Raw genomic sequence first — 72,089 nt, forward strand, 5'->3', positions numbered from 1 at the left:
ATTCCACATCAATCCTATCCAACAAGGATCCCGGGCCAAATGCCTGAACCAGCTACACAGCCGGATCAAGGATTAATACTGCACACGACACCATTCGTGAGGAATAGCGTCATTGACTAAGGATCAATGCGGGTAATACCGATGCTAAATGAGCCTAAATTTTACCTGGTTTCTTTTTGGGCATCACGCACACAAGAGAGAGAACCAGACCAGCCAAAGGAGGAGTCGAGATAGGACCTGCCATCCTAACCAGTTCCACCTCTTTCATGTCTTTTACAAGCACTATGTGCGGCAAAACCGTCCGTTAGAAACCCGGGCCAGAAATCGTCAAACGAAACCCAGCCCAAAGCAAAAACGTAGCCACAGTCCTATGGGAATATAATCAAACCAGCGCCACGTGACTGAGAAGTAAAGTGGCTGCTGCCTTACTTAGACCCTCCTCATGTAGGGGAATGGCCGGTGGTTGGCCCAGATTGTGCACGGGAGCAATCCTTTGCAGGGTGAGGCGCACACATTGAAGGCATGCTGGAACCATTGAAGGCATAGCACCGTCCCGTGTTGAGTGACGTGCCCCCCCCTAAAATGGGGAGTATGCGTCCACTTAGGGGCAAATACTGAAGGGGTGAGGGCCGACTGAAAACCTCCAGCCAAACCTCCACATCCTTGCAGCCAAAACCGATGTTCATCATCTGTCCTCATAGAATGGAACATAGAATTTATCAAATGGAGATACTTGATGACATTCAAGTGTTCCTGAGGGTGGGATTCTAGATAGCATACCACGAATATAAAGAAACCTGCCTGCTAATTATGGTATGAGCAATATGCCTCCTCCCCCATACTGTCGCGTCGCTCAGATGCCCTAAAATCCTTTTGGCTTTGTACGTAAGGCAAAAACATGAACATATTTGGCATTGTGAATACAGTCACAAACCCTCCGACGCACCCCTAGAATTATCGCTGTATTAATTCACAGTGCACCGCTACAACCTCAGATGCCTCCGGGTAAAACAAACTGTTCTCACTAGAAAGGTGTGATCGTCGGGACAGATGATGGGAATGGCGGCAGCGGCGTCGTGAACTCTTCCTGCCCCTATCCCCGAGCTATCATAATCTGAGCTAGGCAAAGAGGGCAAAGAACACACACCCATCTACTACTCCAATGAGCAGGCGCAATGGACTTCAACGGGAGGACCAGAACAATCGACAGCAGCCGACACATTGTTCGACCACAGCAGACTCATCCATCATGGACACCGAAGGGGTACCCGCGGGAACAGCAGCAATACCAGCAGACATAGGGGCTGCAAAAAAACACAACAGGCATAGGTGTAGCGGAAAAGAGGGCGAATGGGGACCTGTATATACAGCGCATTGAGGAGCTGGGCCGCCAAAGGACCCAGCTGTGCAGGAACCTGAGGGGGAAGTGGAAACAACGCCAGCAGTGTAGGCGCAACAGGAGAGACCGCCATTGCGGATAACCAAGTAGTCAATGAGCCAGACAGAGAGGCCAACACACGTGATGCAGTCAATGCCTCAGCAGTGTCAGGGGAACTTAACAGAACCATGGGGGGTGACGAGCCCGGCGCAGGTGGAACTGCAGCAGCCATGTTGGACAGCTGCCTAGGGATAAATCAGGACTGCCAGAGAAACGACGAACGTTATGCCGGGGATAAACCGACACTGTCGAAGCGAGCTCTGAGGGGCCTATAACCTGTGCGGGTGCAGATGCAGCAGCCTGACTGGGCAGAGGGGTTCTAACCCTATGGCCTGCCTGCCTACTCACTTTCTGCCCTAGCCAAGAATGAATTTGGCTGTCGGAACTCGCACAGAGCAATAGTCCCAGACCCCCGCTGCCCACCAGCAACCACTACTTGCTGCACCGGTCTCATAGCCCCTCATAGTCTGGGGCAAAGATGAGATAGTATGGGGCACCAAGGAGGGCTGCACACCGCACCCAGAGCAGGCAGCAGCAGTTCCCCATTCTGATATATGGCGTCCACGAATCGGGGCAAAGCCACGCTCCCTCAGCAGACCCGAATCATAGTGGAGGGGGGTGGAGACAGGCGTGTTAGCGCTGGAGCCTGAAGCAGCAGTGCTGCCAGGCAGGGCATAAGCAGACAGCCGGGCAGGGGGGATCAAGGAGCGATGAGGACGGGACATTGTGCAGCAATAGAGGAAGACAGGGAAAGGAAGGAATGACCGGGATGGAGAGAGGATAGAGGGAAAGTAAAAGGAATATAGGGAATAGAATAAAGAAAAATAGCAGAGAAGAGATCAGGAGAAAGAAGAAACCGCAATAAAGAAATACAAATTAACTGACAAAATGCACTTCCCTGTCCTGGCAGAAAAACTGGAACACAGAGGCAGATGGCACTAAACCTTCTATCATCAGAGGGGTGCCCTGTGTAACACCATGTAATAAAACACCTTCTTAATAAATTATATGAAATAAAGACTGAGATATGAGGTTTGGCAGAATAATTAAATAGCAATTTATTAAAATTATCTAATGAATATTAAATTAATCTAACTGATCGAAAGTATGGTGGCAAAAAAAGGACGGCAACATTCAGCTTACTCCAAACATGCAGCACACAGACATGCAGCACACAGACATGCATACCAGAGGACACCGCCCAAGGTGCACAGCAACCAAGAACTAAACAACTGTCAACAACGGGTGGGTAGCCCTCTAACATGACTACCCACCCAGAAAGGTATGACTCTATCCCCGCAGGGTGATCCAGAGAACTAATAAGTCAATGTAACGCCCTCTAAGGGATGGTATTTGTAAATACACCCCTCTCAGTGTTAGAGCTTGCTTCCTGTTGTAGATATTGCATTCCTGAGACCCTGAGGATCAGTTTTCAGGTAAAGGAGGGGCTGGAGAGATAGACACGCAGGGGTGGGAAGACTGGGTGTGTAGCAGTCAGATAAGAGAAAGGAGGGGGGAGGTAGAACAAAGGAATTGAGAAGAAGACTTTGGGAGAGAGCAGACATTTTTCGGGAGAGTCAGAGCTGGAAGCAGAAATGCAGCCCTCGTGCTCCCCTGGCAGGTGGAGATTGGCGGGGCCGTGGTGGCTACCACAATGCCCATCTAACGCCAAAGGAGAGAGGGGTCTGGAGTGAGACCACTGAGATAAAGTCTGTGAGAGACCACAGAGAAAGAGCTGGAAGGTTGCAATGTGAGCAGCCCAGTGAAGTGTTCAGCACCCATGAGAGGGGTAAGAGATGTCAGTATATGTGTTTGAGAGATGGGGAAGAGGAATTTCCCAGGAGCTTTTACTGTAAAGGTACCAGAGGAGTCCCTTATACATAAAAGCCCCCCAGCAGCCATTAATGGGGGGGTCACTGTGGTAGCAGTGTGGCTATAGGAGCCATCCCTGTAAGAGAGGGATGGGCTGCAGCTGAGAGTGTGATAGCTGCAATAGAAAAGTCTGTATATTGCTGTCCCATGTGAAAGAGAAGGGGAGCAGAGAGAGGCAGACTGTGTATGAGACACTCTGTATGTTGTCTTAGAAGAGACAAAGGAGAGGCAGAGTGCAAATGAAGTTATGTGAGATGTGTGTGAAGCTGTGGGACTACAGGCACCAGCCAGCATAGGGCTAGGTGGACCTGCACGTATGAAGTGGAGAACTACAGGCACCAGCCAGCGAAGGGCCAGGTGGACCTGCATGTATGAAGTGGAGAACTACAGGCACCAGCCAGCATAGGGCCAGGTAGACCTGCATGTATGAAGTGGAGAACTACAGGCACCAGCCAGCGAAGGGCCAGGTGGACCTGCATGTATGAAGTGGGGAACTACAGGCACCAGCCAGTGAAGGGCTAGGTGGACCTGCATGTATGAAGTGGGGAACTACAGGCACCAGCCAGCATAGGGCTAGGTGGACCTGCATGTATGAAGTGGAGAACTGCAGGCACCAGCCAGCATAGGGCTAGGTGGACCTGCATGTATGAAGTGGAGAACTACAGGCACCAGCCAGCATAGGGCAAGGTGGACCTGCATGTATGAAGTGGAGAACTACAGGCACCAGCCAGCGAAGGGCTAGGTGGACCTGCATGTATGAAGTAGAGAATTACAGGCACCAGCCAGCATAGGGCTAGGTGAACCTGCATGTATGAAGTGGAGAACTACAGGCACCAGCCAGCATAGGGCTAGGTGGACCTGCATGTATGAAGTGGAGAACTACAGGCACCAGCCAGCGAAGGGCTAGGTGGACCTGCATGTATGAAGTGGAGAACTGCAGGCACCAGCCAGCATAGGGCCAGGTGGACCTGCATGTATGAAGTGGAGAACTACAGGCACCAGCCAGCGAAGGGCTAGGTGGACCTGCATGTATGAAGTGGAGAACTGCAGGCACCAGCCAGCATAGGGCCAGGTGGACCTGCATGTATGAAGTGGAGAACTACAGGCACCAGCCAGCGAAGGGCCAGGTGGACCTGCATGTATGAAGTGGAGAACTACAGGCACCAGCCAGTGAAGGGCTAGGTGGACCTTCATGTATGAAGTGGAGAACTGCAGGCACCAGCCAACATAGGGCCAGGTGGACCTGCATGTATGAAGTGGAGAACTACAGGCACCAGCCAGCGAAGGGCTAGGTGGACCTGCATGTATGAAGTGGAGAACTACAGGCACCAGCCAGCAAAGGGCCAGGTGGACCTGCATGTATGAAGTGGAGAACTACAGGCACCAGCCAGCAAACGGCCAGGTGGACCTGCATGTATGAAGTGGAAAACTACAGGCACCAGCCAGCAAAGGGCCAGGTGGACCTGCACATATGAAGTGGGGAACTACAGGCACCAGCCAGCAAAGGGCCAGGTGGACCTGTGGGTGTAAAATGCAAAGTATTCATTGTAACTGTGCTTAAAGACTGTGCTGGTGAAGAAGAGTGTGATGTAATGTAACCATATCCATAAGATTGTCCTACACCATCTGACATGCCAAGTATATGAGCTGGAGGGAGAGGAGAAGCTGCTGTAACCATATTCTTGTCCTTTAAAGTCATGTGCAGGCAGAGAGAAATAAAGTGGTTTATTTTTATAAGAGAAGGTCTGGTGCCCAAGTTATTCAAAAGAACTGTTACTGTATGTGTATAGCTATACCTGTATCTATATATGTGTGACTGTTATACAGCATGCATGGGCAGGGACCCCCTTCTCAGGTATTGCCCACTCCCTGGAGAGCTAACCTGAGGCAATAGGAGGTGTATCACTCCAAATTCACCTATGTGCCACACCACACACCGAAGGGAGGTTACATCAACGAAGGTGAGTGCACCCAAAGACTATAAAACTAAAAACTGAATGAGATTTGCGCCCTAAGTGGCGACCTGCCGTTCTTTCCTGCCACTTAAGACAGCTAACTACAAAATCCCACTAAAAAACATAGGGAGGGAGCGTGGGAAGACAGGAACAAAGAGGCTTTGTCTCAGCCCACACAGCCTCATGTATCAAAGTAAATCACATACACCTATCGTAATAGGGCAAATTCAGTCACTGTTTATCTACTTCTCCACACTAGTTACACCTTCACCACTCCCCCCCAAACCAGTCATTGGCTGCCTATCAAAACTAAACTTAAAGGGGAAAATACCAACACCTTATTAAAATGGCAACACTCCAAACACTCGTGGTTTAATGTCCCTCATGCTTAATTGTCAGCCTTCGGGCTAACATTGGTAAAGCCAGATTGAACCGTCCAGTCGCACAGTAATGTTGGCCTGGGGGTCAGTGAGTCGCTTGAGTTTAGAAAGAGAAAAGATGTAAATTGTGTTTCCCCCTCTTAGAGGGGAGGTAATTCGTAGCATAGCTTAGGGAAGATATGTGGTGGTTCTGGCTTTTAAGGATGCCAAAAGAGGTAATGTTTTAAAGAATGCTTCGAAGCTACAGAAAAGTCTTGTTGTCCAAGGCCTTCCATGGAGCAGAAGGAGGTAGGGAAAAGTTACATAAACATGAAAGGCAAGCAGGTAAGGATTGTAGGCAAGAGATGCAGACCTTGCACCCAGCCAGTGGCGGAATTAGCGAGCAGTAGGCCCAGGTGACCCCCCCCTTCCCCATATTAAAGAAAAATGATAGGTGGCTAGTACCTTGTTGCAATGAGTGCCTGTACCCGATCCACAGCAGTATTCTCTGCACATGTGTTTCCCACAAGACCCCTGTGTACCCCAAATGCCCCCAGCGTCTTTTACATGCCCTCCTGTATCTACCTGCAGTGTGTTTCCAGTATGCCTGTCACTTTTTACCTTCCATTGTGGTATATAATGCAACCAGCCCGAGCCTGCGAAAACTATGCTGCAGGGGTCCAGAACTGAGCGGCGGCTTCTGCACTTCGCTGACGTTCCCTAGAGGCTGGTGCCCTTGTGCGTCACATGTGCTCGGACAGCCGTCTAGTCTAGCCGACCCTGCGTGAGAGAAGGGGTAGGGCCTCCCTCCTCTTCTCCGGCTGGACCTTCTCCTGCTTCCTTACAGGCTGGCCCGATGCCGACGTACTATAATGAATCACAGACTTATTTTAGTACTACTGCAGGCCTTTTCATTGCCGCGGCTGCACTGCCGTAAGTTCCACCACTACACACAGAGCAGGGGTTGAACGGAAAGATAAGCAAAGAGCAATAGGGGATAATCCAATTAGTAGCGAGTTTGTTTCTTGAAACTCGCAGACTTCGCATTGAGGCGCGCTCCCGAGAATTCTCCAATTAACAATGCCTAGTCGCACTACTCGCAGCAGAGGGGTGCGATTTGACTGCCAAATGAGATTTGCGTGAGGTGCATGAGAATGTGGTGAGACCATCCTGCCCCCCCCCCCCCCAAAAAAAAAATAAAATGGATAATCTTAGCAGGACTGTATACTTCTCAAACAAATGAAACGATAAATGAAAACAAAAAACTAGTAAAAGGGGTGATTTTTGGGTACGTTGAGGGTATCTTAAAAAATTAAAAAATGTTTTATAAAAACAATTCATTTTTTAATAAAAAAACTTTTATAATTAAATTTGGGGTGCCTAAACTAACAAAAAAAGTTGATTTTGGGGTAATTTGAGGACAATTTTTTTTTTGTTTTAACCCAAAAAAATTACATCTAATTATAATTTGAATAATTAAGCTAATTGGAAACTCCAAGGGGTTCAGCACAGTTTCCTAACATTTTAACCTTAAAATAAAGCTTTTCAGTTCCAGCTCTCACCTTTCAGGGAGGTGCGAATGGAAAGATATGAATTCAGGGCCTGATTCAGAACCACTCGTAAGCGGCAGCTCGTTCGCTCCGAGCGATGTTTGCCCAACTGCGCATGCGTATGGATCGTTATACGCATGCGCGAACCAGTCAGTGCGGCCGAAATTCATGTGCTCGCAAAATAGCGAATGCCTGCTAATTTGAGTGACAGGAGGAGACGTATGTGGGTGATAACAGGGGAAGGTGCTTGAAAACGAGTGAAGATCCGATCGCAGGCGTGCTTAAAGGTCAAAACGGGCGTTTTATGGGTGTGCATATTTAAAACAGCAGCGTCATTGACCACGTCACTGGGGTTTTTTTTAGCCAGAACTGCTCGCAAAATTGTGGTAGCAAAAACCAACCACAAGAATAGCGAGCAGTTCATATCCTGTCCGATGTACTCGATTAATCTAATAAATAGCGGACATGACGTAGGATGCGAGCGGCCAGGGGGCGTAGTTTCCCAAAAAACAACCGCAAGTTTTGTTCGCTCGTTCAGACCTAGAGGCGTGAACAGACCGCAAACAGAGAACGGTTCATTTGAATAGCCACCCCTATTTTCAGGACGAGCGAGCGCTAATTGCGTCCGGCTCTGAATCAGGCCCTCAGTCTGACTGATTCAGTGCGAGTTCCTAATTGGATTGCAAAATGAATTCGCTTTGCGAATTCGAAGAGGAAATAGCAACTCGTAATTTGCACCTAATTGGATTGACCCCATAGGTTGGTTGTAGTGAGGTTGATAGCCTTGTATGTTAGGAGAAGTATTTATATGGAATCCAGGAAAATTCATGGATCCTATCTAGGGACTGGCAGTGCGGAGGAGCAGCAGGGAGATTGGTCAAGCTGCTGGCATTCAAAATAGATTACAATGGTAAAAAGGCTGTTTAGGCAAAGACCACTAAGGTGATTTTATATTACAGTAATGTTTTGTTAACATCTTTCTAATCATGTTTACAATACATCAGTGTGGATATGATAAATGTCAACACAGAGCATGTTGACATTAAGACCATGTTGACAAAATATACCTAATACAGATAGATAAATGCTGAATGAGCGATTTGTGAAAACCAGGATAGGACTGTTTAATGAAGACCTAGGGAATGTACCGTTTGTACAGGTAGAGATTGGTAGGCTGGGTCAAACCAGGGGCGTATCTATAATGGGTGCGGGGAAATACGGGCCCCTGGGTCCAGGGGGGCCCCGCACCGCACACCCTGCACCCATAATATTACTTACCTCTCCTAAGTCACACGTCGGCGTGCGGCGATGTAAAACGTCTGGAAAATGGCCGCGGCGGCCATTTTCCCGTCGTATGTGCAGTACAGGGAAAATGGCCACCACGGCCATTTTCCCGGTGACCTGTGCATACACTATAGATTCTGGGCACACTCTAGTGTCCAGAGTCTATAACTCCGGTGCTGGCCACGCACAGCTCAGTGCGCTGCCAGCCACCGGGCGGAGAGGAGGGGGCCTGTGTCAGAGACTGCACACGGGCCCCCTCCTCTCTAGAAACACCCCTGAATTAAACACATTAGAGAGATCCAGACGGAATTGAAATGGATAATGGAGTTGAATGTAGCAGTGAGCAAATCACCAATCATCTTGGTCAGCACAGTCGCTGTGGAATGTTGAGTATGGATTCCGGACTGTGGTGGGCTGAATAAGCTCTGTGGGGCGGGTATAGGCAAGTCTTTCAAGCTTGTAGGGAGCTGAGGAATGGGTCAGAAATGTGTTTTTGGGGCCTATTTATTAACATTATTTTTACTAAAATAATTTGAAAATGGGTAATTCACACACTCTTCACATTAATTTAGTATCACATGATTTTACTAAATGGCAGTTGGAGTAGAATTCACTAAATTCTACTCCAAACCTTAATTATCTCATATTTTCAGTAAGCGGATCACATTTCCCATACTTGTTATGGGAATTGTGATCTGCCCAGATCTAATAAAAATAAATTGTGAAAAAATACCAGGGTAAGCCCTGTCATAATAATGCCACCTGGAGATGGTGTTATCCTGGGTTTCCCCCAGTTACCCAACTCCTGCTTTGCTCTGACAGGCAGAGCAGAGCCGGGAGCCGGCCCCTGTGATCAGCTGTGTGGTCTAAATACACCACACGCTGATCACTGCAAAAGAAACAACCACCTGCATCCAGAGACCGGTGATCGGTGCTCCGGTAATGTCCTCTGGGGCTCTGGTCAGTTGGTCTCTGGGCTCCTGCACTGTGACCCTGGTCAGCTGCTGCGTAGAGCAGTTGACCGGGGTCACCATGCAGGAGCCGAGAGACCAACTGACCGGAGCCCCAGATGACATCACTGAAGCACCGATCGCCAATGGAAGCAGTGGCGTAACTATAGACGGTGCAGGGGGTGCTCTTGCTATGGGGACCGGGGGCTTAGGGGGCCCGCCAGCCCAGAAAGCATCCCCTTGCACCCTCTATAGCTGGTGCAACTGGGAACGCTGGTCTCTGAAGCAATCGGAGACTACAGACACCTCTGATCACTGTTCCCAGTGATGCAGTGCCCGGGTGATGTCATCGCGTCCCCCGTGAGGAGTCTGCGCGTTAGATCCAGTCAGCAGCAGGCACAGACACCGGAGTGAAGCTGGAGCGCTGACAAGTGTGAAGACAGGTAAGTACTGCACAGCATACGGGGCATTACCTGGGGCACAGCATTATGGGCATTACCTGGGGCACTGCATAATGGACACTGTATAAGGGGCACTACTGGGGGCATTGCATAAGGGGCTCTAATACAGGGAAGCATTGCAAAATGGGCACCACACTGGGGGCGTTGTATAAAGGGCACTACTACAGGGGGTATTGCATACCTCTGGTTATGCCCCAGAATGGAAGCATTGGCCTACAGCTGCCAGCGGAGACACAGAGGAGGAGGGACAGCCGCATTTTTAAATGGTGCAGGCTGTTGGACGCGCATTCTGCATTACCTGTTACTTCCTGTAGCCAGCAGGCACTTGAACCCAGAGCGGCTTACCAGACCTGTGACCTCCGACCTGCGTCTTCTGCTACTGGCTGTGTCTTTCTCCTTTGTCCATCCATACTAATGGACGTGCCCCTGAGTACCTCCAGCAGTGGAAGAGTGTGTACACCCCATTAAACAGACTGCACCATGTAAATGTTGCTGCCCTCTCCTGGACTTCACCTCTAAGCTCCAGATACAGGGTAATGGGGTTGCTGGGAGGTCATGCCCCTGGGCGCCCTGTCAGAAGTTCCACCACTATACATAGGGGTCAGACTGCAGCAGGGTTGGACTGGCCCACAGGGGTACAGGGGAAATCCCCGGTGGGCCCCACTGCCTGTGGGCCTACCCTCCTCTTCTAGGTGTCAGGATCCAGACCTCAAATTTTTGATTGTTATACTATTAGATGGTCAATTACCTGTAGGAACAGGACCACTGATCAACATGGGGGCTTGGTTCCCTTCTGTAGAAACTACTAGATTTGCTTAATGGTGGCTGGCTACACCCTCTCTGGTGGATTGCCAAATCCCTTAAACATGGGCCCCCTACCACTGCATTTTCCCGGTGGGCCATTTATGCCCCAGTCCGACACTGGACTGCAGTCCCCATTGAGCGTGACTGCTTTTTCTGTGAAGTCTCCTGTCTTTAGGCTTTTTGCCAAAAATGCAATGTCCGCACGATTGGAGTAAAAAAGGGCTTGATACATATGCCCCTGAGTGCCGATCAAGGGGTGTTGGAGCGATAGGGCATAACGTGGTCTAGCATCATGCCCTTGTTGGCACGGCAAAGGACCATGAACAAGATAAAAGCATCTGCCAATAAATGTATCGCCTCTTAGGGCAGCAGGCGTCATACAGCATAAGGACATTGGCATGGAATGCCTGAGTGATGGAGTGCTCTTGTCAGACATGACTAATGGTCGCTTCAATGAATGCATTATAGGTTGCTCTGGACGGAGTCTGGCATTAGTAGGTCGCAAGATAGGGCCTGGGTCCTCAGGAGGCTTGAGACCCTCTAGTGGCGGGGGAAGAGCAGTGCACAAGGAAAAGAAACTGGGGGAACCAGCAGAAGTTTGCAGATTCACCCACGGAGAATTGCTACACATCCTGCTCCAGCTCTGACAGGTTGGGTTTACGGTCTGCGTCCCAGGCGTGGGTGATATGCTCCAGAGGGCTGGTTACCTTGGGGCCATATAAAGCTGCGCACACCTGTAACTGCTGGAAAATTGATAGAAGGCTGTGATTAATTTACATAATGATGTTAATAAATAAAACTGTGACCTCATTTTATGCCTATACACATTTCTCTAAATGATTTATGGTATCTATTTATTAAGAACCCTTCAAAATGTAGTAGTTTTACTACTTGCCCAGCCAGTTTAGTGTTAAAGAGAGACTTGCCTACTTTCCCGGAACGCTCCTGAATCTCTGGTGGAGATCAGAGCCGTCCGATAGAGTATTCATGTGCCCCGGAGCTGCATGTGTCTGCTTGGCGCTGCCCACTTCCTGAGCAAAGTAGGCATTCAGGGCAGCTGATGATGCAATTCACAATGAATCACTTAATGGTAGCTCCACCCAAGTTTTACAATGTCAGTAATCTCGGATATGTATATACTGCAATCGTGCTGTCACGCCCCAACACCACCCACCTATGCCGCGCTGCTCCCCCACCCAGAAAGGGCAGCCAGGAAGTCGGGAAGTATGGCTAAAGAGCACATGGGTGACCTGGCTTACAGACTCTCACGGGTGCACTGAAACTGGAAACCCGGCTTGAGATTCGAGTTCCAGATTCAAAATAAATATATATTGCAGCTTTTTTTTTCTTTAAAAAAAGAAATGAAAATAAAAAAATGTAAAACAGAGCAACGATTACAGATAAATAAATCCTGAAAGAATTGCTCTATTTTAAAAATGAAGCATTTTTTCTTATGGACACCTCCGGCTAATGGCGTCCTGAGATGGCGTTAGCAAATTAATGGAAGACAACTTTGGGGGCGAAAATAATTTACTTAGGAAGGGGCAGCACTTATGTCATGATATACCTGCCTAATTTTTACAACCCAAGGGGCAAGCGCGAGGGTTGTGGTGAGGAGATTTGTGTGATCAATGTCCTGTCCCATTGCTGCAAAACTGTGTTGCTTTACTGGGGAAGTTTACGGTACACGGGAGGCTCATCAACACTTTGGGAGTCTCCTGGACATTACCAGCGTAGGCTTCACAATAAGCGCACAGTGATGCAAGTGTATGCTGTCATTGTAGTTCCACTAGTGTGCTGAAAACATCTCTGGTTAATAACTGTTCGCAATACAGGGGAGATGTATCAAACCTTGGAGAGAGAGAGAGAGTGGAGAAATTGCCCAAAGCATCCAATCCGCTTCTAACTGTCATTTCGAAGACTGTAATAGATAAATGACACTTAGAAGCTGATTGGTAGCTTTGGGAAACTTCTCCACTTTATATTTCTCCAAGGCTTGGTACATCTCCCCCTATGTGTTTAAATATTTAATCTATTTTGATCTGAATACTAAAGAATATTAAGTTTAATTTCAAATTGTCTTGTTATAGGGAGAACCATCTGTCTAAAGAGGCAATGCATTGCTGCACTTTCTGTGATGCTCTGTATATTGCTTTTTTCAATATCTTGGTAAGTAAATACATAACTCAAATAGTCAATTCATTTAGTTTCGCAGCACAATGCAACAACTATGAGGAAAATATATCCCTGTTTAATGTTAGATATTTGTTTTTTTCTGCAAATTACTGAAGTTGTACAGATGCGTCCTTGCACATCTTTGCTGCAGTCGCGCTGTAAAGCCCCTCTCGGCCAGGTCCCGGGCGTTATTTTTGCATTTTTTTCCACCTGAACATGCGGCTAAGTATGCGACACTTGTATATATGTGTGCACCGGAGTCTCTGCATCTGTATACAAATACGAAGTGCTACAATGTATCGGCTGCAGCTTTTTTTTCCATGCAAGTTGCCGATCTTCTTACTACCCCTCAGTGGCGTAACTAGGGCAGGGCGAGCGGGGCACGTGCCCTGGGCACCATAGGACAGGCGGGGTGGGGGGGGGCACCGCCGGACAGTGGTCCGGTCCGTCCTAGTTAGGCAGTGTAGTGCCGACCACAGTGTGTATGGTCAGCACTACACATTTACACAGGACCGGTGCTAGGCTTCCCTGCGCCCAGCGCCGGTCCTGTGCTGCACAGCCAAGCCCCTTCCCCTGAGAGCTTACCCAATAGCGCCAGGAGGAGGGTGTGGGGGGCTCAGGCTGTGCAGTTTAACACACACATCGCCACCAGCACAGCAGCGATTTGTGTGTTAACAGCAGCCAATGAGAGTCAGACAGACTCTCATTGACTGCTGCAGCGCCCACTAAAAAAGAGCCGGGCTGGAGCTCACTCATGAGCTCTGCCTTCCGGCTCCTGCAGTGGGTAATGGGAGTGACGTCATGACGTCTCTCCCATAATGCAGAGCGCACCAGCCCGGAGGACTGACTGGCGACAGCGGGAGCAGTGGCTGGAGCCAGAGCGTGGATTCAGGTAAGTGTATTTTTTTTATTTTATTTTTTAACTTGTGTATCTGCACTACAGGGGGGGTTACTACTGGGTGGGACCTCTACTGGGGGTGAGGCATTACTGGGGACTACAACTGGAGGGGCTACTACTGGGGGCACTGCATCAGGAGGGGGAACCTCTACTGGGAACTACTACTGGGGGGGGGGAACTACTGCTGGGAACACTATATAAGGGGCTTACTACTAGGGGACCACTACTGGTGGCACTAAATAGGGAGGACCACTACAGGGGGCACTGGATAGGGGGACCACTACTGGGGGCCTGCATAAGTGGGACCACTACTGGGGGCACTGCATTGGGTGGGGGGACTACTGCTGGGGGCACTATATAAGGGGCTTACTACAAGGGGCACTGCACTGGGGGGGACCACTACTGGGGGCAATAAATAGGGAAGACCACTACAGGTGACACTGTATAAGGGGCACTGGATAGGGGGGATCACTGCTGGGGGCCTGCATAAGGGGGACCACTACATGGGGAACTGCATAAGGGGGAACACTACTGGGGGCACTGAATAAGGGGAACTAATGAGGGGCTGCATAGGGACCACTGCTGGGGGCCAGTGGCGTCCCTCCCTGAGGTGCCACCTGGGACGGGGAGGGATACCTTGTAAGCGGTGAAGCCGTGGTGCCCTGAAAAGGGAGAGTGGCTTCAAAAAGGAGGTGTGGCTTCAGAAAGGGGGCGTGACCTCACGGCCTGAGTCTGGTACCCGGCCCGTGTATCTCTATAGAGTGGTGGGGGGTGCTGGAGGTGTGGGCACTGCAGGCTCTCACTGGGGCCTATTCATCATTACTAAACTTTCCCTGGAGGTAATTAGGTTTAGAGTTCTATCTAATTACCGGAGGAATTCATCATTCCTCCTCTCCATAACTATCTATTCCTAAAAAGCTGTCATTTTTGCAATGACAGCTTTTCAGGAAATAGATAGTTATCCCTGTCTACACTACCTTACCGCAGCTGTAATCAGTGCTGCGCATGCGCTGTTAAATTCGTTAACCCAGCGCATGCGCAGCACTGCTACACATGCGGTAAGTTTGTGTCCCCCCCTCCGCTCACCTGTCCCCCCTCTCCCCCGCTCACTTCCCCCCCCTTCAGTACTTACCTGTCCGCGCAGCAGCCTCCGGCTCCGTCCTGCTGGTCTGTCACATGGTCTCCCAGCACACCACAGTACAGATTAAAAACTTTTTTTTTTTTTTCTAATCTTTATTTGTGTTTTGCTGGGAGAACACAGTGTCCGACCAGCCTCTGGAGCCAGAGGACGCACCAGACCACTGGAGGAAGACGCCGGGGGACCTGTCCAGCTGGAAGCAGGTAAGTTTCACCTGCTATTCGCCACCTCACAGTGGCGGATAGTACCTCCATCAAATTCCGAAAATTCATAACTGTTGGAATTTGATGAATACCATAATTTCCACATCCCCATTCTAATGTATGGGGAGTATGGAAATGAACGCAGGGGAACTTAGCACAGGAGATATCACTGATATCTCCTTGCTAAGTGGCTTCATGAATACTAAAATTACGTTATTTAAGGAAAATGTCCTTAAAAACATTCATTTAGTGTTGATGAATAGGCCCCACTGTGACAGGAGCCGAGTGCTAAACTCAATTATACAGTACAGCACCCGGCTCCTGTCACTGAGGGGAAGCCTGCACCTTGGTGTCACCCCTCGGCGGGTGACACCCGGGTGCGGCCCGCACCCCCCTTGTGACGCCACTGCTGGGGGTATTGCATACTGGGGGTACTGTATAAGGGGAACTAATGGAGTTCTGCATAAGAGGGACCACAACTGGGGGCATTGCATACTGGGGGTACTGTATAAGGAGAACCAATGGGGGGGCTTTATAAGGGGGACCACTACGGGGGGTACTGTATAAGGTTCACTACTATGGGCCTGCATAAGAGGGACCAAACTGGTGGCATTGCATACTGGGGGTACTGTATAAGGAGAACCAATGGAGTTCTGCATAAGGGGGACCACTACTGGGGGTACTGTATAAGGGGCACTTCTCTGGTTTAGGTGCATATGGAAAGGAATGTTCAGTGTACCGATAAAGGGGTGTGTGTATTGTTGACATGCCCCATTTTTAAGTGACCACGGCCATTTTTTGCCGTGCGCGCCTTCGCTGCGCCCGCACATAGGGGGGAAACCATTTTTATATTTGCCCTGGTCTCCAAATACCCTGCTTCCCCTTCTGGGAGGGAGCAAATAGATCGGGATGGCGGGGGGGCGTGGTCGGCACAAGGGGACGGGACCGGACAGCTCACTGTCATTTGTGGGCAGAGTGGGGCACACGATTGCTTCATTTTGGCCCCGCCCCCACTGCACAATGCTGATATAACAGGAATTGTAAAGCAGCTGCGGGGGGTTATCGGGTTACTGCGGGGGGAGGCTTGCCTGCCCTTCCGGGGGGCCAGGAGCGGCATCCGATTTTCGGGAGGCTCCTGGACGAATCAGGTGGGTAGGCAAGTATGATACATCGACAGCACGCCCCCTTTGGTACGAGACCCGGAGCGACTGTTTGCCTGTCGCTATCCGGGTTCGCGCATGCGCACGACGGAGCCGGCTCCGTCGTGCGCATGCGCACTGGGCCAACACCGACCCGCTTGCGAGCGCTCAGCACTCACGAACGGGTTTGAATCAGGCCCTCTCTTTGGTATACGTTCTATTAGGAAGGCAGCCCGGCTTTCTGATTTACTTAGTGTGCCCTTCCACATGATTTATATATATATATATATATATATATATATATATATACACACACTTTTTTTGCCATAGTACATACAAAAAAGAAGAATCACACTGACAAATGTGTCACGTCCTGTTCTTCTATTCAAGACCCGTGAGTGCCGCCTTGTATGTACTATTTCAGTGGAATTGGTTGTTGAATAAAATCCCAGGAGAGCACCAGGCACTGTATATATTTTGCAACAAGTGGAGTTGCCAGTATTATATATATATATATATTTACACAGTGCTCGAAGTGGGGGTATGGAAATTTGAATGACCCCCCCTCCCCTCGGCCCCTGCTTCCATATCAGCCCCCACACACACACACACACACACCTCTCCCTGCTGTTCTGGTGATAGTTGCACAAGTTACTTACTGTAGTGAGCCTTATTCAGAGGTGGAGGCAAAACATACAATGTGACTGGAGAAAAATGATCATTTATCAAGCTATTTTGAGTTAGTCATTATCATTAGGCAAATGCTGCTCCCTCTCTATGTAAGTAACAGCATATTATACCACATTGTAGTGCTGCCAGGGATCTGATAGGAGGCGTGGCTCCACTGTGAGCACAAAACTGCTCCAGAAGACCATGCACAACACCTACACATTATTACTAACGTTTATAAGGTGCCACCGTGCCCGCAGCGCCGTACAAGTAGAGCTGTTGGCAGCATGCACAGGACTAGTACCACCTGCGATACTTCCCAGAGCATGCACTCTGTCCACGCTACACACCTGCGTACAGGGTAAACCTAGAAAATAACATTTGCTGTTACATACTATGGGGCCTATTCATCAACACTAAAATAACGTTTTTAAGGACATTTTCCCTATATAACGTTATTTTGGTATTCATGAACAGACTTAACACAGGAGATATCACAGATATCTCCTTGCTAAGTTCCCCTGCGTTAATTTCCACACTCCCCATACATTAGTATGGGGATGTGGAAATTGTGGTATTCATCAAATTCCGAAAATTATCAATTTTCGGAATTTGATGCAGTTACTATTCGCCACTGTGAGGTGGCGAATAGCAGAATCCACTTACCTGTACCAGCATGTGCAGGTCCCCCGACGAGTCCCTCCGGCGCTCTGCTCCGTCCTCAGGCTCCGGAGGCTGGTCGGACATGTGTGCTCCCCAGCAGAGCACAAGAAAGTTTAGAAAAAGAAAAAAAATATATATTTTTTTTCTAATCTGTCATGTGGTCTGCTGGGAAACCACATGACAGACCAGCAGGACGGAGCCGGAGGCTGCTGCGCGGACAGGTAAGTCGGGGGGGGGATGGTGAGCGATGGGGGGAGGGGAGTGGGGCGGGATCGGGGGGGTGCGAAACGCATCTGTAGGCAGTGCTGCGCATGCGCTGGTTTTACAGATGTAACAGCGCATGCGCAGCACTGTTTCCAGATGCGATAAGGTAGTGTAGGCAGGGAAAAGTATCTATTTCCCGAAAAGCTGTCATCGCAAAAATGACAGCTTTTCGGAATAGATGCTTATGGAGAGGTGGAATGATGAATTCCACCTATAATTAGCTAGAATTCCATGAGAGTTCTAAAGCTAATTATCTCCAGAGAATTTTAATGTTTAATGAATAGGCCCCTATATGTACAATGCACAATAGCAGGCTGTAGCATACAGCAAGTAGTGATGATATTACAGTGCTTTTATTGGATTATTTTGTCATTGTCATTTGTCTGTAATATAAACTGAACCTTTCTAATGTTGTTTAGGAACAGATATAAGGACTCAGACTGGCAATCACTTACTATCTTTTCCAGCAAACAGTGAGTACTGTACATACATTGTTGTTAATATTCTCATAACAGCACATTCTGTACAATTATTTTTAGGGAATCTAATAGTCATTTTCTTTCTTCTTCTGTCCCTCTGGGTCATCTTTATAATGGGCAAAAACCCCAATTACTGGTGCTTTTTGCAGAAACTAGGCTATATTTTGGTATTGTCCTATACATCAAAGTGTTACCTCCAGCGATATAGCTGCTCTGACTAAACTGTAGGTGCTTCTGTAGATAAGGAGAACTGTGGGCCTGATTCAGACCCGGTCGCAACGCTGAGCTCTCGCAACCAGGTTGATGGTGGCCCAGAGCGCATGCGCGAAACCCGGATAGCGACGGGCAATCCGTCGCTCCGGGTCTCGTACCAAAGGGGGCATGCTGTCGATGTTGAGTGACAGCACGGTCCCTTTGGGAGGCGTGCTGGGGGCGTGGCTGCCCAGACGGAGGCGTTCCCATGAGAACGCCTACCGTTTGGGGCCGGCCCCACTGACATCACAAGTGATGTCAGTGGAGAGATTCCGGCTCTGTTAGAGCCGAAATCTCTCTGGGGCTTGCGGCAACGAGACCCTACCACAAGGGTCTCGTCGCAAGCCCGATGGTCGCGATGGTCTTGACCATCTCGACCATCTTCCTGGCCGCTCGCTATAGCTGTGGGTGGTCACCCACAGCTATGCGAGCGGCCAGGAGGCCGTTCTAAAAAAAAAAAAAAAAAGACCAGCCCTAATTCAGAGCGAGCGCTCTGTTAGAGCGACCGGCTCTGAATCAGGGCCTGTGTGCAGTCTCCACCATTGGTGCAATGGTGTGAAGGCTCCACCATTTTCCCGGTGATTTTTATACTGCACGTAGCTCTGGAAAAAATGGCGCCAGCCTATAGTCAACAGATGCAGGGTGAGCACGTTATTGATACGGCTCCGTCTGTCACCGACTGTAACCCCCAACTGCAGTAAAATTCACATTTGCATTGAGCAACCTATTTAACAAAGATCACTGCAGTACCTGCACTGATATTTGACGGTTGTTAAATGAATGCCTCATTCATTGTATAAGGGACCCTTTTTTTTTTTTTAATACAAACTAACTTAATATAACTTTAAAGACAATAAATAATGACTATGACCTTGCTTCAGGTATGAAAAAAATAGTAAATTGATGACATTAATAATGTGTCAATTGATATGGAATGTATTTCGTGCAACTGAACACCACCTTTCCAGGTGCAAAGAAAGTTCAAATCGCTCAAAAAGTAAAAGTGCATTAATGCTTATTCACAGCAAAACATAAAAGTGCACCGTGCTTGTGCAAATTCTCCAATATATGTACCTTTTACAACAATAAATACCCCTAACCATAAAAGGTAATATAGTACATGTGCTCGTACCAATGGACTCTTGGTTTCATCCTGACATCCACACTGTCACTCATATAGATTTATGGTGTAAACAAGGGAACATAGGTACCAATGAGAAGTATAATAAAAAGTCACATTTAATAAAAAGAACATCTAAGAACAGAACATAGTGCTTAGCTGGTTCAGGTCACCAATCGCAGGATACAGATTACTCGCAGCGAGAGGGTGTTCAGTTGCACGAAATACAACTATACAGTTATGACATTGATACACTAGATGGCGCTGTTGTTTCAATATTGTTGAAATACCTTTAATCATTAACATGTCATCATTCGACATGGAATAACAATATGGAATAATAATAAGCCAAATAAAAGTTTATACACCCTCAGGGGCGTTTCTAGAGAGGAGGGGGCATGTGTGCAGTTTCCGACACGGGCCCCCTCCTCTCCACCCGGCGGTCGGCAGCACACTGAGCTGTGCGTGGACAGCGCCGGAGTTATAGACTCTGGGCACTAGAGTGTTCCCAGAGTCTATAGTGTATGCACAGGTCCCTGTACTGCGCATGCGCAAACGACGGAAAAATAGCCGCCGTGGCCATTTTCCAGTTTTACAGCGCCGGACCCCCGCGCTGACGTGGGACTTCGGAGAGGTAAGTAATATTATGGGTGCAGGGCCCCCCTGGACCCAGGGGCCCGTGTTCCCCGCACACCCTGCACCCATTATAGATATGCCCCTGTACACCCTAGTATTTACACACGGGCAGATGTTTAGCAGTACATGTACTTGTAGCCAAGCTTTTCCACATGTAACTAAATGGGTGTAACTGGCTGGTGAAGGGGTGTTTGCACCTAGGCTAGGTGTAGTGAGGAAGTGTAGGCACAAGTGAGTACCTGGTAAAGATGGTGACTATTTGAATATGCAAAAAGAGAGACAACGTGCAGAGCATAGATGCACAGTACTTGGTATACTGGTGAATATCCACATTAAGACCCTGATTCAGAGCCGGACGCTCTGACAGAGCGCTCACTCTGAATCAGGGCCGTCCTTCTTAATTTTTAGAGCGGCCTCCTGGCCACTCGTATAGCTGTGGGTGACCACCCACAGCTATAGCGAGCGGCCAGGAAGATGGTCGTGATGGTCAAGACCATCGCGACCATCGGACTTGCGAAGGGACCCTTGTGGTAGGGTCTCATTGCCGCAAGCCCTGGAGTGCTTTCAGCTCTATCAGAGCCGAGAGCACTCCCACTGACATCACTTGTGATGTCAGTGGGGCTGGTCCCAGATGGTAGGCGTTCCCATGGGAACGCCTCCATCTGGGCAGCCATGCCCTTGGCCGCGCCCGCCAAAGGGGGCATGCTGTCACTCACCATCGACAGCACGCCCCCTTTGGTACGAGACCCGGAGTGACGGCTTGCCCGTCGCTATCCGGGCCTCGCGCATGCGCACGACGGAGCCAGCTCCGTTGTGTGCATGCGCACTGGGCCAACATTGACCCGCTTGCGAGCGCTCTGGGTCTGAATCAGGCCCTAAGTTTTGTGCATGCAGTGAGAGCATGTTTGCAGCCAAGTCACGAGCAGCCATGTTATCTAAGTAGCTGGAACTACTTTGAAGTTTAGCGAGGGACCAAGGGAGATTTTACTTCTTGGCCAGGTACCACTTCAATATCCGTATACAAGGCGTGATTCAGGACACAGAGGAGCTGCAACTGCCTAACTGTGTGGAGTTTGTATATTCTCCCTGTTCTTGCGTGGGTTTCCTCCGGGTACTATGGTTTCCTCCCACACTCCAAAATATACTGGTAGGTTATTTGGCTCCAAACATAAATTAATTAGTGTTTATGTGTATGAGCATGTGGTAGGGAATATAGATTGTAAGCTCCACTGGGGCAGGGACTGATGTGAATGGCCAAATATTCTCTGTAAAGCGCTGCGGAATATGTGTGCGCTATATAAATAACTGATAATAATAATAATAATAATAACAGTCTCGTTAAACATGGAAAAGACTCTCACATATCTGAGTGATAACCAAAATTCATTGCAACTTTTCAATACAAGAGTAATGTATCCTTAAATGCATCATAACCTGACGCGTTTCACTAGGCAGTTCAGTCAGAAGTAGGGTGCATGTATATTAGCCTTATGAAGTTTCTATATCTGCTCTGACCAATCAAAGTACAGACGTACTTAAAAAAAATGTGCCTTTAAAATCAAACCTATAATAATAAAAAATGTAAATTAAAGTGGCTGAAAGGTAGCAAAAAAGATACACGGGATGCGGAATGTTGACGGTCTAAATACCGGCGCCGAAATCCCGACAGGTCGGGATCCCGGCACCAGCATCCCGAATGGTAACTAGGAACTTCCGCCCTATGCTCCACAATGTCTAGAACCAGCCCTGATTCTGGCTGTCCGGATGCCGCTGTCGGTGTTCTGAACAGCGACATCCCGACACCCGGGATTTCATACCAAAGATATACACAAAACATTACTATCGCTTAGTTATTTGTGTAATTTGCTTTAACATACGCTGGTGGTCATCATCAGCTTCCAAATGCTGCCCCTGTTTGAAGTCGGACCTGGTAATAACAGAGAGGCTGAAAACCTTCTACTACCCGCCCAAGAGCCAGAACTAAATAATGGCATTTCTGATCAAATGATAATAACATAACCTAAAATATGTACTTAAAGGGATAAAACAATCATGTATTAAAATAAAATATAAGATCGTTCTTCCTGTGTTATAGCCATAGCATGATCCTATTTTACAAGCATAGTAGTATGATAATCCAGTAAAAAAAAACCCTCTGTTTAGGAATAGTTTTATTTTTAATTAAAAAAAAAAAAAAAGTATTTATGTTTTTAAACTTTCTTTTTTCAACAAGTCTTTAGTCGGTACATCATAGTGCCGCCTAATGTCAGTTTCAACGATATACACAGTATAACTATAGCAGTATTGATAATCCCATAATTGCTTCTACACAGAATCTCAAATGAAGATTTAACAGAAGAAATGAAATTTCAAAGGTAATATCTATTATATTATATATCACTACTTTGTGTGAGCAGGTGTCCTCACACTTAATACTTTTGGTTGCAGCTGCTGCTATCATCTAGGTTCAGTGACTATGACCCATCTGTACCTGTCATTTTAAAAATGATAATTAATTTCTCTGGCCAGATAGATGTACTAACATGAAATTTGTATCTGTGTAATGCTCCTGCCACTGTATGTAGGGATGTAATATTTAATGTATTGCCTCTGTATTTCGTCTGTAGACACAATACTAGCTCTAGAAGACCGGTTGTAAATTTATTCCAGAATGTAAGGCTTCAGAGGTTAGAGAACAACATTTGCGTCATACCTATAAGCTTTTTTTAAACTTTTTATAAACCTTTTCATCTACATGGAATTCCTAAAGATCATTACCCCTCCCACCCCTTTATTAGCTTATTCTTCTAGGAAAAAATGCTAGAAATAGTCTTTGGCAGTTCTACCTCCAGCCACTAGAGGCCACTACTTTTAACTAAACATTCCCTTAAGCAAGATGGCCAGTATGACCTCTGAAGAACCCATCTTAGTTTCTCTTTGGGGCTATCAATATATATTTCTTGAAAACCTTTTGCATCTGTATTTTGTTTACTTTGCTTCTGCTGATCCTGAACGTTTTAAGCAGATAATCCTGTGTAGTGATCTGGATGGACATTTAATAATAAATTTGACATCATGTCAGACCCCCTCCTCCCCCCACACACCCCTCCCCACATCATGGCCCACTGAGTACAAAATGCTCTGCTCCTGGATTTCCCACCTAGGTTATGATTGCAGTCACCTATGTTGGATGAATTATTGGATGAGAAATGTGTTTCAACACAGGTGACTGCAATCATGTTGAAGTGGGAAGTCCAGAGCCAGAGCATTTTGAACCTGGTGGGTGGGGTCATGTTCGAGGGTCCCATGCTTTATGAATAGTTTCTGCATCGGATTATCCATCGGCAAGCTCTACAGTACTGTGAGAAAAACTGTCAACAAGACAGTATCTTTACAATATATGTATAGCCATAGGTTTATTATTATGCTATCCTTTATAGTATTTTTGTTAGTTTTCTTTCCTTTTTTTATAGCCTGCCGGGATCACTGATGCAACTTCTGTCCATGAAGAGTTTTAGGCTATTTATGAATCAATTCTGCCTTTATAAATAGGTGTTAGCTGCTGTTTTCGCATATGTAAGGTCAGAATTAAGTATCCCTTAAATGTACCAATAAAGAAACCGTCCACCAGCCCTCGCAGCAGCTGTCCATATAGTGTTCTATGGAGATGGTATTTAACAAGATGCAAAAAGCGAAGTTTTGCCGATCTTGCCTGCAGGGCCCGACTGGCCATCTGGCACCTGTCAATTTCCAGAAGGGCCGATGGCCAGATGGGCCTCTCTGGCCATTTGAAAGCCTGGCTGGGCAGTGGAGCTGATCTACTGGCATGCAAGGAGCCGGGGCATGCCACTTCTTTCAGTTAATGGTCATAGCTCTAGAACCAGATGTCTCCCAAATGGCGAATCATTCCGTCAACAAAACCTCGGCTCCAAATAAAGGGGATAACAAAGTGTGATACTTCCCTATTAATCTGTTTGTTATTGAACTATATTTTGGACAAATCAATGTGATTAATTAAATAAAATGGGTAAAAAATGCAGAGACGCAACACAGAGGGGCTGATGCCGGATTGCAAACAAGTTGGAGGTAACTGATCGCACTTTGCGTGTGTGGAACTAAAATCGAATATTCGCCCTCATGCAGAGTGGTACCTCTGCGGCCAGGCTGCCCCTTTTCTGTACACTTGGTTTTATACCAACCATCCGTGGGCACTTGCAGCAGCCCTATCCTTGTTGCAAAAGATACGTCTGAGATTTATGCGTATGCCCAGCTCTGTATAGCCAGCAATTCCGGCAACGCGCCCACAGCAGACATTGCCTATGTGTAAAAAGCACTAATACACCCGTATGGTCTCAAGTAAAGATGCAAATGATTTGCGTAGGAACCTGCACTGCAGTAGTTACACTCGGTCATGTAGTATGCGCTGAACGGTAACACGCAACATGAACAGAATTACATTCAATGCTGCTTCAGCCACAAATGTGTGTTTTCCTGCTTTATGATGGCGGCCGCCTCGCAGACGAGCTCAGAGATGGGCAAAATTTATTCCATTACATTCTGTGCAGGATGTGAGGCCGCCATGATAATGCGAATGGCTCTGTATACATGTGAGACATAAGATTGTGGTTGTGGGGGGAAATAGTCTAATAAGGGTGGGAGGCAGCAGATATTGGAGGTGGTCCTAAATTTAGCAGGAATTAATGTAAAAATCTTATGGAGGGTAGAGGGGTGTGAGTGCATTTAAACTAGGGGTGTGCACCGGCCACTTTTCGTGTTTTGTGTTTTGGTTTTGGATCTGGATCTTTCTTCGTGTTTTGGATCTGGATTGGTTTTGCCAAAACCACCCTTCCGTGTTTTGGGTTCTGGGTTTTGTGTTTTGGATCTGTATTTTTTTGAAAAAAAGCATAAAAACAGCTAAAATCACAGAATTTGTAGGTTTTTCTGCTGCTATGCTATTATTAACCTCAATAACCTTAATTTCCACTCATTTCCAGTCTATTCTGAATACCTCAAACCTCACAATAGTGTTTTTATGTCCAAAAGGTTGCACCGAGGTAGCTGGATGACTATGCTAAGCGACACGAGTGGGCGGCACAAACACGTGACCCATCTAGGCGTGAAACTGCAGTGGCAGACAGGATGGCATTGAAAAACTAGGCCCCAAACTGTACATAATGCAAAGAAAAAAAAGAGGTGCAAGATGGAATTGTCCTTGGGCCCTCCCACCCACCCTTATGTTGTATAAACAGGACATGCACACTTTAACAAACCAATCATTTCAGCGCCAGGGTCTGCCACACAACTGTGGCTGAAATGATTGGTTCGTTTGGGCCCCCACAAAACAAGCTGGCAATTTATCTGTCCCTGCACAAACTGGCTCTACGGAGGCAAGATGTCATCCTCATCCTCCTCATCCACCGATTCCTCACCCTCTTCAGTGTGTACATCCTCATCCTCACAGAGTATTAATTCGTCCCTGCTGGAACCACAGGTCCCTCTGTACGTTCTGGAGGCTGGTCTCCCTGGAAGAGTTGATAATTCATTTTATGAACATCATCTTCTCCACATTTTGTTGAAGCAACCTCCTACGCCTTTCGCTGACAAGGTTCCCGGCTGCACTAAACACTCTTTCGGAGTACACACTGGAGGGGGGGCAACTCAGGTAAAATAGAGCCAGTTTGTACAGGGACCTCCAAATTGCTTCTTTTTCCTGCCAGTACAGGTACGGACTGTCTGACATGCCTACTTGGATGCTGTCACCGATGTAATCCTTTAACAGACAGACGCACGCTTGTCGCTGCTGCTTTGAGGATTCAAGTGCGGCTACAGCCCACACAATTCACAAAGACAGAAAAAAAAAAAGAATATTTTTATTGTTTGTGGAGCACACTTTGAGGGTTACACCACCCTTTAACAGACAGACGCACGCTTGTCGCGCTGCTTTGAGGATGCAAGTGCGGCTACAGCCCACACAATTCACAAAGACAGAAAAAAGAAGAAGAATATTTTTATTGTTTGTGTAGCACACTTTGAGGGTGTCACCACCCTTTAACAGACAGACGCACGCTTGTCGCTGCTGCTTTAAGGATGCAGGTGCGGCTACAGCCCACACATTTCACAAAGACCGAAAAAAAAGAACAATATTTTAATTGTTTGTGTAGCACACTTTGAGGGTGTCACCACCCTTTAACAGACAGACGCACGCTTGTCGCTGCTGCTTTAAGGATGCAGGTGCGGCTACAGCCCACACAATTCACAAAGACAAAAAAGAAGAATATTTTTATTGTTTGTGTAGCACACTTTGAGGGTGTCACCACCCTTTAACAGACAAACGCAAGCTTGTCGCTACTGCTTTGAGGATGCAAGTGCGGCTACATCGCACACAAGTCACAAACACATTAAAAAAATAGTTTTTTATTTTTTGGAGCACTTTGAGAGTTACACCACCCTTTAACAGACAGACGCACGCTTGTCGCTGCTGCTTTAAGGATGCAGGTGCGGCTACAGCCCACACATTTCACAAAGACCGAAAAAAAAGAACAATATTTTAATTGTTTGTGTAGAACACTTTGAGGTGTCACCACCCTTTAACAGACAGACAGACGCACGCTTGTCGCTGCTGCTTTAAGGATGCAGGTGCGGCTACAGCCCACACAATTCACATAGACAGAAAAAAGAAGAAGAATATTTTTATTGTTTGTGTAGCACACTTTGAGGGTGTCACCACCCTTTAACAGACAGACGCACGCTTGTCGCTGCTGCTTTAAGGATGCAGGTGCGGCTACAGCCCACACAATTCACATAGACAGAAAAAAGAAGAAGAATATTTTTATTGTTTGTGTAGCACACTTTGAGGGTGTCACCACCCTTTAACAGACAGACGCACGCTTGTCGCTGCTGCTTTAAGGATGCAGGTGCGGCTACGGCCCACACAATTCACATAGACAGAAAAAAGAAGAAGAATATTTTTATTGTTTGTGTAGCACACTTTGAGGGTGTCACCACCCTTTAACAGACAGACGCACGCTTGTCGCTGCTGCTTTAAGGATGCAGGTGCGGCTACAGCCCACACATTTCACAAAGACCAAAAAAAAAAGAACAATATTTTAATTGTTTGTGTAGCACACTTTGAGGGTGTCACCACCCTTTAACAGACAGACGCACGCTTGTCGCTGCTGCTTTAAGGATGCAGGTGCGGCTACAGCCCACACATTTCACAAAGACCGAAAAAAAAGAACAATATTTTAATTGTTTGTGTAGCACACTTTGAGGGTGTCACCACCCTTTAACAGACAGACGCACGCTTGTCGCTGCTGCTTTGAGGATGCAGGTGGAATCTAGACGGGATTTGGAACCGAGGACACACTACCTCCATCAATTGTCTAAATCCCACTGCACTAATGTCGGATACCGGACGCACGTCTAACACCAACATAGCAGTCAAGGCCTCAGTTATACGTTTTGCTTCAGGATGACTGCTGTCGTACTTCATCCTCATCGCTAGGGACTGTTGGAGGGTCAATTGTTTAGTAAAAGTAGTGATGTTCCTACTTCCTCTCTGGGATGATGAACAACTCCCAGCAGCAGCAACAGCACTAGGAGGAAGTGGTTCTTGATCTTTCCCTATTTTATTTTTATCGGAGAAAGTTTGGTCCTCCATTTATGTTATATTGATATATATACGTGCGGCTAAAGCGCACACAAACACAGAAAATATTTTTTTATTTTTGCTGGAGAGTAGTGCACTTTGTGGGTTACACCACCCTTTAAGAAATGAGCCAGCCAGCTCTTTACTTATGGGACACAGGCGCACGCTTGGCGCTGCTCCTTTGTTGATGCACGTGCAGCCACAGTGCACACAAGTCACAAACACAGAAAATTTATATTTTTTTGGATTGGAGTGTACTTTGTGGGTTACAGAACCCTTTAACGGTCAAGCCTGCCGGCCCTTTACTTATGACACAGGCGCACGCTTGGCACTACTTTGTTGATGCACGTGCGGCTACTGCGCACACAATTCACAAACACAGAAAATAATTTTTTTTTTGGTTTGGACTGGAGAGTACTTTCGGGGGTTACAGCACCCTTTAACGGTCTAGCCAGCCGGCCCTTTACTTATGACACAGGCGCACGCTTGGCACTACTTTGTTGATGCACGTGCGGCTACTGCGCACACAATTCACAAACACAGAAAATATTTTTTTTTTTGGTTTGGACTGGAGTGTACTTTGGGGGTTACAGCACCCTTTAACGGTCAAGCCAGCCGGCCCTTTACTTATGACACAGGCGCACGCTTGGCACTACTTTGTTGATGCACATGCGGCTACTGCGCACACAATTCACAAACACAGAAAATAATTTTTTTTTTGGTTTGGACTGGAGTGTACTTTGGGGGTTACAGAACCCTTTAACGGTCAAGCCTGCCGGCCCTTTACTTATGACACAGGCGCACGCTTGGCACTACTTTGTTGATGCACGTGCGGCTACTGCGCACACAATTCACAAACACAGAAAATAATTTTTTTTTTGGTTTGGACTGGAGAGTACTTTCGGGGGTTACAGCACCCTTTAACGGTCTAGCCAGCCGGCCCTTTACTTATGACACAGGCGCACGCTTGGCACTACTTTGTTGATGCACGTGCGGCTACTGCGCACACAATTCACAAACACAGAAAATAATTTTTTTTTTGGTTTGGACTGGAGTGTACTTTGGGGGTTACAGCACCCTTTAACGGTCAAGCCAGCCGGCCCTTTACTTATGACACAGGCGCACGCTTGGCACTACTTTGTTGATGCACGTGCGGCTACTGCGCACACAATTCACAAACACAGAAAATAATTTTTTTTTTGGTTTGGACTGGAGTGTACTTTGGGGGTTACAGCACCCTTTAACGGTCAAGCCAGCCGGCCCTTTACTTATGACACAGGCGCACGCTTGGCACTACTTTGTTGATGCACGTGCGGCTACTGCGCACACAATTCACAAACACAGAAAATAATTTTTTTTTTGGTTTGGACTGGAGTGTACTTTCGGGGGTTACAGCACCCTTAACGGTCAAGCCAGTCGGCCCTTTACTTATGACACAGGCGCACGCTTGGCACTACTTTGTTGATGCACGTGCGGCTACTGCGCACACAATTCACAAACACAGAAAATTATTTTTTTTTTGGTTTGGACTGGAGTGTACTTTGGGGGTTACAGCACCCTTTGACGGTCAAGCCAGCCGGCCCTTTACTTATGACACAGGCGCACGCTTGGCACTACTTTGTTGATGCACATGCGGCTACTGCGCACACAATTCACAAACACAGAAAATAATTTTTTTTTTGGTTTGGACTGGAGTGTACTTTGGGGGTTACAGCACCCTTTAACGGTCAAGCCAGCCGGCCCTTTACTTATGACACAGGCGCACGCTTGGCACTACTTTGTTGATGCACGTGCGGCTACTGCGCACACAATTCACAAACACAGAAAATAATTTTTTTTTTGGTTTGGACTGGAGTGTACTTTCGGGGGTTACAGCACCCTTAACGGTCAAGCCAGCCGGCCCTTTACTTATGACACAGGCGCACGCTTGGCACTACTTTGTTGATGCACGTGCGGCTACTGCGCACACAATTCACAAACACAGAAAATAATTTTTTTTTTGGTTTGGACTGGAGTGTACTTTCGGGGGCTACAGCACCCTTAACGGTCAAGCCAGTCGGCCCTTTACTTATGACACAGGCGCACGCTTGGCACTACTTTGTTGATGCACGTGCGGCTACTGCGCACACAATTCACAAACACAGAAAATTATTATTTTTTTGGTTTGGACTGGAGTGTACTTTGGGGGTTACAGCACCCTTTAACGGTCAAGCCAGCCGGCCCTTTACTTATGACACAGGCGCACGCTTGACACTACTTTGTTGATGCACATGCGGCTACTGCGCACACAATTCACAAACACAGAAAATAATTTTTTTTTTGGTTTGGACTGGAGTGTACTTTCGGGGGTTACAGCACCCTTAACGGTCAAGCCAGCCGGCCCTTTACTTATGACACAGGCGCACGCTTGGCACTACTTTGTTGATGCACGTGCGGCTACTGCGCACACAATTCACAAACACAGAAAATAATTTTTTTTTTGGTTTGGACTGGAGTGTACTTTCGGGGGTTACAGCACCCTTAACGGTCAAGCCAGCCGGCCCTTTACTTATGACACAGGCGCACGCTTGGCACTACTTTGTTGATGCACGTGCGGCTACTGCGCACACAATTCACAAACACAGAAAATAATTTTTTTTTGGTTTGGACTGGAGTGTACTTTCGGGGGTTACAGCACCCTTTAACGGTCAAGCCAGCCGGCCCTTTACTTATGACACAGGCGCACGCTTGGCACTACTTTGTTGATGCACGTGCGGCTACTGCGCACACAATTCACAAACACAGAAAATATATTATTTTTTTAGCACTTGGGGGGAGCACCCCTGATGGACAGAGCACCCCCTGGACAACACTACAGCACTCCTTTAGGACTGGGACACTGCACAGGACTTTGGAGTGGACACAGCCCCTATGGAGAACTGACTGCACAACACAGTCCAGCCAGCCCCTATGGACTTTGAAGTAGTGGACACAGCCCCTATTAACAACAGCAGCACAGCACAACACAGCCAGCCCCTATGGACTTTGAAGTAGTGGACAACAGCAGCACTACACTACACTACACTACACAGCCCTAACTCCCACCCTCCCTCTTCACTGTCCACAGCCGAGTGAGAAAATGGCGCCGACGCGGGTACCTTATATAGGATCCAAAACCCGCGAGACTCGGAAGGCGGGATGATGACGTTTTGCCTCGATTTCAGATCCGAGTCAGGCGGGAAAAGTCGAGCCTGACTCGGATCGGACTCGGATCAGAAATCCGAACCCGCTCACCCCTAATTTAAACCCAATTTAGGGGTAGACTTTAGGGGTAAAGCTTCTAAAACAGACGTGTTGGTGTTGCTCATAGCAACCAATCAGATTTTGTCTATCATTTCTTGATTGCATTCTAGAAAATTATAGACCCAATCTGATTGGTTATTATGGCAGCACTACCACTTGTCTGTTTTAGAAGGGCACCTACCCCTTTGTCTGTCTAGCGAATAGTTATCTAACATTACTAATAACATTTTCCTTCTGATATTTTTCAGAATGCAATATGACAAACCTGACGCCCTCAAGCCACCGTAAGTATGTGTCTCAGGGTCTAAGAAGTGAGACAGTGCCCTAAATGGGGGCTAGACATTTATTTTTTGTTCTTTTGTGTTGCACCATTTCATGCTGGAAGTAAAGCACCATTTTCATTTACTATTTACCTAAAAGCTGTGTTGGATCCTGATTTAGCACCTTAGACACTGTTCTACAGACACTCTACCAAACTAGTTACCCCAAGTCATCACAAAAACAAACTATATATATATATATATATATATATATATTAGGGGTGAGCGGGTTCGGATTTCTGAAATCCGAACCCCCCCGAGCCCCCCCGATCCGAGTCCGATCCGAGTCAGGCTCGACTTTTCCCGCCTGACTCGGATCTGACATCGAGGCAAAACGTCATCATCCCGCCTTCCGAGTCTCGCGGGTTTTGGATCCTATATAAGGTACCCGCGTCGGCGCCATTTTCTCACTCGGCTGTGGACAGTGAAGAGGGAGGGTGGGAGTTAGTGCTGTGTAGTGTAGTGTAGTGTAGTGCTGCTGTTGTCCACTACTTCAAAGTCCATAGGGGCTGGCTGTGTTGTGCTGTGCTGCTGTTGTTAATAGGGGCTGTGTCCACTACTTCAAAGTCCATAGGGGCTGGCTGGACTGTGTTGTGCAGTCAGTTCTCCATAGGGGCTGTGTCCACTCCAAAGTCCTGTGCAGTGTCCCAGTCCTAAAGGGGTGCTGTAGTGTTGTCCAGGGGGTGCTCTGTCCATCAGGGGTGCTCCCCCCAAGTGCTAAAAAAATAATATATTTTCTGTGTTTGTGAATTGTGTGCGCAGTAGCCGCACGTGCATCAACAAAGTAGTGCCAAGCGTGCACCTGTGTCATAAGTAAAGGGCCGGCTGGCTTGACCGTTAAGGGTGCTGTAACCCCCGAAAGTACACTCCAGTCCAAACCAAAAAAAAAATTATTTTCTGTGTTTGTGAATTGTGTGCGCAGTAGCCGCACGTGCATCAACAAAGTAGTGCCAAGCGTGCGCCTGTGTCATAAGTAAAGGGCCGGCTGGCTTGACCGTTAAGGGTGCTGTAACCCCCGAAAGTACACTCCAGTCCAAACCTAAAAAAAAATTATTTTCTGTGTTTGTGAATTGTGTGCGCAGTAGCCGCACGTGCATCAACAAAGTAGTGCCAAGCGTGCGCCTGTGTCATAAGTAAAGGGCCGGCTGGCTTGACCGTTAAGGGTGCTGTAACCCCCGAAAGTACACTCCAGTCCAAACCTAAAAAAAAATTATTTTCTGTGTTTGTGAATTGTGTGCGCAGTAGCCGCACGTGCATCAACAAAGTAGTGCCAAGCGTGCGCCTGTGTCATAAGTAAAGGGCCGGCTGGCTTGACCGTTAAAGGGTGCTGTAACCCCCGAAAGTACACTCCAGTCCAAACCAAAAAAAAATTATTTTCTGTGTTTGTGAATTGTGTGCGCAGTAGCCGCACGTGCATCAACAAAGTAGTGCCAAGCGTGCGCCTGTGTCATAAGTAAAGGGCCGGCTGGCTTGACCGTTAAGGGTGCTGTAACCCCCGAAAGTACACTCCAGTCCAAACCTAAAAAAAAATTATTTTCTGTGTTTGTGAATTGTGTGCGCAGTAGCCGCACGTGCATCAACAAAGTAGTGCCAAGAGTGCCCCTGTGTCATAAGTAAAGGGCCGGCTGGCTTGACCGTTAAAGGGTGCTGTAACCCCCGAAAGTACACTCCAGTCCAAACCAAAAAAAAATTATTTTCTGTGTTTGTGAATTGTGTGCGCAGTAGCCGCACGTGCATCAACAAAGTAGTGCCAAGCGTGCGCCTGTGTCATAAGTAAAGGGCCGGCTGGCTTGACCGTTAAAGGGTGCTGTAACCCCTGAAAGTACACTCCAGTCCAAACCAAAAAAAAATTATTTTCTGTGTTTGTGAATTGTGTGCGCAGTAGCCGCACGTGCATCAACAAAGTAGTGTCAAGCGTTCGCCTGTGTCATAAGTAAAGGGCCGGCTGGCTTGACCGTTAAGGGTGCTGTAACCCCCGAAAGTACACTCCAGTCCAAACCAAAAAAAAAATTATTTTCTGTGTTTGTGAATTGTGTGCGCAGTAGCCGCACGTGCATCAACAAAGTAGTGCCAAGCGTGCGCCTGTGTCATAAGTAAAGGGCCGGCTGGCTTGACCGTTAAAGGGTGCTGTAACCCCCGAAAGTACACTCCAGTCCAAACCAAAAAAAAATTATTTTCTGTGTTTGTGAATTGTGTGCGCAGTAGCCGCACGTGCATCAACAAAGTAGTGCCAAGCGTGCGCCTGTGTCATAAGTAAAGGGCCGGCTGGCTTGACCGTTAAGGGTGCTGTAACCCCCGAAAGTACACTCCAGTCCAAACCAAAAAAAAATTATTTTCTGTGTTTGTGAATTGTGTGCGCAGTAGCCGCACGTGCATCAACAAAGTAGTGCCAAGCGTGCGCCTGTGTCATAAGTAAAGGGCCGGCTGGCTTGACCGTTAAAGGGTGCTGTAACCCCCAAAGTACACTCCAGTCCAAACCAAAAAAAAATTATTTTCTGTGTTTGTGAATTGTGTGCGCAGTAGCCGCACGTGCATCAACAAAGTAGTGCCAAGAGTGCGCCTGTGTCATAAGTAAAGGGCCGGCTGGCTTGACCGTTAAAGGGTGCTGTAATCCACAAAGTACACTCCAGTCCGAACCAAAAAAAAATTTATTTTCTGTGTTTAGCCGCACGTATATATCAAATCGATATAACATAAATGGAGGACCAAACTTTCTCCGATAAAAATAAAATAGAGAAAGATCAAGAACCACTTCCTCCTAGTGCTGAAGCTGCTGCCACTAGTCATGACATAGACGATAACATGCCATCAACGTCGTCTGCCAAGGCCGATGCCCAATGTCATAGTAGAGGGCACATACAATCCCAAATGGCAAAGTTCAGGAAAATGACCTTGAAAAAGACATTTAAATCAGCTGAAGAGAAACGTAAACTTGCCAATATGCCATTTACGACACGGAGTGGCAAGGAACGGCTAAGGTCGATCCCTAGTATGTTCATGACTAGTGGTTCAGCTTCACATGACGATGAAAGCACTCCTCCCACTAAAAAAATCAAAAGAGTTAAGCTGGCAAAAGCACAGCGAAGAACTGTGCTTTCTAAGAAGATATCACAAATCCCCAAAGAGAGTCCAAGTGTGGTGGTGGTTGCGATGCCTGACCTTCCCAGCACTGGACGGGAAGAGGTGGCTCTTTCCACCATTTGCACGCCCCCTGCAAGTGCTGAAAGGAGCACCCACAGTCCACTTGCTGATATGCAAATTGAAGATGTCACTGTTGAAGTACAACAGGATGAGGATACTGGTGTAGCTGGCGCTGAGGAGGAAGTTGGCGAGGAGGATTCTGATGGTGATGTGGTTTGTTTAAATCAGGCTCCGGGGGAGACAGTTGTTGTCCGTGGGATGAAAAAGCCCATCACGGTCATGCCTGGGCAGAAGACCAAACATTCCACCTCTTTGGTCTGGCAATATTTCTATCCAAATCCGGACAACAACTGTCTTGCCATATGTACCATATGTAAAGGTGAAATAAGTAGGGGTAGGGACGTCAACCACCTAGGAACATCCTCCCTTATACGGCACCTGCAGCGCGTTCATAAAAAGTTACTGTCAAGTTCAGAAACTTTGGCTCAGACCGTAAGCAGTCCAGGGACACCTAAATCCCGTTGTCCTGTTGTATCCAAGCGCCTGCAAACCACACCGTCAACTCCCTCCTCGTCAATTTCCTCCTTAGTCAGGATCGGAAGTAGTCCTGCAGGCCATATCACTGGCATGACTGACTCTCCTATCCGGGATTCCTCCGGAGGATCCTGCATTGCTACGCCTACTGCTGCCGCTGCTGCTGTTGCTGCTGCTGCTGGGAGTCGTTCATCATCCCAGAGAGGAAGTAGGAACACCACTACTTTTACTAAACAATTGACCCTCCAACAGTCCTTAGCGAGGAGGATGAAGTACGACAGCAGTCATCCTGAAGCAAAACGTATAACTGAGGCCTTGACTGCTATGTTGGTGTTAGACGTGCGTCCGGTATCCGCCATTAGTGCAGTGGGATTTAGACAATTGATGGAGGTAGTGTGTCCCCGGTTCCAAATCCCGTCTAGATTCCACTTCACTAGGCAGGCGATACCGAGACTGTACAGAAACGTCAGAAAAAGTGTCCTCAGTGTCCTGAAAAATGCCGTTGTACACAATGTCCACTTAACCACGGACATGTGGACAAGTGGAACAGGGCAGACTAAGGACTATATGACTGTGACAGCCCACTGGGTAGATGTATCACCTTACGCAGCAACAGCAGCAGCGTCACCAGTAGCAGCATCTCAGAAATGCCAGCTCGTTACAAGGCAGGCTACGCTGTGTATCACCGGTTTCAGTAAGAGGCACACCGCCGACAACCTCTTAGAGAAACTGAGGGAAATCATCGCCCAGTGGCTTACCCCACTTAGACTCTCCTGGGGATTTGTGATATCTGACAACGCCACCAATATTGTGCGGGCATTACATCTGGGCAAATTCCAGCACGTCCCATGTTTTGCTCACACAATAAACTTGGTGGTGCAGAATTTTCTGAAAAGCGACAGGGGCGTGCAGGAGACGCTTTGGGTGGCCCGAAAAATTTCTGGCCACTTTCGCCATTCAGCGACTGCGTGCCGAAGACTGGAGCGCCAGCAAACACTCTTGAACCTGCCCCGCCATCACCTGAAGCAAGAGGTTGTGACGCGGTGGAACTCAACCCTCTATATGCTTCAGAGGATGGAGGAGCAGCAAAAGGCCATACAAGCCTATACATCCACCTATGACATAGGCAAAGGAGGGGGTATGCACCTGACTCAAGCGCAGTGGAGAATGATTTCCGTGTTGTGCAAGGTTCTTCAGCCCTTCGAACTTGCCACACGTGAAGTCAGTTCAGACACTGCCAGCTTGAGTCAGGTCATTCCCCTCATCAGGCTTTTGCAGAAGCAGCTGGAGAAAGTGAAGGAGGAGCTAAGACGGAGCGATTCCGCTCGGCATGTGGGACTTGTGGATGAAGCCCTTCATTCGCTTTGCCAGGATTCCAGGGTGGTCAATCTGTTGAAATCAGACCACTACATTTTGGCCACCGTGCTCGATCCTAGGTTTAAAGCCTATGTGGTGTCTCTCTTTCCGGCCGACACAAGCCTGCAGAGGTGCAAAGACCTGCTGGTGAACACACTGTCAGCTGAAGCGGAACGTGACACGTCAACGGCTCCTTCTTCATTTTCTCCCGCAACTGGGGCTGCCAGGAAAAAACTTAGGTATCCTAAGCAACCCGCTGGCGGTGATGCAGGGCAGGCAGGACCAAGTTTGGACATCTGGTCCGGACTGAAGGACCTGGCAACAATTTCTGACATGTCTACTGTCACTGCATATGATACTGTCACCATTGACAGAATGGTGGAGGATTACATCGGTGACAGCATCCAAGTAGGCATGTCAGACAGTCCATACCTGTACTGGCAGGAAAAAGAGGCAATTTGGAGGCCCCTGTACAAACTGGCTCTATTTTACCTGAGTTGCCCCCCCTCCAGTGTGTACTCCGAAAGAGTGTTTAGTGCAGCCGGGAACCTTGTCAGCGAAAGGCGTAGGAGGTTGCTTCCACAGAATGTGGAGAAGATGATGTTCATCAAAATGAATTATCAGCTCTTCCAGGGAGACCAGCCTCCAGAAGGTACAGAGGGACCTGTGGTGGTGGATTCAAGTGGGGACGAGTTAATACTTTGTGAGGATGAGGATGTACACACTGAAGAGGGTGAGGAATCGGTGGATGAGGAGGATGAGGATGACATCTTGCCTCCGTAGAGCCAGTTTGTGCAGGGACACATTAATTGCCAGCTTGTTTTGTGGGGGCCCAAACGAACCAATCATTTCAGCCACAGTTGTGTGGCAGACCCTGGCGCTGAAATGATTGATTTGTTAAAGTGTGCATGTCCTGTTTATACAACATAAGGGTGGGTGGGAGGGCCCAAGGACAATTCCATCTTGCACCTCTTTTTTTCTTTGCATTATGTACAGTTTGGGGCCTAGTTTTTCTAACTGCCATCCTGCCTGCCACTGCAGTGTCACTCCTAGATGGGTCACGTGTTTGTGCCGCCCACTCGTGTCGCTTAGCATAGTCATCCAGCTACCTCGGTGCAACCTTTTGGACATAAAAACACTATTGTGAGGTGTGAGGTGTTCAGAATAGACTGGAAATGAGTGGAAATTAAGGTTATTGAGGTTAATAATAGCATAGGAGCAGAAAAACCTACAAATTCTGTGATTTTAGCTGTTTTTATGCTTTTTTTCAAAAAAATACAGATCCAAAACACAAAACCCAGAACCCAAAACACGGAAGGGTGGTTTTGGCAAAACCAATCCAGATCCAAAACACGAAGAAAGATCCAGATCCAAAACCAAAACACAAAACACGAAAAGTGGCCGGTGCACACCCCTAATATATATATATATATATTTTTATATATATATATATATATATAATATATATATATGTATATATATGTATATATATATATATATAAATATATATGTGTGTGTGTGTGTATATATATATGTATGTATGTATGTCCAGACAGTTGACACTCACTAAATCTAGATATATCCGCTCTCCGTTTCCTGGTGTACATCCAATATACTAGCATACTTCCACACAAAGGATGGCACTCAGGAAACCAGTGAACAGATGGCAATATTATCCCCTTTAATGTAAGGTCGACGTTTCAAGGCTCAGGGTGTCCTAAAGAAAAGGCTGTGATCATTGAAACGTCGACCTTACATTAAAGGAGATTATATTGCCATTTGTTTACCTGAGTGCCATCCTTATATAATATTAGTGTTTATTTTCAGCAATTGTGTGTTATTTAGGAGAAATATTAATTATGAGGAGAGATATTGGAATGCTTTCGGTCCCTGTGCCCTCATTTAGAGTTGGACGCATTTTGCGTACTATGCTTAGCAAGTCTTTATGTGTGGATGCTCACTAATGTAGAGATGTACTAAGCCCTGGAGAGAGATTAAGTACCAACCAATCAGCTCCTAACTGTCACTTTACAGGCTGTGTTTGAAAAATTACTTTAGGCCGTGATTGGTTGGTACCACCAGAGCAGTATTTGTGCAAGGGGTAATGACAAAAGACCAATGGTACATGGACCTCTAATGAGGAGAAGTAGAGGGGGGGTCAGGGGAGAATGGAGGGTGGTAATTTATACACTGTGGGTCTCATTCAGACCCGCTCACGAGTGCAGGACGCTCGCAAGCGGGTCGATGGTACCCAAATGCGCATGCGCACGACGGAGGGAGCTCCGTATCGCGCATGCGCGAGACCCGAATAACGACGGCCAAGCCGTCGTTATGGGTCTCGCACTAAAGGGGGCGTGCTGTCGATGGTAACTGACAGCACGCCCCCTTTAGTGGGTGTGCCGGGGGCGTGGTTGCCAGACGGAGGCGTTCCCATGGGAACGCCTACCGTCTGGGTCCGGGTCCACTGACATCACTAGTGATGTCAGTGGGAGTGATTTGGGCTCTTATAGAGCCAAAATCACCCCTGGGCTTGCGGCAGCGAGACCCTACCGCAGGGTCTCGTCGCAAGTCCGATGGTCGCGATGGTCTTGACCATCGCGACCATCATCATGGACGCTCGCAAGAGGCCGCTCCATTTTCAGGTAGGAGGGCCCTGATCATGGGCGGATTGGGAACTTAAAGTGGCCCTGGAAAATTCCCCGAAAGTGGCCCTATATGCGCGCGCCCAAAAAGGGGGCGTGGTTTTGTGGCAAGGGGCGTGGCTATATGCTTCCAAGCAAGCATGCATTGTGAATGAGTATTTTCATACCTATATGATTGCTCTGCAATGGGGAGCCTCTGAAGAAATTGATCCTTTCTGGACAGGCAGCGTCTTGAGTCGGTATTCACTGCTCATGCAGGAGATCATATGGTCTGGAAGACACCTGTTTGTGTAGGAAAAAAGCCATCATGTCATCATCATGTAGTGGCTATAAAGTCAATATTCAATAAAGGAAGAGATGGGTACCATGAGATGCTGGAGGACTGGAAGGTGAGTATGGAGAAAGACGGAGCAGTGCGAGAGAGAGAGAGACAGGGAGCAGTGCGAGAAAGACAGGGAGCAGTGCGAAAGAGAGGGAGACAGGGAGCAGTGCGAGAGAGAGACAGGCAGCAGTGCGAGAGAGAGGGAGACAGGGAGCAGTGCGAGAGAGAGGGAGACTGAGCAGTGCGAGAGAGAGGGAGACAGGGAGCAGTGCGAGAGAGAGACAGGGAGCAGTGCGAAAGAGAGGGAGACAGGGAGCAGTGCGAGAGAGAGACAGGGAGCAGTGCGAAAGAGAGGGAGACAGGGAGCAGTGTGATACAGACAGGGAGCAGTGTGATACAGACAGGGAGCAGTGTGATACAGACAGGGAGCAGTGTGAGAAAGGCAGGGAGCAGTATGAGCACCCCGTTACCTCACTGCGAGACGGGTGAGACATTCTCACGTACTAGCCAACCTCTGATTGGATCAGCTGAGCACGGCACCTAGATCCAGCACTGCAGCTGATCGATCACGGGGACATAGTGCTTCAGGTAGCAGCCCCCTTTATACAGTGCCCCCGGGTAGCAGCCCCCTTTATACAGTGCTCCCAGGTGGCAGCCACCTTTATACAGTGCTCCCAGGTGGCAGACCCTTTATACAGGGCCCCCAGGTAGTAGCCCCCTTTATACAGTGCCCCCAGGTAGGAGACCCCTTTATACAGTGCCCCCAAGTAGGAGACCCCTTTATACAGTACCCCCAGGTAGGAGACCCCTTTATACAGTGCCCCCAGGTAGCAGCCCCCTTTATACAGTGCCCCCAGGTAGTAGACCCCTTTATACAGTGCCCCCAGGTAGCAGCCCCCTTTATACAGTGCCCCCAGGTAGCAGCCCCCTTTATACAGTGCCCCCAGGTAGTAGACCCCTTTATACAGTGTCCCCAGGTAGCTGCTGACAGGCAGCAGCACACAATAAGTGGGCGGGACTTTTGGCAATTGGGCCGGCGGGTGGTCGCCCTTATCGCCCCCCCTCCCTTGGATCCACCGGTGCTGAGGCCGCTGTCACCCGCAGCCCCATTGCCCGCCCCTGGCCACTGCTGCAGCTAGCCAGACTGTCTCCTCTCCACTCTGCCCTCTCCCCAGGCTGTGAAATTAAACTTGACACTTCACAGCCTGGGGAGGAAAGAGTGGAGAGGAGACGATCAGGCTAACAGATTGCCTGCGCAGCCCCCCACTTCCGCCGCAGCTTACCTCCCTTGATGTCCCGCCGCTGGCCGCGGGTCCACGCCACCTTCCTCTATTGAATCCTCCGCGGCGTGTGACGCCGACAGTATGTTGGGTGGGGTTTAGGCTGCCGCGCTGGCCTCTCTTCTTGCGAGAGAGAGAGGCTAGGCCTTAGGCAGGGGCCGCCAGATAAAGCTGACAGGCAGCCGGGTGCTTGTGAAAGCGCAACGCGGGTGACATAAATAAGGGGGCGGGGCCTCACAGAAAAGCGGCCCCACAACCATGCGGCCCACCGGGATTGTTCCCGCAAAAAATACATGCCAATCCGCCCCTGGCCCTGATTCAGAGTGAGCGCTCTGGTCAGAGCGTCCGGCTCTGAATCAGGCCCTGTGTGTGTGCAACAGGGGACTGCATTAAATATTGATGTTGGGGGAGATGTCGTTGTACAGGCTAGGAAGTGAGGATGGTGCAGAGAATGTGCCGGCAGGCAAGCAATGGAGTAGTGGGGTAAGTAATGAAGGGAAGGGTAAAGATGAGAACGTAAGCAGGAGTATGGCGGAGTAATGAGAGTACGGAGGAGTGGTTAGATGGAAGGCATACCTCCCAACTGTCCTGCATTCAGCGGGACAGCCCCGTTTTTCTGGGACTGTTCTGCTGACCAACCCGCGGGCTGCAGTGTCCTGCGGTGGGGGGAAAGTTGGGGTGAGAAAACAATGCTGCTCTGCATAGCAAAGCAGCGGGTAATCAGAGAGAGAATAGATGCAGTGCACATGCGCACAGCATCTATTCTCAGTGCAGGGGGGGTGAAGTCCGTGGCAGCCCAGCATCACAGAGATGCTGGGCACGCCCCTTAATGATGTAAAGTGGGGTGTCATCAGGCCACGCCTCTTTACTAGCAGGTCATGCCCACTTTTTGGACGCGTGCACCTCTGGCTGCAGAAGTCCCGATTCAGATAAGACAAATGTTGGGAGGTATGTGGAAGGCATATAGGTTCTGATTCATTAAGGATCAATATTACGATTTACGCACGCAGATGGGCCATTGTTGCGTACTGTGTATGCATCGCAGAGCCCATGCAGACCCATCACAGAGTGACAGGAAGTGAGTGTTTGGGGGTGGTGACAGGGGATGGTGAGCGAAACGCAGGCGTGCCTGTCCATTTTGAACATCGTTACGGGGGTGTGCATGAATTAGCCACTGCAACGGCATACGCAGCTTATGTACTGACTGTGTGCAATGAGGTTAGCAATTTCTGAGTAAGGTTAGATCTGTTGTAATTGTGCGTGAGGAGCCGAAGTTACGCCATGTTCCCGATGTATACACAGGATTGCAATGTATTACGGATGTGAGATAGCGGTAATGGGCGTCTCTATAGTAGCTTTGCGATTGCAGTCATTACCATATTTTCACAATAGACCTGCGTGCGTAACTGCAATCGCAATATCGATCACTAATGAATCGGGCCCATAGTATGAGAGGGATTGGACAGGGTAGCTGAATTAGGCAGTACATGGCGGTGGAGGAGGTAACGGTAAATGGTGAGATTTCTAAGCGGGAGTGACAAATGGTGTAAGTATTTGTACAGAATACTGTATTTATTTGGAAGTGGAAAGGTCTTTCATAAACCATGGTGGAGAACACAAGAAATGTCAAAAACTGTTTTAAGTAGCATAGGTTGAATAGGGAAGTGTTGTCTAGGCTATGCACAAATCCAGTCCCTTACTGTAGGTGTAAGTCTAGAACTTTACTAGAACGTTTCTTTTCTCCCTTCATATAGCAGTTTTCCACGGGAGAGTGTTTAAGTCAAGCTACTGTAGACAATAATTCCTAACACACACACAAATAGCAAACACACTAAATATCCATTCAATCCCTTCACTCAGAGCAATAGATACATCCTCCGCAGCTGCTGAAGTATTGGCTCCCTACATTATATGTTTATCCATGAAACCAGATACTGTATATGCAGATATAGGGGGCTGATGTATATAAGAGCTCCTATTCATCTGAGCACTGGGTGTGTCTATAACTTCCCGACAACAGGACCTCTAGCGGCCATCTTATCACGGTAAAGTTGTATCACTTGGTTGTCTCCACCAAGGGTTAAAGCATACTTGCCGACATTTGCCTTTTCCTCACCGGGAGAAGCCAGGGGAGGAGAAGCAGGTGGGAGGTGTTTGGGGCGGACGGGTTACCTCATTAAGCCCACCCCCTCAACAATTTGCCCCGAACGGCACATATTTATAAAAGGGGCCCTGGCCAAATGGTACGATTAATATAGAATTGCATCATTAGGTCAAGCCCCCCTTAACTAGGAAGTGGGCAAAATTTGGGAGAAGTGCCTACCCTTCCAGGGGGTGCAGGGGTTTACCCAAAACATCGTGAGCCTCCTGCGACTTACGGGAGGGTAGGCATGTATGAGTTAAAGTAATTCATAATTGGATATTTTGGTGTTATTCCTACTTTCCAAATAATAATAGGTAAAGAAAGTAGGAAGCAGAATTAGATCAGTAAATAGGATGAACAGTACATTAAACCTACTGTATCTGAACTGACATTTTGATTCTTTTTCTCAGGAGAACAGATGTACTTACGGTAACTCCATGGCTTGCGCCTATTGTTTGGCATGGAACATTTAACAGAGAATGCGCAATTCCATCAGATCAATGTCCGTGTTGGTCTAACTGTGTTCGCTATTAAAAAGTAAGTTATAGGGGTATTGACAGGTAAAAAAGTCAAAATCTTACAATATTATTTTATACATCGATTTCCTCCCCTCTTTTTTCTTTAGAGGATATCCACTTTTGGGTACCACAATATAGCAAATAGGGGAATAGGTCAGGCTCCAGCAAATTCACACCCAGTAATAAGGACCCTGACTTGGTCTCCCCTTTCCTCTGAGAATGCTAAATTGATATCTCTCAAGGGGCTCTATTCAACATATTAATTATTGAGGCCCCAATAATAAACGTTCCTACTCGATGCAAGTGCCGGAGCAATTCACCATTGCTCTGGCGCGGAGACAGCTGAACTGAAAATCGTCTGTTTTTCACTCCTTTCAAGCAGTAAAACTAGTGTGCATGCCTGACCTACAGGTTACACATGCGCACAAGAGCCCCGACGTCTGGCGGAAGGAGCCGGACAGGGGCGGAGGGATCTGAAAGGATCCCTTTTCGCGACCCGGGACTCCTTCCCATAGAGAAGGAGTGGGTAGCGGGAGCACTCGCCATTTGAAGATGGCAAATGCTCCCACAGTCGAGGCCTGAAAATATTGTATTTACGGACCTTGATGAATTCTGTCCCCATACTAGTGCATGTATCTGTAATATCTCCTGCTTTCCCCTTTTGACGAATGGCCTGAAAACTTAATTTCTTAAATTGCAGGTGAAAATATTCATTTTCGTCTGCGTTTATAGAAATGAATCGATGGTGAATAGAGCCTTAGGAGACTTCCAGAAGCTCTGGGCATGCTCAGAATGGCTGGTACAGGTGTATCCATATTGACGTACGGCTAATATAAGTTATGTACAATAAATATTTACTAGAGTGCTTTTAGTGGAAACTAAAAAATAAAAAAGTATAATATATATGGTACTGTAAAGAAATGTATGTATGTACACCATCCCAGAGGGATAAAACATTTAGAATAGTAAAAGTATATGTACTGTATGAGCATGTGAAATAAAACTCATGTGGCAAATGTTGTTAAAACGTGTATTGTAATTCATAACCTATATATTTCATGTATTTGCCTTATGCATGAGGTATGAATGATGTGAATGCTTGTGTGTTTCATGTATTTACATATAGGTGTGTGGGGTACTCCTTTCTGTTGTGAGGGTGTGCCCCAGTATATGGGATACACACACACATAGATCTAGTTTAGAAGAAGGGGGTGGAGTGGTACGGCTGGGAGTGATTTGGTCCTGTCAGGGAAAGAAGGGCCAGAGATGGACAGGCAGGGGAGCTGGCAACAGACTAATGCTGGGTACACACTAAGCCAAGGGTTCCCAAACTTTTTTGAATCACATCACCCTAGAGTATCAGCATTTTTTCCAAGGCACCCCTTGGCCAAAATTCAGCAAAAATGAAGTGTAGTAAAATGTGCTTATGTCACCATTAAGGTGCGTACACACTGGGCAATAAAGTGGACGACTGAACGATAACGATATCATTATCGTTCAGTCGTCCACTTTATCGTCCATTTTTAACCCCAAAAAGATGAACGATAACGACGACGCGCGTTCCCGCAGGTCGTTCGTCATTATCGTTCATCGGGCTGACATGCAGGCCAACCTGACGATCTCGTCAGGTTGCTGCATGTTGGGGAATGGGGGAGAGAGCCCGGCGCTGAACGATATCGTTAATGATATCGTTCAGCGGCTGTGCTCAATGTCATGAGCGACATTGAGCACATCCTGCCGGGGACAACACTACACGATATTGCTCAGGGAGCATATCGTGTAGTGTGTACCCACCAATAGGTTCAGTTATGTGGTGGTTGACAGGGCTGTGCTTCATTTTGTCCACATATTTTTTGATAGGCCGATCACACTGACTAAAAATAACTTTATTTGGTACTAGACCACCAAACCGAGGCACCCCTATAAGTGCCCTGAGGCACCCCAGGGTGCCACGGCACACAGTTTGGGAACCACTGCACTAAGCGATATGTCGCCTGCTCCGGCGGATTGGACCGACACATCGGGCACATCAGCCAGTGTGTACCCACTATGGCACTGACGATGCATGCTCCCACGTGTCATCGGCACATCGTTAGTGAGGGCAATGGCTGCCGAATGCAGCATGGCCCCAGCCGTCATTCCGTCGCTGCCAGCATTGGCAAGTGCCGGCACCCAGCAGGGACTCGTCACTAACGAGGTTGGTATGCACTAGACATCGTCTGGTGTGTACCGGCCTTAACAGTAAGACTAGGGATGGGACATCGAAGGAAAACATTGGGAGTACCAATGTTTTTAACATTGGTCACAAAACATTTAGTTCTAAACATTTTTGTTCTGTAATCTTACCTTTTTCCACTTCTCTATATCCAGCATAAAGGGGGAACCCTTGATACATACCAGCCCTAACGACAGCTAGCCCGTAGTACACACAAGGAGCAGCGCAGGTTTTCTAATTTTCTCTAGTCGGTTTAAACATACAATACACTAACATACTTCTGAAATCATCCTTATATTAAGTTTATTTGATGGAGGCTTACCGTATATATACTCCAGTGGTTCAAAACTGCGGCACTCAGAGGATTTACAAAAATGCAAATCTCTGTTTAACTTTTAATATACGTAAAGACGTGGTACATCTTAGGCAGCATACTGCAAGCAGACCCCCCTAAAACATTGGCCTTGGATGGGGTGAAGTATTTGTGCTGCCAAAACGCGGGCATCTAGCACCATAGCTGCTTCAGTGGTTGCCAGGCAACGGCGCGCCAGCTGCGGCCGGTGTTGCTGGAAAACCGTGTGACATAACTTTTTTTTTTTAATAGAACTTTAGAGGGAGGAAATAACTGGTATTGACAATATACTCCTCTGATAACTTCCCAATGTAGTCTTTGATATACAGATGTGTCCACAATCATCCTACCTCCGTGCGCTACAACAAGTCGCGTTAAACATAACACGTGAGAGTCTTGTGACTCGGAAGCGCCGAGTACCTTTTCGAGCATCTTTCTGCCTGCAAAGCGATGCGAATAGAACACAAAGCAGCTTCTGCTGATTAAAATGATATGCGGCACACCTATATTCTGTGTGCGACTGCGGGTGTATCTGCACGCAAAATGCTACGTTACAGCGTCAGCGGCTGTGACATTGTAATATAGCATGCAGATGATGCCTGCTGGGGGGGTTCGTTGAAAAATGGAGACTGTTCACATTTAACATGATTTTTGTTTTATAGTTTACGTGATGTATTAGGTCACCATGATACATCAAGGGACATGTTTACAAGCTCAATTAAATGTATAGTTTATTGTATATTATATTTTATTATGCATTTATTTTTTATGTAGGCTTACTGTAAAAGGCTCCACAGCATAATGATTTCAAAGGGTTTATGAATAATTCTAATGACAGACTATGAAGTTACAGTATGTGAAGGGCATTCATTTGGAGACTTTACCGACTGATTGGTCTCAGCACCCCAAAAGCTTGCTATTCAATTTTTTTTGCTAGCCATTAAATTACCCCTGTCCTATTACTTCTGGCACTGTTTTATGATAATATAAAGATATCCCTTACCACATATTCTCGATCAGTACTGCATTGTTTTTCCCTAAAGCAGAATATCCCAAACTCCGCTACTACAGTCCAGGTTTTTTAAGGATTTTTATGCTTGAGTGCAGATGGTTAAATCAAATTGAGTGATGTACTAATTAAGTCACCTGTGCTCAAGCATAGATATCCTTAAAACGTGGACTGTAATGGTGGAGTTTAGGAACCTGTGCCCTAAAGTCTTACATTATGCATTTTTGTTTTATAATACGTTGTCATTTGATTTTTGTTCTCTTTTTAGATACATAATGTTTTTAAAAACATTAATTGAAACTGCTGAAAAGTTCTTCATGGTGGGCCACACGGTCAATTATTACGTGTTCACCGATCACGCCAACGAGACCTTCAATTTCACCCTTGCCGAGGGGAGACAATTGGTGATTCTGGAGGTACCTGCCTATAAAAGGTGGCAGGATGTTACCATGAGGCGGATGGAGATGATACGAGACTTTTCTAATGAGCGTTTTATCAATGAGGTGGACTTCTTGGTCTGCGTGGACGTAGACATGATTTTCCTCGATGATGTTGGGGTGGAGATCCTAAGTAACGTCTTTGGGGCTTTACATCCCGGCTTCTTTATGGAATCGAATAGGCAGTTTACCTATGAGCGAAGGCCACAATCCATGGCCTACATTCCACTTGAGTTTGGTGACTTTTATTATGCTGGAGGAAATTTTGGGGGTATAATAGATGAGGTCATCAAATTGACAAACTACTGCCACAATGCCATGATGACTGACAAAGAGAATTACATTGAGGCTCTTTGGCATGATGAGAGCTATTTAAACAAATATTTTTTATCCCACAAGCCAACAAAAATCCTCTCTCCCGAATACATCTGGAACAATTATTATGGTTCCCCTGCTGTTGTGAAAACGAAGAGGTTTCTTGGTATAGAGAAAGATTACAATGAAGTCCGGTTCAGACGGGAAATCAATGACCGAGAGATAAACAATGTTTCAAATTCATGACAATGATTTACATTGGGTGCAATGAGGAATTGTACCTTTATGTTCCCATATTAGAACAAAATACTTTTTTTATTTTTATTTATTTCAATGTTTAATTTTAGTTCCCCCTCTCCCTTTATTCCACTCTAATATTACGCCCCATGTCCAAGTTATTTGCACGCTGAGTTCCACCCCTGCTGCTCACCCCTAGTTAAGTTAATGTAAATATTTGGGCGCATTGGGGGTACTTCTAAAATGATTGGACTATCAGGGGCGCCAAGATGGGGCTATTAATTACCTGGGTGTGGACCAGCTACTGGGACACACACACACACACACAATTGTAGCTTGCAATGCAGATTCGAGACACCAAGCATACTTCTTTACATTTTTTTTTTTTATTCTGGAGGTTGTGGCCATGCCCTCTAGATTTGGCAATGACCCATCTGTACCAGGGCTCCGTTGAGGTCTCAACGGTCCAGTGCACTATACTGTATATGTTTCTTACATTTGATAACATGCTGAACACATGGCGTAATATAAAACTCCCCATAGTCCATGAAAATAGAAGAATAAGGAAACCCAGGTGAATATCAGATCTTTATTCAGCGTTTGCATATATTGTTTGACTATTATCATATTGACATGATTTGTTAAATAAAAAGGAGGACGTACCTACCTCTTATGACATTTTTCAGGTTCATTTTATATTGCGAATTACATATTTTTTAATGGGATGTAGTCAGGAAGCCGACGGTCTAAATGCAGACCGCCGGCTTCCCGACTGTCTAATCCCGGCAAGGTACTAATGACAGGCATCGAAAACCCTACGTTTGTTATTAGACCTACACCGAGAGCCTGACACCCGGCATACCGAACGAAGGCAAGCCAGGCGCAGACAGTCGCAGGGGGGCAAGGTTGGGTTTTATGGCTCCCGGGGGGACTTGGGGTTAGGCAACCCACCCGGGAGGGTTAGGTTTGGGCTAGGGGAAGGGGGAATTAGGCACCCCTGGGAGGAGGTTAGAGTTAGGCACCCCCCCGGAGGCTTAGGTTTAGGCTGCGGGGAAGGGGGTGGTTAGGTTTAGGCACTAGGGGGGAGGTTAGGGTTAGGCACCCCTAAGGGAGTGTTAGGCTAGGGAATTCGGTTAGCGATACTTACCTTAATTAGCGAACGGGATCTTCACCCCTGCCGGGCTTCCCCTGTCGGGATTTGAGCCATTTGGCCGGCGGTAATACCTACTACACCCTTTTTAATAGATTGCTCACTGTAAGTACCGTATTCTGTGATGCTTATCTGGCACATGTTATGGTATAGGATGCTGCTTTACTTTACCATACAGTAAATCTCTAACACAGTAATAATCCCAGGTGACATCCATCTACAGGGCTGTTCAGGTACACCCTTGTTTGCTCCCCCTGGACCTAGTGATCCCTAGGCAGGGGTGCTGAGATGGGCTGGGCGGGTACTGATTACCCAAGCCCAGGCTTGTTGGAGGTGGCCCCTGGGGGATCCTGGACAGCTGCAGAGGGGGGTATTGACCCCCTTTCCAACCAGCTAAGGGGGACAGTGCCTGGGCTTGTGTCCGCTCCTGACAGTCCTGTCCATAGGCCCTCCTCAGGGCACATAAAGGTGAGAAAAAGCAATGCTATTGGTGTGAGAATAAAATGTGCATTTTTTTTCATACTAGTACAGATTTTTTTTTTACCCTCCTGGAATGGCTGGGAGGCTCCTGAACATCGGATGCAGCTCCTGGGCTCCGAGAAAGGCATATATAAAGGGGGTACCAGCGCTAAATAAAGGCTCAGTGCATAAGAAGATGATGGACGGTTTAGTAAATAGGATAAATTAAAATATAATTTAATAAAGTATAATAAATACTTTAAACAGATGGGTTTCACATCTAGCACATTGCGCGATTCAACAGATCACAAGTAGATAAATATATTATAGTATTGAAAAGTAATTGATAAAATTCAGTAAAAATACTGTAAAAGTCCACTTGGAGACAGATATAATAGTCAATAGTTGGATTTAGGGTTCTTTCCGCATTGTCCCAAATGAGAAATGATTAGCAGCAGTGCAACTTTACCAACACATGGCTGAAATAGCTGTCAGGGCGTCCTCTGGCATCCAGCAATAGCGATATATGAGCTGAAGCACGATTCATAAGGGAGCATCCATAGCTGCAAATAATGAAATTCCAAGGGATGGTGGAAGACCAAATTTAGCCTCCAAAAGGTATAAAATCCAAGTGGATGGTGGCACAGTGTCTCTCAACGCGTTTCACTGAGCAATGACCGCTCAGCTTCCTCTAGAGTGTGGGGAGTGGATCAAATTAGTGTCTTTATATATCCACATATAATTTCAGCTCATATATTGCTTGGGAGTTTGGTAACTATGGACCTCATTCAGACCCGCTCGCAAGCGCTGAGCGCTCACAAGCGGGTCAATGTTTAGACCCTGCGCACACGCAGCGTCCGCACTGCGCGTGTGCAAGCCCCGGTGCGAGAGAGAAATTCTCTCGCTCCGGAGCTCACTACAGGTGTGGCGGAGCGTGGCAGGGGGGGTGTTTTCACAAACGGAGGCGTTCCTTAAGGAACACCTGCCGTTTTGTGGGCGGCCGCACTGACATCAGCAGTGATGTCAGTGGGGAGCTTCCTGGGGCTTGCGGTTGCCGAGACCCAACCTTAGGGTCTCGTCGCAAGCCCCGATGGTCGCGATGGTCTTGACCATCGCGACCATCAACCTGGTCAGTCGTAAAAGCTGTGGGAGGTAACCCGCAGCTTAGCTAGCGACCAGGAGGCCGCACTTCAAAATACAAGCGGCCACCCTCTTTCAGAACGAGCGCTCGCATTTTGCGAGCGCCTCTGAATGAGGGCCTATGTCTTAGTAATTTACCTCAGGAGAGGTGACTGAGTTCTGCTCCACTGACTGTAAATGGCACCTGCACCCTAAACATAGCAGAGAACTCTACCTATATAAACTACAGTGCCAGCTTTGCAAGCAGATAAATATTCTGTGGAGATGATACCAACAGTATTACAACTACAAACCTAGGCCCTCATTCAGAGCCATAAGCAAACAGCAGTATGCTCGTTGCGTTCCGATGTTGACTAACCGCGCCTGTGTCACACTGCGCATGTGCGTACGGCAGATTGCAAGTTTTTTTGGTCTCGTTCGTCAAATAGCGTACAGGAAGTGACATGTCAAATGTCATTGACAGAACAGGGTGTTTTTGGGTGTTGACTGGGGTGGAGATGGAAAAACGCAGGCGTGGCGAGGCGTTTTTGGGGCGTACATACATTAGCAGATGTGAGTGTAAAATGTGTACGGACCGACTCATACGTCACTGGATGATCCTCTTTCCCTTCAAAATGCTCGCACAGCTTAGGGTCTGGATTACTCGACCACATTGGCGATGGCCTTCTCCTCCATCCCGGCACTCCTCGATGTTGCTGCGATTAATCGCGGGTGGTCTGAACAGCAATTAGTGGTGGATTGAAAACCGGCTTGGTATGTGTTTTGAAAGTAGTTTTTTGTGTTTGCACAAAAGCGTACGCAGGTGGAAATCATAGCTGCTAATGTGATGATTACACAATCAATTTACGTACATTTGTGGTTGTTTCTTTTGGCCTCAATTTGTTGGTTAGGGCCTATTGTAACAATAATGTCATCATGTTTTTTTTGTTTTTACCTTTTTCTTTTGGCCTGTTGAATTTGCATTGTTATGTTAAATTTGAAACATTCCTTAAAGAGCCCTTTTTTTGGGGGGCATGTAAAATGTGGTTTTTGCCAGTTTGTGCCTTTTGGCCCAGGATTAAATGTAATCCATTTTGACAATAATGTGAGAATACAATGTCAGTTTTTAAAAAAAAATTTATTGCTCAAACAAAAAATAAAAAAAAAAACAATTTGTGGCAAAGTTTTTTTGCAGGGTTCATTCCCAAAGTTACAATAATTGGGCCAACATAAAAGATTTATGAAATGTAGAACACAAAATTAAAAATAATTCACAAGAAAGGAGAGGGAAGTTTTGACCAGAAAGGAATATGAGCCAAGCACAGAAGGAGTGTGGGAAAAGTCGCCATTGCTGTCACCGTTTTTTCACCCGTTTGGCTGGGGGAGGGAGGGCGCCAGACCGGGTCCGGGATGTCATCGGGCTTGCCTGTCCAGAGGCAGATGTTGTGGCCTCTGGACTAGGCACAGAGCTAGGCACATTTGGAGGATTGGCTGATGTTGTGCCAGAGGTGGAGGTTCCTGATGTTCCGGCAGGAAGGGAGGTCGGCTCCACCATGTGCTGGCGAACGAGCTGCTCCAGGGCATTGGCGATGCGGATGTTGGCCCTGGTATTTTCCGCCAGGGCCTGACCAATGGTCACGTTGGCCGCAGCATTTTGCTCCAGGGCCTCAGCCACCCGTAGCAGACTGGCGTCCATCCTCTGCAGAATCTCCGTATGGGAATCCGATTTGAAATTGAGTTCTGTGAGGAGGGCCACTGCCTGCGAGGGGGATTGCCCTGGACTGGCTTCTGCAGGGTCCTCAGCCGGATGTACTGGTTCCTCCCCTGCAGAGCCAGCAGAAATTCGGTGGCCAAGGCTCCCCTCTGGAGCAGACTCATCCGCCTGTGTCTCTGTTAGGAAAAATGAGAAAAGACTCACATTAGAATCTACATATTGGCCCAATAACATTTCAGAGTTGGTGACATCACAAGATTTACCTGGGACAACATGAGGAGCCGCAAAGTCTGGCATGTCCGTATCCATGTTGGACACGCCAAACACCTCCACAGGCTGCACACACCCCTGTGCCAGCTCTTCTAAATCCGTCAACTCCAATGACACAGGGGTGGGACCCCCACCTGTCCCCCTTGCATGCCTAGCCATGTCGGCGAGTTTTTACTTTAGGCCATATTTGAAGTCGCCCCATCTGTGGGATAAAATGGGAAGCATTATCCTTTTGTTTAAAATGGGGTTTGTTTATAGGGGGGGCAAGTGTTTACTTACCGCCGTTTGACATCCCAGGCTAGACGGACATAATCACCCACCCTATTGACAGCAACGGCTACCTCTTCCCACATTCTCCACTTCTGGCTTGTACTCATATTCCTGTCTGCCTGTGGCAGGATGTCCACACACTTCTGAATCAAAACCTCCATCTCCTTTCTTGTGAAATGTGGCTGCCTTTTTTTTTTGGCAGCTTTGGCCGGAATACTGGGCCCAGCAGCCTCTTCCATGTCATCCTCCTCACCTATTTGTGTAAATATGCAGATTTCTCAAATTCACAACTTGCCCAATCTTATGTTTCAAATTAATCATTGAGACAAAATGCATGAAAGACTTACCGCCTGACTCTTGTCCATTGTTTCCCTGGTCTGTAGCCATGTCTGAGGTCCAAACAAGAAATACACCAGAATTTAAATGTTGTTTCGTGACGTATTTATACATGCGTCCTTATTTTGCGGCCGCATCATTGATTGTGCGTTCCTATGATCCCTCCTTAATTTGTGCGGGAAACGAAACACTATTTATGGCTTGGTGTGTCTCGAGTCGAGGTGGCGTTTTTGGATTGTTGGAGGTTACCTTGGTTGGAGTTTCTTGTTTGCGGATTAAGGAGTTGGCGTTTGGACTTTATTTTGTTTGCTAGATTAGCGGGTTTTTTTTCCGTTCGCTTTTTTTGGGGGGGGGGTTTTGGCCTCGTTTCTTGATTTGGTAAGTTTTGTGAAGTCTAACTTTTGTTCAATTGGTGTCTCATTGTGTTTCTTCTTGTTTTTAATTTTTTGATCCATAATTTCATCTCTTTTAGGTTTTTTTTTATTTCGGACCCAAAGACCTTTTGATTGGGAATCTTATATATTTGCTCTTGGTAAGTCCATTTTTTAACTTGTATTTGCGAACTAATTAGCGCATTTTTCTCTGTTTGTATAGTGACTTGTATTTGCGAACTAATTTGCGCATTTTTCTATGTTTGTTTATTAACTTGTATTTGCGAACTAATTAGCGCATTTTTCTCTGTTTGTATAGTGACTTGTATTTGCGAACTAATTAGCGCAATTTTCTCTGTTTGTTTATTAACTTGTATTGGCGAACTAATTAGCGCATTTTTCTCTGTTTGTATAGTGACTTGTATTTGCGAACTAATTAGCGCAATTTTCTCTGTTTGTTTATTAACTTGTATTGGCGAACTAATTAGCGCATTTTTAAATGCTTATTAATCCTGTAAAATTGTTTGTGGTTGCCCTTTAGCATTTTTGCCTTACATTTCAACCCATTTTGATGTACTGTGTGCAATGTCGTTTTGCTCTTTGCCCAAATGTGTGTTTCGCCTATTTTATGTTTTGTCTAGCACAAAATTTAGAAACATAAATGCACAGACTAATCTTTTACAAATTAATATTGGGATTATTTTCAGTTTGGACGTATCATGACAATACCCCGGCATGTAAGCAGCAATGGATGGTATCATCAAGCTAAGTTGTTCTTAATTTTCTTTTGGGGTGGGTCCAAAGCCTTACATTCAAATCCTGCCATTTCAGGTTGATCTTGGGCGGATTGTTCTGGCCATGCTCCCGGAAGCCGACCAACCTCAATCTTGTCCCAGGCGTAGGCATCATAGGCGTGCAAGGCCCCAGATATTTCGAACACGTGTCACCCTTTTTGGAATGCCCGATGATGAGGTTTTAAGATGCTACCATCTTCCTCCCAAAATCATCATAGACACTCTCTCATTAATAGAGAGTGATCTTGAGCGGCAAATTGACAGTCCAACAGCAATACCACCACTTACGCAATTTATGGCGGTGTTACATTTCTGTGCCTCAGGATCATTTCAAACAACGGTGGGCATAGTGGCAGGCATCTCACAATCCTCCTTTTCAAGGATCCTGAGGGCAGTGATGGAGGCCCTTTTCAAGCACCTCCATCATTTTATTAAAATGCCTTTGGATATGGGTGCCCTTAGTGTGGCCAAGGCCAATTTTTACCAAATAGCTGGCTTCCCACACATCATAGGGGTTGTGGATGGTACTCACATACCACTTCAGCCTCCAGCACGGCTGGAGGCAATATTTCGCAACCGTAAACACTATCACTCCCTGAATGTAATGGTGGTATGTGATGCCTCCCTCCAGATCCTGTCCCTGAATGCAAAATTACCAGGAAGTGCACATGACTCCTTCGTCATCCGGCAATCAGGGATATGGCACAAATTAAACAACCTACAAGCTGGTGATGCGTGGCTTCTGGGTAAGTGGAGACCTTTAGTACATAACAATGTTAAGCTTGATACACAGTGATCCTGATGTTGTCTATTCTTTTTCACAGGAGACAGTGGATACCCTTGCATGCCCTGGCTGCTCACTCCTTATTTGGCTCCCACACCAGGCCCACAAAGTGAGTTTAATACCGCAATTACAGCCACCAGGCAAGTGGTGGAGCGCTGTATCGGCCTTTTAAAAGGCCGATTCAGATGCCTCCACCGCTCTGGTGGCGAGCTCATGTATTTGCCGGATATGGTTTCGAAAATTGTGGTCCTGTGTGGGATCTTTCACAACATCGCCATAAGGAGTGGTGTTCCAATGCAGCCAGAGGATGCCTTACCTGAGGATGGCCCCCCCGAGGTTGGTCGGAGGTCAGTATGTGGGGGGGCCATACGCGATGATGTGGTGGCCCGATATTTTTGGTAATTATTGACCAAACAACAGTGTGTATACCCAATGTGTTATGGTTTTTTGCCGTTCATCTTTTTTGATATTAATTCTTGCACCATCTTCTGTTTGTTTGCATAATCTTTGCCACTCCCACGATGACTGCTTCCTGCTACCCTTCAAAAACCTTTATGTGGACACTTCTGGAATATATTATGACACCCATATTGCAACGCCATATTTTTGAAATCATGTGGGCATGGACCTTCGTCAACCAGTTCTTGATTTGTTGTGTGTTTGTTTCCTGTTTTTGGTATGTGGTGTATTTCTGATTATCACTGTGTGTTTTGTTTGTGAGTGACCACTTTGTATTTTGATTTCTGTTGTGAATAAATATTTGGAGAGTGTAATTTGTTTCCTTTTTGGGCACGTTAGAAGCAAGTGTAAACAAACTTCCAAACGTTAATTTTACCTAAGGGGTAACCCAGTAATGAAGCAAGTGGAGCTAAAATGTAATATGTTTTCGGGGTACTAACCAACACACCAAGGAATCCTGTACAATCAGTTGCCTTCGTAAGATTGTCCTAAGCAGATTGGCCACCAAATAGGAACCAGAAAAATGTTCTAAACTATCATGTTGTCCACCCCAAAAAAAGAAAATGACATTGGTACTGGGAGGGGTTTCTTGTGCCTGTTTGCCTTCAAAATACAACACACAATCTGTAGTGAGATTCTGTGGCAATCCTTGCTTGAAGAGTCTACTTATGTCAGTGTAAAGAATCTTGGATTTACTAAAAACGCATGAGACAGAGCGTGAATTAAAACTGATTTATTTGTAAACAATTAGAAAAAAAAAACTAATTCCTACGGAGGACCGCCAGATGGTCAAGGCCCTGCAGAAGCCCGGTGACTTGCTCCCGTATACGTTGACAGATTTATGCCCAACGCCTCTGTTCCTCTGTGGGTGACAAAAGTTTGGGGATTAATAAATCAATAATGAAGCAACATTCTAAAAAAACACAAAACAAGCAAACCAAAACTTAAAAGCTTGTGGCCAAAAAAAACATTACACGGATAAAACCCAGCACCCCAAAATGTCCTAGGCCAAAAATACAAGGGCCCTAAAAAAATACACATAGGTGTGATATGCGTATGGTGAAATCAGCAGGAACAGGTAAAGACAACCCCCAAAAATACCCTAAGGCGACAGAAAGCCAAAACAAATGGGGACGACACATGATTACATACAAACAGTTTGTGGAGCCCAAAATAAAATAAAAAAACATACCGTTCGGCAAAACGCCAGAGCGAGAAGCCACTCCCTGGACCACCTCGGAGGTGGCTACATTCCCCAAACCTAGGGGCAGGGTGTTTGAAGAATCCTGGGAGGGGGTATTTGGAGGAGGGGCGGATGGAGGAGAGGGGGAATTGGGCTGGAGGGGAAGTAGACCAGAAATCTCGGCCACAGGGTCTGGGGAGGAGGGGGTAATTGAGGAATTGGGGGTTGGAGAGAGGGGCCGGGACCGGCGTCTTGTCTGGTGATGACGCCGTAGTCTTTGCTGTGCCCCTAAAAGATGAAAAAAATATTGTGGTTAGTTTCAACAGGAATCAAAAATAAAAAATAAAAAAAACAAAAAATGTACAATGACTGAATAGGACAGACATGAAAACATGCACATGCAGATATGACTACAATGACTAAATAGGACAGACATGAAAACATGCACATGCAGATATGACTACAATGACTAAATAGGACAGACATGAAAACATGCACATGCAGATATGACTACAATGACTAAATAGGACAGACATGAAAACATGCACATGCAGATATGACTACAATGACTAAATAGGACAGACATGAAAACATGCACATGCAGATATGACTACAATGACTAAATAGGACAGACATGAAAACATGCACATGCAGATATGACTACAATTACTAAATAGGACAGACTTGAAAACATGCACACACAGTTAGGGCCCACAAGATAAACTTGAAAACCACAGTCCATAAAACTTACTTTCCTTGATCTGCATGCGAAAGCATGCCAGTAAGCGGGGCGTACGCCGGTGCAGGTCCGACCACCTGCGCTCCAGCTGGCCAATATGTCGGCGTGAGCCGAAGGAGTGCAGGCGGCGACGTACCTCCGCATATGCGGAATGCTTTCGGCTATTTGAGATGGGTGGAGGCTGACTGGTGATCCGCCTGTCCATCACCTCCGTCAGCACCAGCAGTTCGCGCCTGGTGAATGCGGCGGATCTCATGATGGCAATGGTGTTTTTTTAGAAAATTATTTTTAATAAAGCACCCAAAAAAAATTTGATTGGCTAATGTATTTGGGAAATTAACAGGACAAATTCTATTGGTTAGTGTATGAGTCATGTGTTCGACAGGGCCACAAATCTCTTGAGAGTTATGATAGGCTTGATGCAGTGACATGCGTAAGCAAATTTAAATAAAGAAATGAACCACAGAAAATTTGTGGGGATACAAACAAATAGAACAATTGTTTAATTGGGGCTAACATGTCTTTTGAACAATAAAAGCAAAGGTTTCAGCCGTACGTATTCTGCGAGTAAACACAAACACGGACAAGATTAAAGTTTATTGCATTGTGTTGAAAAAAAAACAACAATTTAGCTAATTGATACATTGATTGGAATGATACGATTGAGGGAGGTAGGCAGAAAAAACGAGCAGGTAATCGGAATCTGACAGGCCCACTTCCGGTTTGTACTTGTGCGTGCGTTCCCTTCAAGCCATTTCGGGGATGTACGCTCGCTATTTGGCACGCTCGTTAGTTAGAGGAGGGGTCGCCTGAGTTTTGGGCGGATTTTTAGCTGCGTACGAAAATACGAGCGAGTGCTTGAATTTAAATATTTTTTTACGTACGCCGAACGTACGTACGCCCACTTGCAAGTGGGTCTGAATCAGGGCCCTAATTAGCAGCTATAGGTGAGGATTACATCTGGCCCAGAAAGTAATTATCTGCATGGAAATGTCTATATTTATATTTGTAGATTTGTAACACACCAAGGTCTTCCCTTTAAAATATATTATTTGCAAGAGAACTCAAAACCGGATTATCATGTGTTATGGATCCCGGGGCAATTTCACAGGACTAATTTATGAGCGCCACCAATAATGAAACAACTAGGTTTAAATCAGGACATGTGAATCCTACAGAATCTAGGGCAGAGTGAAATTAATAGATATTCATTTGCTTAAGTATAATTAGTTCAAATGAATGCTTATTTAAGGATTTGCAATTACATGTTTAAGTGTTATATGTAAATTATCTTAACTACCTATGGAAATGCTATAGTACCATTGATGTTATGCATTTTACTGTTTAAACTTGACTAACATTTCCATCATCTAGAGCAGTGGTTCTCAAACTCTGTCCTCAGGACCCCACACAGTTCACATTTTGTAGGTCTCCTAACAGGTGCACAGGTGTATTCATTACTCACTGACACATTTTAAAAGATCCCCAGGTGGAGCTAATTATTTCACTTGGGATTCTGAGGAGACCTGGAAAACATGCACTGTTTGGGGTCCTGAGGACCGAGTTTGAGAACCTGTGATCTAGAGCAGAGGTTCTCAAATTCGGTCCTCAGGACCCCACACAGGTCATGTTTTCCAGGTCACCCAGCAGGTGCACAGGTGTACTCATTACTTACTGACACATTTTAAAAGATCCACAGATGGAGCTAATTATTTCACCTGTGATTCTGTGAGGAGACCTGAAAAACATGCACTGTTTGGGGTCCTGAGGACCAAGTTTGAGAACCTGTGATCTAGAGTCAGAACCGTGGCCTGTTAAATAAACTGAGCTTTTCTAACCCTGTGTGATTCTAAGGTCTGGGGTTGGTTTGTCTTCACCTCTCTGCCAAGGAAGAAAGAGAAAACATCCTTGTTGCAGTGTACCTGTTTCTCAGAACCTACCTAATCCACCGGACATCGATGGTGAGTGTCACCCTATAGTGGGGAAGGGTTTCACACCTATACAATCTTCGGCCCGATCATCCGATTGTATAGGTGTGTATGCAGCATACTTGCCGACTCTTGATTTATTGTTTCCGGGAGCAACCCGGTCATCTCGGCTTCGGTGGGGGCAGGGCCAGGCTAAATGACGCCATTCGTGTAGTTTAGCTACGCCCCCTTCATACAGACCTGCAAATTTGTCCTAAAAGCTCCCCATCCTGCCAGAGTGGGCATGTATGGTATGCAGGAGTTAGCCAATAAACAGCGTATAACTCTCCTGCAAAGATCAGGAGGTTGCATCTTATATGCTGTTTACATATTTGTCGGCCCGACCTCCCGATCCCATAGAAGCCCGTGCACACTGAGCTATTTCTAGCAGTGTGTACAGGGCTTGCAGGGGGTCGTGCTGGTGACACAGCACTTTGCTGATTGAGAACGTTTATCCAACCAGCTGAGTGATCGCATAGGTGTGTACCCAGCCTAAGGCTTGGGTGGAGGCACTATTGCATAACTGTTATTGTAGCCTACCTAACTAGTGATCGTCCAAGGGTGGGTTACACCAATATGAGACTTGCGTAACTACTTCATACAGCACCAAATGCATTAATTACAGACAGCTTGTTGAAGCATAATATTAAGATAAACCGCCCTTTGATCCTTCAGGGTGCAAATCAAGCCTACTGTATAACCTTATATACTCTCTCCAAAATAAATTACACATTATTTTTCAACCTGCATACTATCATTTATAATGAAAACATTAATTATCAAGCATATTCCAATGGACTCTGGGCCTGATTCAGCTTGGATCGCAGTTGCTAATATGCACGCAATCAGCGATTGTTGCGTTCTGCGCATGCATACGCATCGCAGTGCGTGAAATAGCTATTTCGATCGGGAAAGCGATCGCAGCGGCTACGCAGGAAGTGCCATATGTGGGTGGTGACGGGGGGTGGTTCGGCCAAACGCAGACGTGCCAGTGCGTTCACACGCCGTTTCAGGGGCGTGCATAAATTATCCACTGCAAGAGCCATATGCAGTGTGAGGTCTCATGGCGTGCGTGACTGTTAGCAATTCCTGAGCAAGGTCAGGACTTGTGCAACTGTGCGTATGGGTCCGATGGTACTCGATTGTACCAATGGTTTCGCTATTCTGCTATTACGGATGTGCGTATGGTAAAGTGGGCGTCCTTATGTAGTGCTGAGTTTGCATTGCGATAGCAGTGATTGGGCTTGCTATCTCAGTTGAACTGCGTGCGTATGCAATATTGCGATCAGTAGTGAATCAGTCCCTGTGTTATTCATTCCTTTCAGATGAATTTGTGTTGAGATAGAAAATCCCTTTCATTTCCAGCCTGAGCGGTTTGCCAGCCCTGTCTCAGGTCCTGATTCAGAGGCGCTCACTATTTGCGATCGCACGCTCTGAATAAGGGCACATTTAAAAAAAAAAAAATCCGCCTCCAGGCCGCACGCATAGCTGTGAGTGACCAACCAGCGATTATTGCGACCATCAGGCTTGTGACAAGACCCTTGTGGTAGGGTCTCGTCTGCCGCAAGCCAAAGTGAACTTCCTGCTCTAATAGAGCAGGAAGTTCACTACTGACATCACGTGTGATGACAGTAGGGCCGCCCACAAACAGCAGACGCTACTTCGGGAACGCCTCTGTTTGTGCAGCCACCCCCCTGACCTGCCTCCGAAACTGGGCAAGCTGTCAATCAACATCGACAGCCGCCCCGTTTTGCTGCGAGCCCCGAGCGAGTGAAGTTCTCACTCGCTCTGGGCCTCGCGCACGAGCAGTGCGGACGCCACGCGTGTGCACTGCCAGACCATCGACCTGCTTGCGAGCGCTATGCGCTGGCGAGCGGGTCTGAATCAGGCCCTCTGTTCGATGCTGGAATATGTCCTATTATCCTATAATTAAGACTTGCAATGCTGTGTCCAGGGGGTTTAAAATGGTTTCAGCAGGTGATTCACTTTTCAGCACTGCTCTATGAAGAGCCAATGATCTGGTAAGTTTGGACTACATAATAAAGCCCACTCAGGCATATTATAATGTAAATCAAACAAATTTTGCGGAGTAAGATAGTACTGCTCTTATGAGGTTGCTTAAATGCGGATCTCTGTATTAAATAATTCTATTTTGTGCAACACAAACACTTGTAACATCCAAGAGCTCTAGTTCTTGTGGCTGCTTGGCAAAATCTGTGATGTCTGTAAGCATGCACCAAACTATGACCTAAATCACTCCCAGTCCTAAAGCATACTGTAGGTCTCTTGTATTTAAGCCAGTTAAATCTCTATTACTGGCGATGTTAGGCCACAACAGCTTGGTAGCTCTTTGAATACCAGGACTGGGTTAGGTACAGTAAGGGAGGGATGTATCAAAAATCGCATTATGGATGCGATACATCCCACCCCTGTGATGGGTATGGGATTCCGGCGCTCAGGAACCCGGCGGTCAGAATCCCGATGCCAGCAACCCTCCCTATCCTAACCCTCCCTCCCCGGTGCCTGAACCTAAACTTCCCCCTAGTGCCTAAACCTAACCTCCATTTCCTGCACACTAAACCTAACCCTCAGTGCCTAACCCTCCCCCTTGGGTCTAAACCTAACACTAACCCCGCTACTTACCTTCGAGTTTCCAGCGTTCGGATGCTAACGCCATCTTTTCTGACAGGTGTCGTGATTCAGATGCCGGCATTCTGACCGCCGGAATCCCCCCACCACTTATCGCGTACATATTGTGATGACTTGGGGTAATTAGCTTGGTAGAGTATCAGTGGTGCAGTGTTAGGTGCTTTAATCATGGTCCACACACAGCTTTTCAAGTTATAGATAAAAGAAAAATGCTTTACTGTCAGCATATAAAGGAAAATAACAAACACCTAGCCCCCATTCAGGGCACTGACTCACTTCCTCGCCCCTGACTAACCTTGGGCAGCTAGTCTGCAAATAAAATCCAAAGTCTCTCTCTGCTTCCTGCAGAGTAACACTGGGATAGTTAGCCTGGCCTGGCCTGGCCTCTGGCTTCTCAATTGTCAGCTGTCCTGCTTCCTCTAGCACAGTGTTTCCCAACCTCGGTCCTCAAGGCACACTAACAGTCCAGGTTTTAGTGATATCCTTGCTTGAGCACAGATGGTTTAACCAAAATAACTTAGGTACTAATTAAGACACCTTTGCTTAAGTATGGCTATCCTTAAAACCCGGACTGTTAGTGTGCCTTGAGGACCGTGGTTGGGAACCCGTGCTCTAGCAGGTTAACACAGGCTCCAGCCTGGTCTTTAGCTGGCTGGCTGCCACAGCCTCACAGTTGCAGTCTTAACACAGGGACTGATTCACTACAGATCGCAATACTGCGTACACACGCAGTTTAACTGAGATAGCAAGCCAAAGCACTGCGATTGCAATACAATCTCAGCACCACCACGTAAGGACGCCCACTTTACCATATGCGCATCCATAATACTTAGCAGAATAGCAAAACCATTGTTACAATCAAGTACCATCCGACGCATACGCACAATTGCACAAGTCCTGACCTTACTCAGGAAGTGCTATCAGCCACGCACGCTATGAGACCTCACACTGCCTATGGGATTGCAGTGGATAATTTATGCATGCCCCTGCAATGGTGTGCAAATGCATTGGCACTTCTGCGTTCAGCCGACCACCTCCCTGTTATTACCCACAAACGGCAATTCCTGTCAATCACTCTGCGATGGGTCTGCAGTCCCCATCAAAGCGGCTGGTTCGCGCATGCACAGAATGCAACAATCGCCTGATTGCATGCGTATTAGCAATTGCGATCCAAGCTCAATCAGGCACACAGTGTTTTAGAGGTTTAGGGTTCTCCCTAACTCCTGTAGGTCTGAACCCCGGCTTCCTAACCACCAGTTGCTTCCCAGCACACACTTTTCTGCAATTGCAGTCCCACCTGGACTGTCTGACTGCTCCTGCCCCAGCTGGGCTCAGTGCAAAGGGCAGCATCTAGGCATGTTCCCACACTCCCTTTCTACTCTCTGTGGGCAGATCTCTCCTGCCCCAAACAGAATCTACTGCTCATCAGTGCCATCTCTGGTGATCCTACCACATATCCCCCTACCCAGCTTGAAACCCCTGGGTTCAGTGACATGGGACGATGCATTCTCATTGCGATGTCCCTCTTCATTCTTCTTATGAGAGCCATCCACCGCATCCAAGATCATCTTTGGTGGCCTCCTTTTCCAAGTTCTGTGGTTTTCTTTTCTTTTAACTTTGTACCTAATTTTATGGTACCACTTGGACTTTCTATATGCAGTATTTGAGGCTCATCCTTGAGTACCACGTCAGACATTAAGAACTTGAAATAATTGTTCCCAAAGTGACACAAGTAATCTTCATTCTTGTGAACTGCATCGAAATTCAGCAAGTTAATTTACTCGGAATCTTCTGATTCAGACAAAGAACAGCTTTTTCTTTGTTTATTTTTCACAGAACAAAGGTTTTCTTGTGTATACCTTTTACAGGCACACTTTTTGGCCAACTTCTGCTTGTCACATCTTTAACCTTCACCCTTGAAGCCCTGTATTGACTATTGGCACACTTCACTGGCAAATCATTTCCTTTCAAAGTGCCACCCTCATTCTGAGAGTCACTAGCATCACAATTTCCAAGCTGTATGTCATCAAAGCATGTACTGGCAGTGCCATCCTCAGATTCCAGACTCTCATGTCCATGTAAGATACTTGAGTGTTTACTCCATTGATCCACAAATTTTATCTCACAACTTTGATGGCCATCTGCCACTTCCATAAGATTCATATCCAAGGGGGGCCCAATTAGTATGATCAACCCCCCCCTACAGGCAGAGGAGTCTGCTGCTGCTCGGCAGCAGCAAGCAGTCTCCCATTGCAGCTCAGCACATAGCAGCTTGTGCTGAGCTGCTGACAGGTAAGAGAGAGGGGTGGAAGGCATCGGACCCGGACCCCCGCCAGGCCCCTCCAACTAGCCCAGGCCTGGAAGATTAGTACCCGCTTCTCCCCTCTCTATGCTCCCCTGGGTGTAACTAGAACTTTGTGGGCCACATAGCAAGATCTCACAAGGGCCCCCCCAGAGGTAAAAAAACACATACATTTGTCCTCACAGACCCCATTCAGATTGTGCCACATAGTGCCCATTCAGGTTATGCCACACAGTAGTACCTCTCATACACATTATGCCACACAGTAGTAGTGCTGCTTATACACCATGCCACACAGTAATGTCCCCTACACTACACCGTAATGCCCCTTATACATTATATGTCTGTGTTATAGTTATTAGATTGCATCCCGAACTTTGTATGTTGTGCATTATATTTTTACTGATCAGTGTTACCAAAATTTGATTGATAGGCACCATTCATTGTAACAGAATTATTTGTACAATGTATGATTTTATATATGTTAAATCTCCTATGGTGCATACAACTATTCAGAGGGGCATATTCAATTGGGGGCGAGAATAGCAAAAACCCCACACCTGCGCGTTTTTTCCTGCAAGTGCAGGATTTTTGTTATTCATTTAGGTGCGTGTTTTTTTATTTGTTTTGAGCGCCGGGAGGTTTTTTTCTCGCACCTCCAGGGCAAATCTGATTTTTTTTCCTAAAATCATTAATTTGGCGAAAAAAAGTGCAGAATTGGGGTTTAGAGGTGCAGGCTTAAAAAAAATAGCCTGCACCCCTGGGAATGTCATTTAAAAATAAACTGTCAAAAAATTTTTTTTTTTAAAATAGGGACACCCCAAAAAAATTAATAAAAGATTTGGGGTGGAAAAAAAAGGGGAAACTGTTTAAAAATAGGGAAATAGGTTCAGGGGTGTTCTGCAAATATGCAGCAGGTGTTTTCTAGAATAGGCTATTAGAGGCCGGTGCATTTTTGACGAATTTTTAAAAAATTACTTTAGGGACTTAAAAATATGCTAGTACCCATTTTCATGTACCCCAAATTTGATGGAACCACTTAAAAAAAATGGAAAAAAAAACCTATGTGCTCTTCTGCATCACTTCTTTAATGTCGGGAAAAACACCTGCCGCGGCTATTTAAAACCCAGACTTTCTTCTGCATGCAAAAACGGGGGGTATCCATAGTGATCCTCCATGTCTGGACATCTTTAGGGGGGACATTAAATATTATTTTTAATAGATCTGAATAAGTTTGTGCCCCCAACAAAAAGAGTTTTCTTCCCTTTCCCTTTCTTATTACTGTAATCTAACTCTAGGGGAGCACCGCCAACTTTATTTGTTGATGGCATCTATTTAATTAATGTTTATGTGGATGCAACACTTATGTTTCCTTGCCATACAACCTGAGAAATTGGCTATATATATTAGTTTAAAACCAGTGCGGAGACACTTTTGCTTTTTCGACTATCTTCAGGGGGTCCCACGCACATTTCCCGAAAATTCACGTATTTTTTGTAGATCCAAAGTCGCCAGGTCCCATTTTCTCTCATTTTAAATTGAATACGCCGATAAAGCGGGCATACGCCCTATACTTTATCCCCAGAAAAGCTCCGAGGTGGAGCGAAAAGTCCAGCATGGACTTTTTGCTCCCTAATTGAATACGGGCCAAAACGTGAGCCACTATATTATCATGACAGCTTGTTTTAGTGAGCTATATATTGTGACTCTGGTTTAGATTGGGAAGACAGCGTCAGTGGCTCTTGCTATTTTATATTATGTCATGGCGTCAGTGATCTGCTGTGCAACTGGGTGATAACTGTCATGCTTGCTTCCTCTATAAAAGAATTGTTTAACAGTCAATTGTTTTTAAAACTACTACTAGTAGTAGTCTTCTTGGTCCTCTTCTGGGATGAAGATCCACCCTTAGCAGCAGCAGCAGCAGGCTTAGTACTCAAGGATTCTTCTGAGGAATCCTCGATAGGGGAGGACCCACTCAGCCATAACAAATTGGATGCAGGACTACTTTATATCATGATTGTGGATATTGATGATGAAGGTGTTAGTGGTGGAGATTGCAGGTGCTTTGATTTAGCAAAGAGAAAGGAGCTAGCTTGTTGTTACTTTTTAGGCAAAAGTTTCTGTTTTTGCCAATAAAATTTCAAGCACGCGCAGATAATGATGTAACAGGGAGATGGTTCCTAGATGGTTAAAGTCATTATCTCTACTTACTGTCATTTACAAATGCTACATGTGGCAAGACAATTGTTGTCCGGATTTGGGTAAAAATATTTTCACACATAACAGGTGGATTTTTTGTCACGACAATGACGTTCTTCTTATCATGAGCAAGAATTGCTTCCACTGGAGCCTCATATACACAAAGAACATCCTCATCATCAATATCCTCATCAGCACCTGCAACAGCTACACAAATATCCCCCTCATCTTGTTGCACTTTGTCAAAGTCAAATATTAAACTGAATGAAGTACAATAAAATTCAACACTTTCTGTAAATTATTATAAATATTTATTTTCATTATAAGTGTAATTTCTGATTTCTATTAAATTTGAATAACTGTATATTGATGTTTAGTCTTATTTTAATCAGCATTTGATATTTATTGTTTTATAGATAAATACTGCATCTCTGCTGTAAATATAAATGTAATATTATTGATGTAATGTTCTAGATCCTTTTAATTGCAGTTAAGCAATGTAATGTGCTGCCCCTGAAGCTCAATATTTCCCCTCACCCATGATACTGTAAAACAAAGGAAATCCAGTATGGGAGAGTCATTGGTGGGTCCCTCAGGCTTTATGAAGATCCAGCCGCACACACAAAGGAGAACCTATCCAACGTGAAGTATACACAGATCCCTGCCTGTACCCAAAGATTTTATTCCCTAAGGACTATTTGAATGTTAACCTTTAAATTGTACTGCAGTGACCTTTGGAAGGCAGTGCATTCAGAATTGAAGCCTTGTGTTGGTGCCAACCATGCAAGCGCATTGTAGGGGCTGTACTCTTTTTTTATTTCTTTGTGCAAATAAATCTTTTGGATTTTGGCACTCCAAGTAAGCTGATCAGACTTCACAATTATTTTACTTTAATAATTGGGGGCTTGTGAAAGGTCTCTCACCAATCTGCGCTCATAGACAAACAGAATTCGGAGTATCAACAGGAGTGGAAGATGCATCACAAAAAAAGGTAAGAACAATTTGTTCTATATCTTAAACCATCTGGGGGTTCATGTCTGGATTGTGGGTCACCTTCAAACCACCACAGCCAAACCACCCCAGGGCACCACACAAAATGATATAAAATTGCAGTGATGTATGAAGTGTTAGGTAAGTGAAAGTGGCTGCATAGTGTTGAAAGTGTTAGAAAAGATGAAAAATAAATGTGTGAAAATGTAACCTAAACAAAAAACAAACACAGAGTGATATAAAGTGTTAAAAATAAGTGTTAAGTGGTGATGCCCCAAAGAGGTCCAGCCAGAGCAGTTCAAGGAGCCCCATGCCCCAAAATTCACCCCATAACTGACTAGCTACATTGTACTAAATGCATGCAGGTCTTACCTGTGGCTTTGTTATACAGACTGCAGTCAGTAAATGATGGGTCCCTAATTAAAAACATCAGAGGCAGGTGGGCGGGGTGCTAGTCCAGATTGAAGGAGTCTCTGCCTTCAAGTGTGTGTATGTGTATATATATATATATATATATATATATACACACACATAATATATGAAATATTTTGGGGAAAGGGAGTCCTGGACTGCACACCCTAGCTCTTTCTAATGGGATGTGCTACCTAGCTGAGACTTAATATTACAACATAGAAAAAAAAAAAAACAGATGTACCATACAACCAATAATAATTATGCATGAATATGCAAGGTTTTTGGCATAACGTTGACCAAAGTTATGAGCTTACCCACCATCATCAAGGTAACCTCATCGGGTAAGTCCATAACTCTATGGGGGTTCATGTCTGGGAAGTGAGGCATCCCCAAAACACCCCAGGGCACCACACAAAATAGCAGTGATGTATGAAGTATTAGGTAAGTGAAAGTGGCAGCTTAGTGTTGAAAGTGTTTGAAAAAAATTAAAAATAAATGTGTGAAAATGTAACATAAACAAAAAACAAACATATACTGAAAGTTTGCTTTATTTTTCGGCAAAACTAAACTGCTTTATAAATTTACACAGCACAAAAAGAAAAAAGTAGTCCAATCGTTTGGATGCACAATAATGTTAATATAGGTGTATAAATGTTAAAACATAACTTTTATTGAATATCAGTAATAAACATATGAAGTGTATTAAATCAACGAAATAAAATGATAGAAATGTAATGAAAACTAAAATAAGAGTGGCTGCAATAATCTGTTTCCCATTAATATTGTGAGACGCTGTATGTGTACATGCTAACTAGTGGATTGCTGCAAAATAGAGTAAAAGCAGAGCTATTAAAATTGCATAAATATAATTCTGCATTTATGTTATTATATTGGAGTTAATTGCAGAGAAGCGCATTAGCATATTATCACTTGTGGTCCTCAATTTATATCGCAACACTGTTGCATATATATTTCTAAAGGGACACAATATGCATATTCATCAAATGAGGTATTGCTACGAATTCAGACCAGGATTGTGTGTCCCATAATATAGTTGCTTGGGACCAGGGGTATTTTGGGAATATGTGCATATCATAATGAAATATCTTAGGAATGGGACCCCGATATGCACACAGAATGCATTTATGTATTATATACACCTTATACACAGCCTGCAGGTAATTTTATACAATATTTTCAATAATTTTGTGGCACAAGCAAAGTTTGTGTACAGAAATTAAATTAATTTATGTTTCATATACACCTTATACACACAGCCTGAAGGTAATTTTATACAATATTTTTAATAGTGTGTGCCTTAGACAAAGTTTGTGTACATTGAACCATCAAAAATAAAAGATTTCATTATCTCAGTCACGCCAAAATTATTCCGTATTTCGGAAAATCCCGTATTTCGGAATATTTGGATATGGGAGACTCAACCTTTAATACATAACAATGGGAAAAGACAAGGGGTGACTGAGATGAATGTGGTTGTCATTTTATTGATTGAATTGGCAAAATCAATTGCTTAAGCAGCATTAAAATGAGTGATAGTGGTAATAAAACACACACACACACCCTCTCTCTCATCTTTCAGAGCTCATTCACTCTTCAATCTCATCTCATCTTTCATATTGTAATTTCTTCATTTTTTCGTTCTTGCTCATCTGGGGTCCCATGATGTGGGCTGCAGGCTTAAAAGTATTGATCAATCCATGAACCAAAACCCCATTATTTATGTATTATTGTGAGTGATGTAACAATGGTGAGTGCTGAGTTTTCTGTTTTTATTTATTTAAGTAATGTGGTCACAAGCCACTTGCACCCCGTCCTGGAAATGGTGAGTGCCGGTTTGCACCCCAAATCTGGGAGTGGCGAGTGCAGTGGATTTCTGACCTTATATATACATATTAATGGTGAGCGGGTTCGGATTTCTGAAATCCGAACCCCCCCGATCCGAGGCCGATCCGAGTCAGTCTCGACATTTCCCGCCTGACTCGGATCTGAAATCGAGGTGAAACGTCATCATCACGCCTTCCGGGTCTCACGGGTTTTGGATTCTATATAAGGTACCCGCGTCGGCGCCATTTTCTCACTCGGCTGTGGACAGAGAAGAGGGAGGGTGGGAGTTAGGGCTGGCTGGGCTGTGTAGTGTAGTGTAGTGCAGTGTAGTGTTGTGCTGTGCTGTGCTGTGCTGTGTTGTGCTGCGTTGTGCTGCTGTTGTCCATAGGGGCTATGTCCACTCCTCCAAAGTCAATAGGGGCTGGCTGTGTTGTGCTGTGCTGCTGTTGTCCATAGGGGCTGTGTCCACTCCTCCAAAGTCCATAGGGGCTGGCTGTGTTGTGCTGTGCTGCTGTTGTCCATAGGGGCTGTGTCCACTTCTCCAAAGTCCATAAGGGCTGGCTGTGTTGTGCTGTGCTGCTTTTGGCCATAGGGGCTGTGTCCACTCCTCCAAAGTCCATAGGGGCTGGCTGTACTGTGTTGTGCATTCAGTTGTCCATAGGGGCTGTGTCCACTCCATAGTCCTGTGCAGTGTCCCAGTCCTAAAGGGGTGCTGTAGTGTTGTCCAGGGGGTGCTCTGTCCATCAGGGGTGCTCCCCCAAGTGCAAAAAATAAATATTTTTTCTGCGTTTGTGAATTGTGTGCGCAGTAGCCGCACGTGCATCAACAAAGTAGCACCAAGCATGCGCCTGTGTCATAAGTAAAGGGCCGGCTGGCTTGACCATTAAAGGGTGCTGTAACCCCCAAAGTGCACTCCAAACCAAATAAAACAAATTTCTGTGTTTGCGAATTGTGTGCACTGTGGCTGCACGTGCATCAACAAAGGAGCAGCGCCAAGCGTGTGCCTGTGTCCCATAAGTAAAGGGCCGGCTGGCTTGTCCATTAAAGGGTGCTGTAACCGCCAATGTGCACTCCAAAAAAAAAAAATATATATATATATATGTTTGTGTTTGTGAATTGTGTGCGCAGTAGCCGCACGTGCATCAACAAAGTAGCGCCAAGCGTGCGCCTGTGTCATAGGTAAAGGGCCAGCTAGCTTGACCGTTAAAGGGTGCTGTAACCCCCAAAGTGCACTCCAAACCAAATAAAAAAATATTTTCTGTGTTTGTGAATTGTGTGCACTGTGGCTGCACGTGCATCAACAAAGGAGCAGTGCAAAGCGTGCGTCTGTGTCCCATAAGTAAAAGGCCAGCTGGCTTGTCCATTAAAGGGTGGTGTAACCCTCAAAGTGCGCTCCCCAAAAAATAAAAAATTCTCTTTTTTTTCTGTCTTTGTGAATTGTGTGGGCTGTAACTGCACCTGCATCCTCAAAGCAGCAGCGCCAAGCGTGTGTCTGTCTGTTAACGGGTGGTGTAACCCCCAAAGTGCACTCCAACAAAAATAAAATATTTTCTTCTGTGATTGTGAATTGTCTGCACTGTATGTGCATCCTCAAAGCAGCAGCGCCAAGCGTGCGTCTGTCTGTTAAAGGGTGGTGTAACCCCCAAAGTGCACTCCAACAAAAATAAAACATTTTCTTCTGTGATTGTGATATGTCTGCACTGTACGTGCTTCCTCAAAGCAGCAGCGCCAAGCGTGCATCTGTCTGCTAAAGGGTGGTGTAACCCCCAAAGTGCGCTCCACAAAGAATAATAAATTCTTCTTTTTTTTTTCTGTCTTTGTGAATTGTGTGGGCTATAGCCGCACCTGTATCCTCAAAGCAGCACCGCCAAGCGTGCGTCTGTCTGTTTGTTAAAGGGTGGTGTAACCCTCAAAGTGCGCTCCACAAAGAATAGAAAATTATTTTTTTTTCTGTCTTTGTGAATTGTGTGCACTGTAGCTGCACGTGCATCAACAACGGAGCAGCACCAAGCGTG

The 72,089-nt window shown here is 46.2% G+C and overlaps 1 protein-coding gene across 2 annotated transcripts; it reads left to right on the forward strand.

Moving 5' to 3' along the window:
• The first annotated feature begins 12,763 nt into the window (after nucleotides 1-12,763).
• On the forward strand, nucleotides 12,764-48,687 carry LOC148431214 (histo-blood group ABO system transferase-like). Of its 2 annotated transcripts, XM_088466213.1 has the most exons (5): nucleotides 12,764-12,842; nucleotides 18,242-18,295; nucleotides 31,488-31,523; nucleotides 43,388-43,514; nucleotides 47,340-48,687. In XM_088466213.1, the coding sequence occupies exons 4-5, from the start codon at nucleotides 43,438-43,440 to the stop codon at nucleotides 48,067-48,069; spliced, it is 807 nt and encodes a 268-aa protein (XP_088322339.1). In that variant the 5' UTR covers nucleotides 12,764-12,842; nucleotides 18,242-18,295; nucleotides 31,488-31,523; nucleotides 43,388-43,437; the 3' UTR covers nucleotides 48,070-48,687. The 2 variants fall into 2 exon arrangements, with proteins under 2 accessions (XP_088322339.1, XP_088322340.1); XM_088466214.1 differs by lacking the exon at nucleotides 31,488-31,523.
• The last annotated feature ends 23,402 nt before the right edge of the window (nucleotides 48,688-72,089 follow it).

The sequence above is a fragment of the Taudactylus pleione genome, unplaced genomic scaffold (genome assembly GCF_031769625.1).
Source record: "Taudactylus pleione unplaced genomic scaffold, aTauple2 ptg002661l, whole genome shotgun sequence".
NCBI classification, from domain to species: domain Eukaryota; kingdom Metazoa; phylum Chordata; class Amphibia; order Anura; family Myobatrachidae; genus Taudactylus; species Taudactylus pleione.

Bases quoted from the DNA above. Each gene is read 5' to 3' on its own strand.
- LOC148431214 (XM_088466213.1), top strand. From the start codon at position 43,438: ATGGAACATTTAACAGAGAATGCGCAATTCCATCAGATCAATGTCCGT. The intron at 43,515-47,339 runs GTAAGTTATAGG...TTCTCTTTTTAG, and splicing joins ACTGTGTTCGCTATTAAAAA to ATACATAATGTTTTTAAAAA.